The sequence below is a fragment of the Lagenorhynchus albirostris genome, chromosome 15 (genome assembly GCF_949774975.1).
Source record: "Lagenorhynchus albirostris chromosome 15, mLagAlb1.1, whole genome shotgun sequence".
In the NCBI taxonomy this organism is placed as follows: Eukaryota; Metazoa; Chordata; class Mammalia; order Artiodactyla; family Delphinidae; genus Lagenorhynchus; species Lagenorhynchus albirostris.
In genome coordinates this window covers 16,031,989-16,097,106 of record NC_083109.1, presented here as the reverse complement: position 1 = coordinate 16,097,106, position 65,118 = coordinate 16,031,989, and the positions used below count along the sequence as shown (strand labels likewise).

Genomic DNA, 65,118 nt, shown 5'->3' with positions numbered 1-65,118 from the left:
CTGCTTTATGCTAGACAACTTTTCAGATGGGAAACCAAGGCCCAGGAGGGAAATGACCTTGCCCAAGGTCACACAGTGGCTGGAAGCAGAGCTGGAACAGGGCTCACATGGAGCCTTTGTGAAAATAAGTGAATGGTGCCCCCCTCTGAGCGGGCAAATCTCCATGGGCAGTTGGCTTGGTAAGTGGAACAAGGGCTGGATTTCCACCTCCACTTGCCCCCTTAGCCAGAGAACCTTTGTGCAGTGAGCAACCTGTACAACTGTACGAGGTGACCGTGGCCTGAGTCTCGGGATCCCAAACACTTCATCTCAGTGACCTCCAGGCAGATCCCTAGAACCCTTCAGAATAAGGATGTGGGGAGCCCCAGGGTGGTTCCTGGGATGTGGGTTCATTCCTCACCTGAAGACCAGGGCCTGCACCCTTCAGACCCGAGAGGGTCTGGGCAAGGACCCATCTAACTCCCAAAGTCACATCCAGCAGATAAAGTCAGGAACATACCAGGAGGGAGGAACATACACACAGGAGGGCAGCAACAGCCTCAGCCCAGAAGTCACAAGCCACCTGGCAGAAGGCAGCCTATGGGGAGGCCCCGCCCACACAGACCCAAGTCCTCCTGGCTTCCTTCCTGATCATTCTTTCGACCACACTCTCTACACTACCTATTGAGCCTTGCAGTCAGCATCTCCCATAATACCCTGCTTTCCAGCCAGAGTAGCTTCCATGCCCTTTCACCCTCACTCACCATGTTCTCCACTTCTGGATGTTCCCTCTGCCCAGGATGCCACCTCCTCCAGGAAACCCTCCCTGACCACTCCAGCCCAGAGATATGTCTTCTTTCTGCCACCTTCCAGCCCTCACAGTCCATACACACAGCCCAATTGTGCCTTGGGGTGGAGCTTATTCTAGCATCATACTGGCCACTTTTCATTGACTGCTTACTATGTGCCAGCCCTGGAAGGGCAGGGTGGCCTGGAGGTTAGGAGCACAGACTCTGGAGCACAGATTCTGCTCAGGTTGGAATCTCAGCTTCTTATAAGCTGTGTGAGCTGCAGCATATGATTCAACCTCTCTGTGCTCCAGGTTTATAAGATAGTGATAAAAACATTGCCTTACTTCACAGAGTGGTTGTGAGGATTAATGAGTTAATACATGGAAAACCCTCAAAACAGCTTTATAAACATTGGCCGTGGTTATCATTGCATATATCCCACTCCATTTCATCTCACAACAACCCTATGAGTTAGGTATTATTATTCCCAATTTACAGGTGAGAAAACTGAGACTCAGAGAGGTCTTGAGAGTCAGGGCAGGGCTCTGCATCCTTTTCTGTGGCCTGATGCCTCCAGAGAGAGGATGTGGCTGAGATGGGTTATAACTTTGAGCCTCTGATTTGCAGCTCATGGCTGCTTCTCAGAGGGCCCGCAGGACACAGGGCCAGGTGAGATCCCCCTGACTTGGGCCTTCCGGTGGCTCTCAGGCACCACTCTGCTTCCAGCCAGCCCCAGGAGGGAGGGTAAAAAGCAAAGAAGGGCCTTTCAGGGAGGGCCTTTCAGAAGGGCCTTTCAGGGCTGAACATCAGGGATGTTCACTACCATCCAGAATACATCACTGAGTACCAGAGAGAGCTCCTGTCTGCCCCAGCCTAGCTGGAGACTCAGGACACCCGGGTGACCTTCTGTCCCTGGATGAGTCACTTCCCCCCTCTGGCCTCCGTCTCCCCATCTGTACGATGAGTGAGGGGATGAGGCTGGACCAGCAGTTTTCTGATTCTCATTAACAACAGCTGGCTCCACTCTCAAATGAAATATTGAGGGACAGTGTCCCTAAGAGGCAGGCACTGGGTGAAGTGGGGCCTCTGTCTACACTCCCTTGGCTCCTGGGACCTGAGAACCCAGTTTGAAAGGCCTTAGGCCGCATCCTCCTAAGGGCTCCCTTGGCTCTGACACCGCAGGATTCTAGAATCCCCAGCTCAAAGCGGCCGCTTCGCATCCCTGTTTGGAAAGCTCTCCCCGCCCCCCCCCGCCCCCCAGCTGCTTTTATCTCTCTTTGGTAACACAGCAAATTTGCTCAGGACCCAGAGCAGGGGAAACAAGCAGACTGTTGACTCTTGAGCAAAACCTACCCTTTGGAGAGCAGCAGAGGAGGCGCTCGCTGTGCGTGGGGTGGCTGAAGGCCTCTTGCATAACCCGGCGGCCTCCTGCCCACCCAGGCCTTTGCTTTGCAGGGTTAGGGGTGAGGCAAACCGCAAACTCATGCCCAGTTAATTTTTTAAGGCAAAATCAACAGGCTCAGCAATGATTAGCAGGCAGGTAAGTTCGTCTTAATCATGCTGAGGAGAGGGAGGAAGGAGGCTTCCAGGGGCCCAAGGATGGGGCTGAGTTATCAGTTAACCACATAAATGTTTCCTACCAAACCCACTGGCCTTCAGCCCCGAGCTTCCTCCTCTTCCTCTCGGAAGTACTTCCGTGGCACCCCAGCGAGTGGCCATCAGTCACTGAGTGAACAGACACTCCACCCTCTGGGGTCTGTAGGAGGCACTGCCAGGGCCCTCGAGGGCTGGGGTGAAGCAAAGGGGACTCACCAAGCTCCTGGCCTTCTTGTTAAGGCCAAGCTCCCCCTGCTGCCTCTGCATGGCCTGGAGCATGTGTCCTCCCTCCTCAGGGCTCCATGAGGGGCCCTGGGTCTATGTCCCAGGTTCAGCCTACAGCCGGCTGCCACTCTCCTGGGGGCCTCGGTGTCTCCATCTGCCAAATGGGTGGATTGGCTGGGACACCCTGTCCAGTCTTGAAGTTCTATGATTGGATTAAGCCAACAGGGCCTGTACCCAGGACGAGGAGGGCGGGATGAGCCATGTTTTAGGAGTGCTAGGAGGGAGAAGAGATGCCCGGAGGAGGGAGGGGGCCTACCTGGTATGTGCTGTCGGCACCAGCCAGTGTCAGATCCCAGCTCCAGGAAGAGGGCTGTCCTCTCTGGTGGAAGGCAGGGGTCCCTGTGGGGTGGGCTGTGGCTGCAGGGATGACCTGACAGACCCCAGCTGGTCCAGGACCCCTCCCCCTAGACCTCGAGAGCTGCCAAAGGAAGCAGCAAGGCCACACCAGCCCTAGGCCTGCCGGCTGCCTGGACTGGAGTTTGGTCAGTTGTTGGGGACCTATATTGTGAGAAAGTTAGGACTTTGTCCACAAACTGGAATTTGAAATTTCAAAGGGGCAAAACTGAAGGGCCCTACCCAGGAGTGGAGATGGCTCTTGGCTTCTTTCCCCCACGACTTTTGTTCTCTGTCTTGATAAGTCCCGGGTTCCCTGCACCACTCCCTGGGTTGTGGGCGGGGGAGGGGAGACAGGAGATAGTGGGGACTTGAGCGCCCAGGGGACATGAAGACGCCAGGCGGCCCGTGGTGGCTGGTGTCTGGAGGATGCCTCTGCTCTTGCACGTGCCCCGGGACAAGCTCCTTCACTTCTCAGATCCCTGAGCTCCCTGGCAGTAACGTGACAGTGGAACCACTAGCCACCAGCGCTCCAGAATTCCAGGGTTCTTTCCAGAGATCCAGGAGGGAGGCAGCGTGGAGGGGGTAAAGCCCTCAAGCTCTGGAGTCAGACTCGGGTTCCAATTACAGCCCCTCCTGTTACATCATTATGGCCTTAGGCAAGTGACTTCCCCTCTTTGAGCCTCAGTTTTGTCACCTACAAAGTGGGACAGATAAACAGAGAAGAGTGGAAGGTTCTTAGCACTGGGCCTAGCACAGATTCTCTCCAGAAACATTAGCCATTATTGTCATTTAAAAGAAAAATATTGTGGTCCAGAGCGGCGGCTCCCTTAACCACTACCCGCGCCAGAGGCCTCAGCACCCTGCCCACTGCCGCCCCTCCCCGACCCCCGGCTGCCCAGGACAGTGGTCTCAGAACACGCCTCCTTCCCTTCCTAGGCCCCTGTTTCTCCATCTACAGCGCAAAGGAGTGAGACCTCCCGCTGAGCTCTGAGACCTCTCTGTTGTCCCCTGGGAACTGGGGCATGTTGAGCTGGGGTCTGACTGCCCCAGGGGCCGGGCCAGAGATAAAGAAGGACTGCTGAGTTGGTGGCGTAGAGGCCAGGGTTTGTTCAGGCCTGGGCAAGCCGTCCCTGGAGTTCTCCTGTGCGGGGGGTCCCGATTCCAGCTGATTATGTGGCCAAGGTCAAGGAGTCAGCCACTGATGACGGTAAGCGCTGCTGTTGCACTCTGCGCTTACGCTCGGTCATCTAACGCTCGAACCGTCCCCGCGGAAAAGGTGTCAAGCTGTCTGATGCCAAAATGAGGGCTGAGAAAGCTGGAACCTGAGGTCACAGCGTTTGGGAAGTTGGCAGTGCCTGACTTTTGACCCAGGTCTTTCTGATTTCAAGGTCCATGGTTTATCCTTTAAGGGTGGGGTGGGGGTAGGTGTGGGGGCGGATGTGTGTCATCTTCACAACAAACTTCAAGTTAGGCCCATTTTACAGAAGGGGAAACTGAGGCTTTGAAATAATAACTTGCCTGAGACCACAGAGCCAGTAGGTCTTAGAGGTGGCCAGTCATTTATATGAGGGACGTGTATCTAGAAGGTATTGTTTGGGGTCAGCTAACGGTGGGGTGATTTGTGTATGTAACAGATTATGCAAGTCCTAGTTCATGGGTGGGTAGATTTACTTATGGGGTGGGTTGTGATTGGTGGGACATGGGATGTGAAATAGGTTTCTGGAATGTGCCTCACGGGCAGTGGGTCACCCGTGTTGTGCGTTTGGTAAAGCACGTATGCCACTGTTTGTGTACAGAGTAGCTTGTTGTGTGCAGGCTGCCCACCTGATAGTTCTTGCATGTAACAGGCATGTGTGTGGCATGGTTGACCTTAGTTGATCATAGACCTTATTCAATTCAATCTAAGATGCCATCTGTAGAGGTTGAAAATTGTTATTTTTGTTACCGTTACACTTTGACATGCCAGCGATCCCAGCCCACTTTTAGAAATAGGGAACTGCGCCTCTTAGATGCGATGAGATGCCATACGTTTAGGCTTGTGAGAGGACTAACGGTGTGTGGCCTGTCACAGGTGCCAGACAGGTGGCAGGATCCGGAGTCAGCCCTTGAAGGCCCCTCCCAGAGCTGCCCCTCCTTCTCCTCTGTGTTTATGCCTTAGTTGGGTCTCCTGCCCGGCTCAGCCTTGGCCCCAAGGCTGTTGGAGCCAGGCTCAGATGTTCCTGGCAGAGCACGGGAGGAACCCACCAGGAGTTGAAGTCTTCTCCATCAGCCCTTATGGAATTTCTCTTCCTCCCTCCCTCCCTTGCTGTCTTGTCCTGATCAATAAACAACTGGGCCAGTATCTTCACCCCATTTTACAGATGGGAAAGTTGAGGTCCTTAGAGAGATGTGATTTAAGGAAAGTTATCCAAATAGTGACAGAGCTAGTTCCTAAACCCAGGTCTCCTGACACCAAATCCAGCTTCTCTTCTCCTCTAGAACAATTGCCCGCCCCTCCAACTCCCACCCCAGTTATCTCAGCTCCAGGGGGAAGATGGAGGGAGGAGAACACAGCTACACGGGGCAGAAAAAGGGCTTCTAATGGTTGGAAGAATATGAGCAGGGTGCCTCCACACACCACTCAGGCACCTGCTGCTTCTCCCACTGATTCACCCACTCATTCATTCACCCATTCACTCACTTATTCATTCACCCTTTCAGTAATTCACCCACTCACATATTAATTCACCCTGTCTCTAATTCACCCACTGTCTAATTCACTCATTCATTAATTCACCGATTCACTCACTTATTCATTCACTCTTTCAGCAATTCACCCACTCACATATTAATTCACCCTGTCTCTAATTCACCCACTGTCTAATTCACTCATTCATTAATTCACCCACCCACTCACTCATTCATGCACTCTCTCACTAGTTCACCCACTCTCGCTCTTGTTACCAAATCCCTGTGCCCGGCCCTTCCCACCAGCAAAGGAGGACAGGTTCCCATGCCTCCAGAGTCCCAGATCTTTCTACGTCGGCCTGCACTTTCCAGCTCCACCACCCCAGGTAGTCTGGGAGCTCATGAAAGTGTCTGCGCGGTGGGCAATGAGGGCTGGAGGGTGCAGAAGAAAAGAGTAAGCCATGAGTTGAAGGCAGGCGGGCCCGGTCCCAAAGGAAAATGGGGGGCCCCTTGTTCAGAACAGCCGAGCATTAAACCAAACATGGGAGCCCGAGAGTGGAGCTCTGTGCACGGCTCAGGTGGCTCACCCGTGAAGCTCACTCTAGAGCGAGGAGGTGGGTGGAGAGAAACAAAGGAGATACGAAAGGGAGGCCAAGGGGGGCAGGAGGAGAGGGGTTGGACGCTTGCTGGGCACCACTTGGTGTTTTCCTAATGCCATCTCATTTAATACTCAGACCACCCTTTGAAGTTGATCGTGTATTTTCTAGAAGAGGAAACTGAGGTTCAGAGAGGAGAATCATTTACCCAAAGTCACGATTAGTAGGTGGTAGGCGCCTGAATGTTAATCCAGGTCTGTGGGGCTGTAAGCCTTGTCTCCGCCTGTTCCCCAAGGGGAGGGGGAGGCACGGGGGAGGGCGACAGGAGGAGGTGACGGGGACCTGGGAGATGGAGTCTGTCTGGGCCTGAGCAGCTGTGACAGACTGAGCAGCCCCCTATGAGGGCTGGTGGTGGCCAGGGCGGGGTCCTGGGGAGCAGGGCGGGGGACCCAGACAGCAGCGTGGGCCTCTCAGTCCTTCCTGCTCCCAGGAGAGGCAGGAACCTGGAAGGGTGCTCCCAGAACGAGGATCTAGAAGATTGGTATCTGGGGCCTGGGATTTATGTTTCTGATTCGTGAGCCATTGAGGCGGCTTTATCTCTGCGAGAGCATTGAGGGTCGAAGTCAATGACTGGGGAAGTTACTGCATTAGGGCATCTTGGAGGTGGGCTGTCAATGTCCCAGGGTATATGTGAGCGTCTCAGCCTGACTCGGGGTGACAGTGACTTGGAGGGTGGCTGAGTCAGGGTCAGATGGAGGCTGGTGAATTAGTGTGCCCATCTTACAGAATTGCTAACACAATACTGGGGAGCTGGGGCCCCATCCGTTGTAACAGCACCCCGGGGGGTCAGCCAGAAACCAGCAAACAGCCAAATCCCTGTGGCCCCGCCCAGCCGGTCCACCAGTGGGGGAGCCGATTAACCATTAACCCCCAGCCCTCCCTGGCAGAGCCTCCACCCCTTCACAGGGGCTAGGCCAAGACTCCCGGCAGATCCTCCCAGAGGACGGTTTGAAACGCAGGAAGGCAGAGAGGGCACCTGGGAGGAGGCGGTGGGAGGGCGGAGGGCGGGGGCTGGGGCTCGGCCCAGAGCCTTCGGGGTGGGCATCCTGGGCAGGGCAGGTGGCCGAGGTGTGAAGAGGGGAGGATGCGCCTCTCCAAAACCCTTGTCGACATGGACATGGCCGACTACAGTGCTGCGCTGGACCCAGCCTACACCACCCTGGAGTTTGAGAATGTGCAGGTGTTGACGATGGGCAATGGTAGGTGGGGGCAGGTGTGCCCAGGTACAGGAGCGAGTCTTCAGCACTCAATTTGGGACTGGGAGAATGATAGATTAGCACATTGGTCCCATAGGTGAGAGCACAGGTGTTGCCAGGTGAAGCAGATGTGCCCAGGTACAGTGACCAGAGGTATTCTGGGTTGGGGGCGTGCTGCAAGGGCAAATCTTCAGCAAAAGTAGGTCCCAGGTATTCCTGCCAGGTCCCTGTGGTCCCCATTACCAAAGCTGTCCCCGCTCAGCGTGTCACTGGGAGCGGGGACTTCATGGGAGCTTCCTCTTGGTGTCCAGCTCCAGTAACTGGTCCACGTGGTCCCTTCTAGGTCCAGAGAGATGGAAAGGTACGTCCTGTCCCTGGGGACGGTGGATGGAGGTACAGCTGTGTTTCAGGGCATCTTTGGGACTTTCCTGGGGTGAACGCCCCACTCAGAGAAAATGGAGTTCTCAGGGAGCTTTTGCTAAATGAGACGCGGATCAGTAGTGCGTGTGCCATGTGCGTGTGCGCTGGTGTGCGATCGTGACCTCCTCTTGGCGTGCATGCGTGAGTTTCCGTGTACGCGTGTGGGCAGGTGGCAGTGTGTTGCAAACGTGTGTTTCCGGGAATCCACTTGCATGTTTGTGTTCGCCCGTCTGTGTGTGCGTGTTCTGTGTCTTATTTCTAGTTGCATTTGTTCACTGAGTGGGTCTGTGTTTGTTGGTGTCTCTAGGGAATGCCTGCGTTTGCCTTGCTTATGTCCGTGAGCGGTGATGAGTGTGTGTACGTGTGTCTGTGGATGTTTGCACACGTGGTCTGTGGATGTGGATTGGTTTGTGTGCCCCGAGCTTCCTGGGTGTATGTCCCGTTTGGGCATCCTGTTTATACCTGCTTGTGTGTGTGTGCGTATCCCTGCCCTCGGGGGTCCAGAGCACATGTGATTGTGTACACGTGATGTGATTGCGTACACGTGATGTGTAGGGTTGCCATTCAACAAATGCGATTCACATCAGCAACAGGTCCGTTTGTCTTAGAGCAGATCGTGTTGCCTGTGTGTCTCTCCCCAGGTTTATACATACGCTCCCATATCACCTAGAGCACATTTGAAGGTGGGGGGGGGTCTCCTGTACAAAGAGATGGGGGAAGGGAGGAGGCCTGGAAGCCAGGATGCCGGGACCTGACTGGTCGAAGGCCAGCCTCACAGGAGAGAGGGCAGCTGGCCGAGGCTGGCCTTCCACCTGCCTTCCTTCCATGGCTCCGCGGCTTCAGCTGAGGTCTGTAGAACTTGGGTCAGCTCAGCTCAGCCAGAGAGAGGTATCTGCCCTGCCCGTGGTCAGTGGGCACTGCCCGTGGTCAGTCTTACCAGCTGCTCGCCTCCCCCTGCCATTCACTCACTGTGACCTTGGGCATGTCACCTCCCCTCTCCTGGCCTCTGTATATTCTACAAAATGGGCTTAGTCACCTGAGGCCTGCTGGCCGGCCGGCTTTTAGGAGTGTCCGGGTATCACGTGAGGGAACTGAGGGGAAAACACACAGGAAATGGTAAACAAGAAGCTGCTGCACTAGGCAGGGTCTATGTGACCCCAGAGGGATGGTGTGTGCTGCCACACCTGGTCACCGCCCAGCCCTGGGCTGCCCCCATCACCCCTTCAAAACGCATATCTCCAGCTCCCGAGAACTGTGTGTTCCTGAGACAGAGGCCAGGCTCCTTACCGGCTGTTCTGAAGACAGGACAGCCTCCAGCTCTGGAGCCAGAAAGATCAGGGCTCAAATTCTGGCATAAATCCTTCCTACCTGTGTGAACTTGCCAAGCCATTTTCCTCTCTGAGCCTCAGTTTTCTCATCTGTAAAGTGGGAGTAAATCATAGCACCTGCCTCCCAGGGCTAACCAGAAGATCCAATAAGATAAGGCACTTGGGACTTCCGTGGTGGCGCAGTGGTTGAGAGTCCGCCTGCCGATGCAGGGGACGTGGGTTCGTGCCCCGGTCCAGGAAGATCCCACATGCCGCAGAGCGGCTGGGTCCGTGAGCCATGGCCGCTGAGCCTGTGTGTCTGGAGCCTGTGCTCCGCAATGGGAGAGGCCCGCGTAACGCAAAAAAAAAAAAAAAACGATAAGGCACCTGAGTGCTTAGCGCTGGTAACCGGTCCTGGCCCCGCATGAGTCGTCTCAGGAACTCTGAGCATCTCTAAGAAGAGTCTACGTTCTCCCTTGGAGTTTGAAGTGGGTTGAGAGTTGGGGTTATCTTTTGCATACATCCTGGGCTGGAGGCTTGAAGGCTCCAAAGATAGCTCCCTACCTGCCTGCCACTCTTGATTCAGAAGTGGCAGAAGTCCTTGTTTATCAGAGGCCCCAGCAGACACCCCAATAAGGACAGCACTGGCCAGAGGCCAGCACTGGCCCTCACACCTGGACCATAAATCTGGTTCCTCTACTTAACAGCAATGTGATGACTCTGGGCAAGTCCTGTCCTCTCCGAGCCTTGATGTTCTCACCTGGAGAATGGGAGCTGACCCAGCATCAGCTGACCCCGGGAGTGGGGTGATACACTTGGCATCGCCCAGCCTATCCTGCCCAGGATATGGGATCCCCTTCCCCCAGCCTCCGCCTGAGTTGTGGGGTCAGCTCTCCTGGGGGTTGGAGGAGGCAAGGCTGAGGGAGAAAGGGCACCAACGCAGTTTAACAATTATCCCCATCTCCAGGAATAATTCACCAAGTGGAGGGGGCCGCACTCCTGGGCACCCTCGGGAGTCTAGGTGATGTTCAGCTAGGCCACAGCAGCAATGAGATGTCCACTTGTGCTTGGAGGCTGGAAGTCATCTGCTCCCAGAGTTTTCTTCTGCAGAAAAGTTTTCATTTCACAAACACTGATATAGTGCTTGTTATGTGCCAAGCACTTCACATATATTGATTCACTGAATCTTCATAATAGACCTGGGGATTATCATGTTCCCCATTTTACACGTGAGGAAATGAAGGCACAGAGAAGTAAATTAATGCAACCAAGGTCACAGAGCTAAGAGGTGGGCAAGCTACGATTTAAACTTGGCAGAAGGGCTATAGAGGTTGTGCTCTTAACTACAGCACTATATCCCTCTCCAGTTCTTAGCTAGATGTTCCCTAGGAATTCAAGATTGGATTCAGGGTTTCTATGAAAACACGTGTGTGTGTGACTTTGTGAGATGTGCGTATGTAGGCATTTTTCTGGGGAGATGGTCGATAGTGCTTGTCAACTTCTCTAAGAGGTCTATCCTTGGTGGAAGATTTGCTTACAAAAAAGAGGGTTCAGCTGCTGAAACTTAAAAAAAATGGAAAACAACTGGACCAGTCAAACTGCCCCTCTCTACAGTTAGGGAAACTGAGGCCCAGGGGAAATTGAAGCAAGGAAAAGGAGCTTGTCCCAAGGCCACAAGCAAGTTGGTAGCAGTACTAGTACCCAGGACCCCAGCCGCCTGCCTCTTATTCCCCTCTTCACATTTACATAGATGCAGTAGCTTTTGCTATGAGGTGCTCAGATCCTTGCCATGATCCTCCCAGGAGGGCAAACGAGCCACTGTCCTTGATGTATGTCTTCCTGTTCCCTGGGAGAGTTTCAGGGCCCCTGGGTACCAAGCTGAGAGCCACCCAGACCTGTTCACTCAGTGAGGAGTGAGGAACAGGACCTGGTTCTGGGCAGATGCTGGGGGAATATTTGCCCCTCCCACAGTCCCCTCCACCCAGCCAATCAGGGTCTACAAGGGTCCGATGCATCCTAGGAGACAGCCAGGTTTTCGTTCCTTCCCAGAGAAAAGCTGGGGCTAGCGGTCTCCACGATGGGAAGGAACAGACCTTTGCAAACAACTCTGTGAAGTCAGTGCCACAACCGTCCCTAAGTTACAGATGCAAAATGGGGGTTCCAAAATGGCGAGGAACTTGCCCAAGTTCTTGGAGGGAGTATGACAGCACCTGGGCGTAGCTGAGGCTGAAGCCCTGGGGAGGTCCCCACAATGCTCATCTCAGTTTCTGAATCTAAACCACCAGGAGAGCAGGGCCTCCGGGAGGTGACTTTCTGCCCCCGCTGTGTCCTCACTTTTCTTTTGTGGCGCAGACACGTCCCCATCAGAAGGTACCAACCTCAACGCACCCAACAGCCTGGGTGTCAGCGCCCTGTGTGCCATCTGTGGGGACCGGGCCACAGGCAAACACTATGGTGCCTCAAGCTGTGATGGCTGCAAGGGCTTCTTCCGGAGGAGTGTGAGGAAGAACCACATGTACTCCTGCAGGTGAGGAACGTTGATTTCTCCAGCTGGGAAATGGGTGCACTTGGGCTAATGTCCCCCCGGGTCTGTCCTCTCTCTGAATAGGTCCCAGAGGCATCTGCCCTTCAAGCCCTTCAAGCCTCCTCTGATTTCTCAGTCCTTGCAGATCCAGATGGGAACATCTATTCTAGAAACTTCATTTATTGATCATAAAGCCATAGACTGACATTTATTGAGTACTTACCATGTGCCAGGCACCATACTAAGTCTTTGCCTGTATTAACTGTTCCCAGAAGCTCATTGTTATTTTTCCCATTTAGCAAATGGGGACCCATGTGGTTTAAGCCAATTCTGAAGCCTCAGAGGATGAGGACCATCCCCCAACCTGGTGCTTTTTCTGGGGCAAATAGGGGATTGGCCCCGGCCTTTCCACCTCTCTCAAGGCCTTGGAGATCCCTCCTTCAAAGCATCTCACGTTCTGGGTAACAGCAATAATAAAATAATGGTAGCTGTCAGTTACGAGCCCTTACTATGAACAGATTGTGTGCTGAGCCCCATTAAGGTAATTATCTCATTGTCACCTGTCAACACCCTGCTGTGGTCGTTACTATTATTATTCTCATTTTATAGATGAGGAAGCTGTGGCTTGGAGAGGACTAGGAATTTGCCCAAGGTCACCCAGCTTGAATCAATGTCAGAGCCCAGATTGACACTCAGGGTCCCACCCATAACCACTGTGGGTACTGCCTCTATTCCATATCCCCGCCCCCCAAGAATGTGGCTTATGTGGACCAAGTATTGACACTGATCCACAATCAGGAGCCCACTCTGGGCTCTGGGATTTTATAGGATATGCTGGAAATAGCAGTGCCTTGTATTTGCAGCTGAGTGGTCTGAGGCCACGTGTCGCCTCTCTGAGCCTCAGTTTCCCCATGTTTAGCGGGACAGGGTTGGGCTCTCAGAGAGTCCATAGGGCCTTTCCAGCTCCTGGTTGGTTAGCAGAAGAACTCCTGGGATGAAAGGTTTGAACAAAGAGGCTGGAGGTCAACCAGATGGCCAGGATCCTGGTTCAGACCTGGGAGGGGGAAGGCTGTCTCTTCTCTACCCAACCATCCAAAGCCCTCCCCAGATTTAGCCGGCAGTGCGTGGTGGACAAGGACAAGAGGAACCAGTGCCGCTACTGCAGGCTCAAGAAGTGCTTCCGGGCTGGCATGAAGAAGGAAGGTGAGCCTCGACCCTCCCCCTGCCACCCCACTGTCCCACCTGCACCCGCAAGCTCCCGGCAGCCATTTACAACTGCGGCCACAACTTTATGACTTGGTGACAGGCCCCAGGGTGACTGGCTAACGGCTGAGAGGAGGGAGGGCCTGAAAATCTGACCATAGGGAGGGGCTGGGCTTGGTCTTGAGAAAGATTCCAAGAGATAAGCTCCCACTTTCAGCTACTCAGGTTCCCAGCGCCACTACCCCTGCCTGCCTTTACCAACACAAGGCAGCCGAGTTGGGTGCTTTTTCTTAATATACTATTTCAAACATTAGGAAAAGTGTAGAGAACGGCACTACGAACATCCACGGACCCACCACCCAGACTCAGCAAATGGGAATGGGGGCGGGGGTGCGAGAGTTCTGTAGCTGAGCTTCCTCCCCAAGCAGTTTCTTTTTCTTTCCCCCCCGCCCCGCGGTACACGGGCCTCTCACCGCTGTGGCCTCACCCGTTGCGGAGCACAGGCTCCGGACGCGCAGGCTCAGCGGCCGTGGCTCACGGACCCAGCCGCTCCGCGGCATGTGGGATCTTCCCGGACCCGGGCACGAACCCGTGTCCCCTGCATCGGCAGGCGGACTCTCAACCACTGTGCCACCAGGGAAGCCCCCCGCAAGCAGTTTCTTAATCTTCCTTCTTGGGCATCGGGTGACCCAGCGTTCTCCCGTTCTAGGAAGAGGGAACAAGGCCCCTGGGTGGAGGAGGATGGGAACGCTGGGGCACAATGTTTATTCGGGTCTCCCTGGCCTCCTGCCACCAGCAGATACCAATCCCCTGGCTGGGCGTTTCCACAGTTGATAGTTCCTTTCATTCTCATGACAGCCCTGTGTGGCACTATTATCCTTCCTGCTTTTCATGGACGAGGGAACTGAGGCCCAGGATGGTTCAGCAGCTTGCCCGCAGCTGGTCAGACAAGCTCCGAGGTTTGAACCCAGAGCTTTGGACCCGAGTTCATTGCTGTTTAGACGATACCTCAGTGCTGCCTACTGTGCCCTCCAGACCCCAGGGATGTTTAAAAGTTTTTCAGCCTAAACTCAGGAGGCAAACATCTTTTAACCGCTTCTCTGGGTAACTTGAGCTCATTTTCAAATCTCTGTCTCCTTCTCTGCTCAACTCACTTTTCCCAGCCCTGGGACTGGCTCCCAGACCTTCACTTCCAGCCCGCAGCTGTGGCACAGCAGCCAAAACCCTTGGTCTAGTTCTGTACAAACACACACACCCCACCCCACCCTACGCCGCAGCAGGATCCTGGGACTCAGCCTTCCCCGGGCAGACTGAGAAGGACGGGAACTTGGCTTTGCTTGTCTCCCCTCCCCGACTCTACCTCTGAGCCCCTGTTTTCTCTTCTCCCTCCCTGGGAAACAGCTTCTGGGTCTCATCCCTACAGAGCCCTTAGAGTTCACTAGCCCTGCTGGGAAACCTGGGCCTGTGATCCTCACGAAGGAGTGCGTGGTCTCCAAGGCCCCTTCTGGTTCGCAGCAACACAATTCTCTCATCCAGACCTCAGTTATCCTCAAAGTCGGGGAGGGCCTTTTTCAAAAGGCAGATGCCCCCCTGCTCTCCCCTACCCAGTTATCAATGCGATTGAGCCAGTCTCACCTTGAACTTGAGAACGACTTTGTGGAATGAGAAATGTTATGAATGGGGGACTGCCCTGGTGGTCTAGTGGTTAAGACTCCATGCTTCCAGTGCAGGGGCGCAGGTTCGATCCCTGGTCAGGGAACTAAGATCCCACATGCTGTGCAGCGTGGCCAAAAAAAAAAGAAAGAAAGAAAGAAATGTTATGAATGGGAATATGAGGCGTGCATGAACGGCTGGAGGCAAGAAAAAGATTAAGAGCTATAGTCTAAGAGCCAGTGATTCTATCAATCACCCCGACAGCCTAAGATTTTAGGTTTGAGAGAATGAATCTCTCATGTTAAAATTCCAGGCCTTGTGACAGGCAGGTGGGAGAAAGGTTGGCAGCTCACCTGAGCAGATGGCTACCTTCCTAGGCTGTAGGTAGCCTGGTCCTGCATCTGGATGGTCTTTATAGACGTCTCTTGTTAAATATTCAGAGTCACTTTCACGTGTCCCTTCGAGGAAGTTTCTGCCCCATCTGGGCTCTGGTGTTCACATCTATAAAAGGACAGGGCTGGATAATGAACCCTTCCAGCTCTGTGAGTCCACCTTTACGCCCACTGATCTACCCGTACAAGTTCATACTGCCCACCAGGACATGTGTATTTGTTCCCTGATCCTCCCACTGGGCTGCCACAGAGGCAGCAGGCCCGGATCCTGGCTCCTGGAAGGGGAGGGAGAGCCCCCGGCCATTCTGCCTTAGCTTAGGCTTGAAAATAGCCAATGTCTTGGAGAAGGTGGCGTTACTCCAGGAGGATAGGAGAATTGACCGATGGCAAGTGAGTGTGGGCTAGTAAAGGTTGGTGCTTATTTACATGCTTGGGTTAACCAGGAGATCATGACACATGCAGTTGCTTGGTTGCTTTGAGAACAGGCCAGGGTAGCAACGTGTTCCATTGCCACTGTGGTCAAGTTCTGGGGAGTCAGGACATTACTAGCTCTACCTAAGTCTTACAGTCCCAACACCCCTCCTTGGCCTGGTGGGAGGTCAAGAGAGATTCTCGGTGGAAGCCCCAGTGATCAGGAGAGTTGGGACCAGTTTTTATTTCCCTTCCTCGATGGCCTTAGGAAGATCCAGGGATTAAAACTCAAAAGTTGCCCCTGAGGACAGGAAGGTATGGGCCGCAAACATAGCATTTATAGACCAGTCCGTTGTATACGAGGTCATCAGATCTACCCCCTCCCCATTTTACAGATGCAGAAGTTGAGGCCAGAGAGGTGATGTGATTGGGTCGGGGTGGGGGAAGGCAGGACTAGCTCAGCCTCCCCAGAGCTGAGCAGACACCAAGGTCCCTGGAGGAAATCTAGTAGTGATGGCCTTGGGAGGCACCTTCTCGGTCGAGATTCCTGAAACTTCCTCTCGACCTCAAAGTCTTATAAGTTTGGCCAGAGGCTATTCCACGGTGGTCAGAAGTGGGTTCCCTGAAAGAACAAAGACTCTGGGAAGAAATCTGGGGAATCAGTGGGCTCAACAGCCGGTCTCAAATTTCTTCCTCTCAACCTACACCTTCCTGGGCCCCTGCTGGTAGACCCAGGACAAATGTCTGACTCTTGGCATCGGAAATCCAGCCCAGGACGCAGAGCCAGGGGTGCAGGAGGTGCAAGCTGGCGGTAGGCCAGGGGCCGTCTGAGAGGTCCTTCCTGGGAACCCCGGCCCAGCACTCCCCTACGCCCCGACTCAGGGGTTCTCTCGGAAGACAGGCTGGTCCTCCTCTCCGCCTCTGCCCAGGCCGGTTAATATTCAATAGAAGTTACCTTAGGTCCCCGACCCTGCTAATACTGAGCAAACATGTGGAAAACATCATTCCGTGACTGAGCTCGCGCCGGGCACTGATAACACCGGCCTAACCTTGAGGAGCCCAATCCCCAGCTGCTGACAGCAGCCCTTTTCTTAGGCCGCCACTTGGCGCCCTGGTGGGTGCGGGCTGGTAGCCATGGGAGGGGTGTTGCGGGCGGGGCGGGACTCAGGCAGGGGAGCGGTGCTGGGAGCTGGCATCCGTCCAGGATGGTGGGTCTGGGGAGAGGAGATTTCTTACCTTGGGACCTCTATCATATCCCACCAAATTCCCGGGCTCCCTGTACACTATCTGACTTTCATTCTCTGATTTCAACAATGTGTGAAATCAGGAGAGAGTTGAATAGCGGGAATGTCAACGTTCCATCGAGAAACGGGGCATAGGATGTGCCCAAGAATCAGAGCTTGTCTCATCCTGCGCCTTTTTTCAGCCACTCAACAGATATTTATTGAGCACCTACTGTGCGCCAGGCTCTGTTCTACTTGTTGGGGCTACAGCAGCGGACAATAGGGATGATGTTCTGGCTTTCTGGAGCTTTTCTTCTCTTAGAGAGACAGAGAGTGAAGAAAGAAACAGAGAGTAAGTACCAAGAAGAAAAATAAGGCTGGAGAAGGGGCTTCCCTGGTGGCGCAGTGGTTGAGAGTCCGCCTGCCGATGCAGGGGACACAGGTTCGTGCCCCGGTCCGGGAAGTATCCCACATGCCGTGGAGCAGCTGGGCCCATGAGCCGTGGCTGCTGAGCCTGTGCGTCTGGAGCCTGTGTCCGCAACGGGAGAGGCCACGACAGTGAGAGGCCCACGTACCGCAAAAAAATAAAAATAAGGCTGGAGAAAGGGCAGAGCCTGTGGGAGGGATACCACATCAGACAGGATGGTCAGAGCAGGTGTCTCTGAGACGGTGATATTTGCACAAAGACGTGAGTAAATGAAGAAGAAGCAGCTTAGCTGCAGGGGGAAGAGAATTCCAGGCAGTGGGAACAGCCGCGGGAAGGCTTTGAGGGAGAGTGGCCGAGTGAGTCCCAGAACAGCGGGGAGACAGGTTTGACAGGCAGAGAGAATAAAAGCGAGATGGGAGAGACAGGACCATCGCGAGGAATTGTCTCTTTACTCCGGGTATGATGGGGAGGTCCTGGTTTTGAGCAGTGGAGGGATATGACCTGAGTTGGGTTTTAGGGGATCCCTTTGTCTTTCGAGAGGTGCACAGATGGCAGGGGCAAGGCCAGAAGCACAGTGACCGGTGAGGAGGGTCTGAACTGCCCCAAGGCGCAGCCCGGAGCAGGAGCCGCAGATGGAGCTTGCAAAGCTTTCTGATGGAATTTGGAGTGTGAGAAAAAAGGCATATAGTGAGACTCCCAGGCTGGGAGGAAGAAAGAACCTGCCTGGGATGGGAAAGACCCCGAGGAGCAGGTTTGGAGGGAAAAGCGTATAGATGGGGAGACCGAGGCCCAGAGAGAGGATGTGACCCCCACCAGCACATGGAGAGTGAGGGATGAATCCCGACAGGAACCCAGGTCTCCTGCCGCCTCGTCCTCCCTCCTTCCAGCTTCAAAAACATTCCACCGTGAGGCCTCCCGGACTCCGAGGGCCAGGCCAGGGCAGCAGAAGGACCACCTTACATCTTAGGCCAGGATGGGGATGCCCGGGGTGGGGGTGAGACCCTGGTGGATGGAGGCCCTGGGTCTCTGAGTTCCTGGCAGGGGGCCCCCGCAGTCGGTCAGGAGGGAGCCAGAGCTTTCCTGAGCTGCTCCTGAGAGGTTTGTCTAGAGCACATGCACTTCCTGCTGATGGCTGAGGGCAGGTGGGGCCTTTTGCCTCCACATTCAGGAATCCCTGACCATCTCCGTCACCCAGAGCAATTCATTTTGCTTGTTTTATACACTTTCATCTGGAAAGAAAGGGACCCTTTTTCAAAACAGAGCTTGAAAGCCTGTCATCTAGACAGATCCCCTCTTCAAAGTTCAAGACCCACCTTCAGCCCTCTGCCAAGTCATCACGACCTTACATGCCTCCAGTGATGGCTGGGTCACTCCTACAGCCACCCAGCTGTGTGCGGGGCAGTTGTGGCGCTTGGCAAGTTCTCCCACAGCTGGGCCAGGACCCATCTCCCCCCATTCCCACACGCTGATCTGGGCTCTGCCCTCTGGACGCTCCCCAGCGCCCCCCAACTCCCACCTCCAACCCTGTTTCCTTTGTTCCAGGCCAGCCTTGCAGTCCTTCCCTCTGGGTTCAGCCACCTCCCCTTGCTCCTCAGCCACCCCTCATGTCACGGGAGCCCCCCACCCCCACCTCTCTCTGCCTCCTCACAGCCGTCCAGAACGAACGGGACCGGATCAGCACTCGCAGGTCGAGCTACGAGGACAGCAGCCTGCCCTCCATCAACGCGCTCCTGCAGGCCGAGGTCCTGTCCCAGCAGGTACTGGGGATCCACCAGGATCCACCCACCTGGGGATCCCTCACCCCAAAGAGGAATCTCAACTCCACCCCTGACCTCCCCAGCCAGGCCCTGGAGCAGCAGATGGGAGGGCCCTCAGCTGTCACAGAAGGGAAACTGAGACCAGGGTCGCTCAGCCGGTTTAGTAGCAAAGACCCACAGCCGGCACTCAGGGGCCCTGTGGGGCCTGCATTCTGCAAGCCAAGCAGTTTTCTCTCTCGCTGAGGGCCTGAGATCAGCTTAGCCCCGAGAGAAAAGAGGAGTGGACAAGTGGACAGAGTAGCACATGGGGCTCAGCCAACCCCTTGCTGTGTGACCTTGGGCAAGTCACAGCACTTCTCTGGGCAGTGGTTTCTCCACTTATCCGATGAGGATGAGGATTTTTGCTCTGCTTCTCCTCTAGGGCTGAGGGGTTCCTTGGGGTTCAAAGGAGCTGGTGGAGGAGGGCACACAAGGCAGGCAGCAGATAAAGGCCCAGAGAGAGCTTCTTCCCCCATATCTGCCTCCTCAGCATCCTCCCTTTCCGGTTTTCCCTGAGCTTCCTTCAGAGCGGAGAAGGCACCCACAGTCCAGCTGCCCTTTTCCAGACAGGAGAACTCTCCGGGGCGGGGGCTCTGTGCAGGGGACAGAGGATATAAGGAGGGCCTGGCCGTCCCCAGCATTTTCCTTCATCTCCCCCAGATCACCTCCCCTGTCTCTGGAATCAATGGTGACATTCGGGCAAAGAAGATCGCCAGCATCGCGGATGTGTGTGAGTCCATGAAAGAGCAGCTGCTGGTGCTCGTCGAGTGGGCCAAGTACATCCCAGCTTTCTGCGAGCTCCCCCTGGACGACCAGGTGAGTGCCCGCACGGTCTGCGGGCAGTGCGGGCCCTGGGCAAGTGGGTCCTGCTGGCCCACCTGGGATATAGCCTTGGACTGGTTTGATTTTATTTAACAAACATACACAGTGCTCATGTGTGCCTGGAGCTGTTTAAATCACTTTATAAATATTAGCTCATTTAATCCTTCCAACAACCCTAGGGGATCAGTGCTATTACGACCATCTTATAGGTGAGGAAACTGGGGCACAGAGAGGTTAAGTAACTTACTCAAGATCACACAGCTAGTATCCAACACAGCTGGTATTAGAACAGGCAGACAAGCTTCAAAGTCCAGGCTAGTAGCCACTGCACCACTGCCCCAGGCAGCTCTCCTGGGGAGGATGTTGGTAGGGGGTCAGGGGCAGGGATCAGGAGGTTTGGGCTTGAGCCCTTGCTCTAAGATAGGTTCTCTGTGTGATCCTGGACAAATTGCTTTCTCTCTCTGAGTCTCCATTTTCTTACCTGTAAAGTAGGAATTGTAATATCCACTTCAGAAAGCTGTTGGGAGGATTGAGGGACATTGCCATCTTTAAAAGTTTTTATTGGAGCATGGTTGATTTAGTTCGGTGTACAGCAAAGTGAATAAGTTATACATATACATATATGCACTTTTTCTTTTTAGATTCTTTTCCCATATAGACCATTACAGAGTACTGAGTAGAGTTCCCTGTGCTATACAGTAGGTCCTTATTAGTTATCTAGTTTATATATAGTAGTGTGTACATGTCCGTCCCAATCTCCCACTTACCATTTGAGAAGTGTAAATCATGTAACGGGGCACCTACACAGTCCCAGGCCACAGCGGACCTCCCTAACTGTCAGTTTCTTCCTTGTATCCCACCAAGATGGCTTAACTCAGCATTTTATTTCCCAAAGCACCTCCTTTGGAATACCAAAAAATGTCCCAGGGGAAAAAGGGGGCTGAAGGGGCGGGGGCTGAGGACAGTTGAGTTTCTGAGATACTGTAAATGGTAGTGCCTGCCCAGGGCACCCCTGAGGCCTCTGCAGACACTTTCCCTGTTTGGGAAAGAGGAGTTGGGCTGGGTCACCTTCTCAGCTCCAAGGGAAGCTGAGGGACACCAATGGGTAGTGTTCCAGGTACTGGCTCCTGGTGCATTTGCTTCTCTGTTTTGCACATTTGCACAAAAGATTGGCAACACGTGTCGGTCTATTAAAGTTTCTGAGAAGTCCTCAGGCAAGGCAGCTATGGAACTTTGGGAAGCCTAGGGCTTCTCGAAGTCTTCTGATGCCCAGGCTCTCCTGGAGTACGTTAGTATCACCTGGTGGGACACGCTGTGAAAACCCTGGTGTGGCTGGCCCTCACCCTCATGGGGGAGCTAGATCAGACGCCCTCTCGCCTGGATTCCTCTCTGCTTTGGAAGGGATGACAAGGCAGGGATCTCGGCCGAGCGGCCCCTGCCTTTCCCCCTGCTCCTCATGTTCTGGCCCTGGTCCCCTCTGCTGGAGAGTCTGCATTAATGTTTAATCCCTCCTGTTCCTTCCCAGGGGCTCAACAGGGCAACAAGATCCCCCCCAAGCTAAGCAATTGTTAACCTCGATTTCCCACCCAAACCTTCCTGGCTGGGGCTCAGAGCATTCTCAGAGAGCAGTGATGGGTGGCCAGTAACACAGAATAATCATTAACATCACCACCCCCCTACCTGCCCACCCCCAGAACAGCCACCATGTTAGGGGGCTAGACCCAGGGCCAGGAGGGTTCCCTGCTCCCCATTCATGGTGTATAAGGAGCTCATCTTGCCCAAGATGAGTGAGGCACACCTGGGAGAATTGGGGGCACTGTCTGTCGACGTTGCCCCAGGAACCACCTTCCAAGTTTGTTTGCTTCTTGGTTTGTCTTGGACATCAACCCATTGAAACCTAGAAGGCTGGGTAGCATTGGATAAGGGGACTAAGGCTTAGAGAGAAAGAGCCATGTTCCCAAGGTCACAGAACAAGGCAGCCCCAGGGTGTGAATCCAGGTCTTCTGCCTCTTGATCGCAGAGGCACTGGGGTAAGTGACGAAAGTCCTGCATGGCGCCTGGCGTATAGGAAGTGCTCAGTAATCAGCATCCTTTGGCTTCCTTTTGCCCTGGTCGTGGAGAGGGAGCTCTCACCTCCAAGGCTGTTTGCCGTTTCTCCTCTTTTCCTGTCACCCTCACCAGGCTTAACCATGGGGGAACAGATGAGGTAAGGGCATGGCGGTAGGAGGGGCTCGATCTGGAGAGGATGTTAAGTAGTTGGCTCATCCTTTCACCTATTCCTTCCTGCTTCATTCAAACAAATGTTTATCGAATGCTTACTATGTGCCAGGTATCCTCCGTGCCTTAGAACAACTTCACCTCCTTGGAGAGGCCTTTTATGATCTCCTCATCGAATGTAGTTGCTCTTGCCTCATTGCTCTTTATCACATGACCCTCACGTTCCTTTCTCCTTCCCTCCCTCCCTCCATCAATCTATTTTTTCCTTCTCTCTCTCCCTCCCTTCCTTCCTTCCTTCCTTCCTTCCTTCCTTCCTTCCTTCCTTCCTCCCTCCCTCCCTCCCTCCCTCCCTCCCTCCCTTCCTTCCTTCCTTCTTTCTCCTCCTCCCTCCCTCCTTTGCTTTCCTTTCACCATTGTGTCCCCAAACAAGTGTCTGGCACTTAGTAGATACTCAACATTTGACGACTACAAGAATGAGCAATCCAATGAATTAATGAATAAAAGCATCTTTGTTTCCTAGCTTAGCCTGCTAAAAAACTTCCAAACTCCCCAACCCAACCTTGCAGATAAGATCCTTGAGGCTACCAGCCTGCTACTGTTTGACCAGCCCCATCCTTTGGTCCTCATGCAAGCACTGAAGCAGGTGGTTCTGAAAGGGCAAGCGATGTCCTCCTGTGCACTGGCAGGGCTCCCACCTCAGACTTCAGTCTTCTTCCAAGGCCTCCCTGTCCTCTCTGTAGGGAAGGGGTCGGTCAAGCAGATCTCCTGCCAAGGACCAGTGCTCACACCTTTGCCTCGGGAAGCAACATCCATGTCCAGATTCTTATAACACTTTCTCAGAATCTAGAATCTTCCGGCGTCAAGTGGGTGGATGCGCTGGAGATCTCCCGGAGTAATGATTTCCCAAACACAACGGTGCATCAGAATCAACCAAGGAGCTTGTTAATTTCAGATTCTTGGGCCCACCCCAGACATACAGAATCAGCGTTTCTGGCAGTAGGGCCTGAGAATCTGCATTTTACAAAACAGTCTTCATAATCTTTCATAGCTTATCCATGGGTAGGAATTCAGGAAAAAGCTCTAAAAGTTTTAGAACTTTTTGGGTTTGTAGACCCTCTTGAGAGTCTGATGAAAGCCTTTAAGTCTCTGCTAAAAAAAAAACCACATACCCAGTTGTTAGTTTTACCAGCCATGCAGATGAGGCCCAGAGGGGAGCAGCAGCTACCCTGGACACAGCAATTCAAGGACAGGCTCAGCATTTGGTCTCCCGGCTCTGAGCACATGTTCTTTACCCTTCCAGGCAGTTTTATCCGTTATGGGAGGAAGGCAGCAGTTTTCTCTTCTTTTTCTTTCTTTTCTTTTTTTCTTTTTTTGGTTTTTTTTGGCCGCACTGCACAGCATGTGGGATCTTAGTTCCCTGACCAGGGGTTGAACCCATACCCCCTGCAGTGGAAATGCAGAGTCTTAACCACTGGACCACCAGGGAAGTTCCAAGGCAGCAGTTTTCTGATACCCATTTTATAATTCAGGCAGGTAAAGGCAAGGAGAGCATTAAGCTGACTTGCCCAGGGTCATTGACTTGGCCGGGAGCAGCCTTCCCGGGGGTGTGGACACCTTCCCGGGGGTGTGGACACCGGACGCCATCCCTTCTCTCTTCCAGGTGGCCCTGCTCAGAGCCCATGCTGGTGAGCACCTGCTGCTCGGAGCCACCAAGCGCTCCATGGTGTTCAAGGACGTTCTGCTTCTAGGTGAGGATACTGCCTGCCCAGCCAGGGCTCTGCAGAGGGTGTGCCCAGCATGGAGCACACCCGGGCACAGGAGATTTCCATGGTAGTGTGCAGGAGTGAGGGAGAAAGATCAGGAATGGTCCTGTCCTCAGTATTCTCAACTGGATACCCCACTCAGATGCAAAGAAATGTGGACTCGAAGAACTCAATTCCCCAGCATGGAAGTTAGAGCACAGTCAGGGTTAGCCCTGGAGTAACCTGTGCATTCTGGTGTACTTAGGGAGTAGGAGCAAAAGACATCCAGGAATGGCACAAACCCCCAGCCTATGTCACCTATGCCTTCATAGCATGTTTGTTTATTATTTTAAATACTTATATAGGGCGCACCGTGAGCCCTAGTCTGAGTACTTTACAAATACTAACTCCTTTAATATGACGACCATATGAGGTAAGCTCTGTAATTTATTCCCATTTTATAGATGGAAAAACTGAGGCACAGAAAATGACTTACCCAAATATATCTGGCTAGTCAGTGGTAGAAGCAGGACTCAACCCAGGCAGTCTAGTTCCAGAAACTGAGCCCTTATCCTTGGTGCTTTTATGCCTCCCAAGTGGCCCTTTAATGTCATCAGTGTTGTGGGTCTGTTGTCATGTTGAAGAATGGAGCTTGGGTGATGTGAAAGGGGTCCTAGGAAGTCAGGCTCCAGGCCCAGTCCAGTGACTGCAAGCAACTCATTCCTTTAATCTGGGCCTCAGCTTCCTCATCTGTAAAATAGGCGTGACAATTCCCACAGGCCCCTCCTCCCATGGGCACCAGCTGCATTATAACTGCCAGTGGTAGGGCTTGTCCAAAGCTAGGGGAGAGGGGTACACCCAGGTGGCTTCCCCATCCCCTCTCCTTCCCAACCCATCCAGGCAATGACTACATCGTCCCTCGGCACTGCCCAGAGCTGGCAGAGATGAGCCGTGTGTCCATCCGCATCCTGGATGAGCTGGTGCTGCCCTTTCAGGAGCTGCAGATCGATGACAATGAGTATGCCTGCCTCAAAGCCATCATCTTCTTTGACCCAGGTACAGCCCAGACCTCCCACCCTCCCCTGATGCTCCGGACCCTCTGCCAAACTTCTCCTACTGGGTTATGTACCCTGAGTTTACCACCTCATCTCTTTAGTACATCAAGCAGGAGAGGCCATTTCTATTAGCTCCATTTAACAGATGAGGAAAATCAAGGCTCAAAGGGCTGAAATGACTTGATAGGGTGCACTGACTCCAGAGGCTTGGTTTTTTTCTTTCCCACTTTACCCTTCTTTCCCTTCCTCCCTGCTTTCTGCTCCTTACCTCCTACCATCCTTCTTTTCTTTCCCTCAAAAAAATTTTTTATCGAAATAATATTTACACGCACTTAAAATGGAAGTAGTCTTCCCCACCACACTTTTCCTGTCCAAAGCCTACTCCCCATGGGGGAACCGTTTCCAATTCTTTTTACTGTTTCTTCTGGCAGTTACCTCTCCAGCTCTAAATAAAATGCTAACCCTTCTATTCCTTGGTTTATCCATTTTAGAACATATTTTCCCTCTTGTGATAGCTGAGGATTGCACTTTTCTCTATCACCACTCCCATCTTTTCTCCCCCCTCCTCCTAATCTATTTTTCTTGCTATTTCAGCATCTCTACTGTTCGCCTTTATAATGTCCTGCGCTTATGCTATTATTTCTTGTCCCATTACCTGTAGGCAGTATCTCCTAACCTTTCATTAGCAGGATAAAGATTATGCACCCCACTCTCCCCATTCCATCTACTGACTTTCCACCTGTACTTTTTTTTTTTTTTTTTTGCCGTACGTGGGCCTCTCACTGTTGTGGCCTCTCCCGCTGCGGAGCACAGGCTCCGGATGCGCAGGCTCAGCAGCCATGGCTCACGGGCCCAGCCGCTCCGCGGCATGTGGGACCTTCCCGGACCGGGGCACGAACCCGTGTCCCCTGCATCGGCAGGCAGACTCTCAACCACTGCGCCACCAGGGAAGCCCACACCTGCACTTTTATACAACGTTGTTGTAGTTGTGTCTTTGTGCAAAGTGTGATTTCGTTTCACAATGTCACGATGGTTGCCTGGGCTGCAAAAGCCTGCTGGCTTCCTTCCCTCCTTCTATGTGAGAGAGGACCTACTGTGTGCCAGACGCTGTTCTTAGCGCCAGGCCCTCCTTGCATGGAGATCGCCTCTAGTAAAAATAGTGACAAAGAGGAAATGAGCACTGTTTATGGAGTGCTCGCTAAGGCTCCGTTCTAAGCGCTTCCTGTGGATGTTCTCGCTTTCTTACTTGTGAGGTAGGAATTGTCATGATCACTATTTTGCAGATAAGAAAATTGAGGCACAGGGAGATCGATTAACTTGCCCAAGGTCACACAACCAGGAAATGGCAGAGCTTGGATTTGAACTTCAGACTATCCAGCTCTTAAGCCCATGTTCCTACCTACCACACACTATTCCCCGTTTCTTGAGGGGGTAAGATTTCTAGTTCTAGTTTCTTCGAGAGCCTGGCCCAGGCTGCATCCCCTGTGGTGCTTGGCACGGAGCTAGATGGATAGTAACTGCTCAGTAAAATGTGCAGGATTACTGATGCTGAGTCAGGGTCAGCAACCTGGCTTGGACGGGCAGGTGAACTAGGACAGGGCCGGGCACGTAGGTGGTGCTCAATAAATATTTATTGACTGAATGAAAGAATGCACAAACGTGGCCCAGAAGAGAAAGCCCTGGACTGGAAATGTGGGTGAAGTTCTCTTTCTGCTGCTTACTTTATCCATAAAAGAGGAAATAAAAGAGGAAATAAATGTATTACCTCCATGACGGTTGAGATTAACTATTGGATGACCACTTGAATCACCTTCTTAGTTAAGGATCTAGAATGTATCCATTGATTTTTTTTTCATTCATTCATTCATCCTTCCATCCATGTACCCATCCTCTCATCTAATTATCTATTCAACAAATATTGACAACACATGGTGCTAAGTAGTGGGTTTAACAAGACAAAAGAGGGCTTCCCTGGTGGCGCAGTGGTTGAGAGTCCGCCTGCCGATGCAGGGGACGCGGGTTCTTGCCCCGGTCCGGGAAGAACCCACATGCCACGGAGCGGCTGGGCCCATGAGCCATGGCCGCTGAGCCTGCGCGTCTGGAGCCTGTGCTAGTGGAAGAGACAATAACATCCTGTGTGCTCAGTAGTGATGGAAGAGCCACAGAAATTTGGGGACACCATGGACACTGAGAGTGCAGACTTTGGAGGCTGGAATGGAGACAGCTTCCTGAAGGAAGTGTAAACTAAGCTGAAACCCCAAGACGACACAGGCAAGGGAGCAGAGAAGAGGGGAGGCTATTGTAAGGCAGCAGAAGCAGTGTGTGCTGAGGTCTGGATGGCGGGACGTTACCTGGGAGTCAGGAGCCCTAATTCACATCATGGATCTGCCAACAAATGGCTGTGTGGCTTGGGCCAAGTCCTTTCCTTGTTCCGTGCCTCGATTTCCCCATCTTTAAGATGAGACGGTTGCAAGGTACCCTCTTGGGTGTGTTCCTGAAGTCCTGCCCCCCATCTTCCACTTCTTTCTCCCAGTGCGGCCTCTTAGGAAATGTGACAGAAACCTTTTTCTGCCTGAGTCCGGGAAGCTACAGCTTGCATTAGCGCACTCTGATTCTTGAGGACCGTGAATCCTTGCCCCAGCGCTGCTGGGGACTCCCTATGTGAACCTGGGCCACGAGGTCCCCCTATCAGGGCCTCAGGAGTAAGGGGACATCTGGGTCCCACCACCCCAGATGCTCCAGGTGGCCCCCACTGCCTCCCTTGCACAAGCTCTCCCGTTGCAGATGCCAAGGGGCTGAGCGACCCGGGCAAGATCAAGAGGCTGCGTTCCCAGGTGCAGGTGAGCCTGGAGGACTACATCAACGACCGCCAGTACGACTCACGCGGCCGCTTCGGCGAGCTGCTGCTGCTGCTGCCCACCCTACAGAGCATCACCTGGCAGATGATCGAGCAGATCCAGTTCATCAAGCTCTTTGGCATGGCCAAGATCGACAACCTGCTGCAGGAGATGCTGCTGGGAGGTCCGTGTCCGGCCCAGGAAGGGATGAGAGGTGGGCGGGGCTGGGGTGGGCGGCCTCTCCAAGACAAGCCTCAGGCAGACCTGAGTTCACCTCTCAGCTCCATCACTTCCTCACTCTGTAGCTTTCGGCAAATCCTTTTACCTACCTGAGCCTCAGTTTCCTCATCAGGAAAATGGGGATAATGGTCTGTTAATTCGGGTGCTGAGAAGCTAGCATGTTCCAGTCACTGTTCTAAGTGCTGGAGTTTCAACAGAGAACAAGATTCTGTCCTCCTGGAGGTTGTGTATGAGTGTGTGTGTATGAGTGTGCATGCGCCTGCCACTGTGTATAAAGGCTCGTGGAAACAGATGATTATCAAGTATATAATAAAGAGGGCAACTACAGATTTTGAAATAACCAGGTAATATGATAGAGTATAGCTGAAAAGGGGCCTCTTTAGATAGGTTGGCCAAGGGAGACTTCACTGAAGTGGTGACTTTTATGCCACGGACCTGATGGAAGGAAAGAGAACATTTAAAAGCCAAGAGAGAAACATTCCAAGAGATGTAGTGCAAAAGGCCCTGAAGCAGGGGAGGCTTCTGTCTTCAAGAAAGATAAGGTTGTGAGACGGGAGGAGTTACGTGAGATAAAGGTAGAGATTGAGCAGAAACCAACTCATAAACATTGTCTTAGAGGCTATGGTCAGAAATTTGCATTGTATTCTCATCACTACTCGTATAAAAAGACTGAAAAATCAGACTAATGTTTTAAACAAACTATCCTGATTGTTGGGTAGAAAGTGAATTTCAGGGGAGCAAAGTGGAGACAGGAGACCCCTGAGACATGTCACTGTCTCTAATCAGGGGAAGGACAAGGAGGCTAGGACTAAGGCATGACTGGAAATTGATCAACATAGATGAACTTGAACGTCTATTTGGAGGAAGAACCCACAGGATCTGCTGATTGATCAGATGGGGGCGGTGAGGGGAAGGCGAAGCGTCAGGGATGAAACCTACATGTTCGCTTTGAGGAACCGGAATGGTGGTGGAGTAATTTACTGAGATGGGGAAGACTGAGAAAAAACAGCTGGAGGCTGGGGATGGTGGTGGTGGTGAGGAATCCATGTTAGACTTTAGTTAAGCTTGAGATGACTGTTAGATATCCGGGTTGAGTTATCCAGGAGGCAGATGCATGTTTGACTCTGTTGCTCAAACAAGCCCAAAGGTGAGGATGAGAGGCAGCTTCGTGGTGTCCCAGAAACTAGGTGCCGAAGAAGGAGACAGAGGAAGACTAGCCAAGGGGATAGGAGAAATGCCAGGGAGAGTCCCAGAATCCAAGAGGAGAGTGTGTTTTAGTGGGGACAGACATTTAATTGTGTTAAATTCCACAGGAGGGAGAAGGAGGCTCTTGGCGATTGTGTTGAGAGCAGTGTCAGAAGACCGTGGGAAAGGAAACCAGATTTGAGGCAGGGGAGCGGGTATTACAGAGTGAGTGAGTTGGAACGTGGAGAAGTGGAGATAGCAAGAGCATACCGCCCTTTGAAAATGTTTTGCTAAGAAGGGGACCTGGGAGAGAGCTGAGGATGATTGCAAGGGGGTGATCATAACGATGTACCACGGAATCTTGGCTGAACTAAGAGGAATGTGGATGGGTGACAACAGTGAAAAGTGGGGGTCAGTGAAATGACAGCGTCAATAGGGCTGAAGAAGTTTTGCAGTGATGGTACTAGAGGAAGTGAGCTGGAAAGGTAAGAGGCAGGGTCTAAGTGAAGATGATTGAACTTAAGATTTTGGAGGCGACACAGTTACTGGTGATGGTCAAGGACAAGGTTTCTCAACCTCAGCGGATACTTGGGACTGGACAATTCTTTGCTGAGGGGGCTCTTCTGTACCTTGTTTAACCACATGCTTGTCCTCTACCCAAGATATGCCAGTATCACTCCGTCAGTGACAAATATTCACATATTTTCAAAGGTCCCTTGCGGGACCAAAATCACCCCCAGCTGAGAACTACTGTCATATGGTAACTCATTTCATTCTCACTTTGACCCTGTGAATATGGGGTCATAATGAATCAGGTGTCACTGAGATCAGGGTCAGGAAGGAGCTTGTGTTCTGTTGCCAGATAAACATGAGTAAGATAATTAATCTCTTCGGGTCCTATAATCTCATCTGTAGAATGGGTTCATAATGATACCCACTGTACAGGATTGCTGTGGGGATTAAATTATGTCAAACATGAAAAGTGCTATAAAGCAGTACCTGGCACATAACAGGTGCTCAATAATTGACAGCTATCACTGCAACAGGTACACTTTAGAGTCCCCTTGCAAGCCCTAAAATTCCATCATTGTCATATTAGTGAACATAGCCTATTACCAGACCTTATATATATGGTACTGTCATTCTCTGACACATTTTTTGAAGCAGTTACTGTGTTCCAGACACTTTGCTAGGACCTCAAAGAGAGAAGAAAAATACACCTGTAATTGTAATGCTCACAGACAGAAGTGATTGTTCCCGAAAGATGGGTTACAGATAAATGACGGTGGGAATTCCAAGGAAGGAGAGGTTTACTTACTACTGGACTGGGGAGAATCAGGAGAGGCTTCCCAAAGGAGGAAATTTGTGAGCTGGAATTTGGACTTAGGGATATTGGGGGAGCGGGGGAAGGGGAGGTAGAAGGCGTCTTTAGTGGAAGTGACACAGGAGCAAAAGCACAGAGCTAGGACAGTACAGGGGACACATCGATGCTATAAGTAGGTCATTTGGGCTTCAGATATAGGGGATGAGGCTTAATGGTGAGTTGGGACCAAATGGTTGAAGGACTTGCACACCAAGGAGCTTTGAGAGCCATTGATTGAATCCATTATATTAACATGTAATCAATACAGTGCTTGCTGCAATATTTAAATGATCTCACAGCTTCTTTAGATGCTCCTTGTTTCTTTCAAATCACTTTATTCTCTTGGTTTTTGTGTCCTCTCCTTACCTTCATGAAGCCTGTGGATAGGAATGGAAGCCCCAGTTTACTAACCTGGAAATAGGAACCCAGTAGGCACTGTCAGTATTGGATGGGCAGGTTGATCGGCCACACTTGAGGAAGATGGTGCCTCAAGGCCCATGGACTTTATCCCAGACTCTCTCATCCTCACTGAGTACCCCTTCTACCTGCAGGGTCCTCCAGTGATGCACCTCATGCCCATCACCCCCTGCACCCTCACCTGATGCAGGAACACATGGGCACCAACGTCATTGTTGCCAACACGATGCCTGCTCACCTCAGCAACGGACAGATGTGTGAGTGGCCCCGACCCAGGGGGCAGGCAGGTGGGCAATTGGACTTTACCCAGGAAGGGGTGAGGTTGGGGCCTAAGAGGGAATCTGGAGAAGGTCGGGTCTAGAAGATGGGAAATGGGATAAAACAGTTCTCTGTGCTCCAGGGTAGGGAATGAGGGGTGAGACATCCATTGTGAAGGCTGTTTATTCAGTGAGGTGATGGACAGTCTCCACTGAATGAAGCGGCCCTTGGGATAAGGCAATCCACTGGGTGAGGCTGCCCATTGGGTGAGAATTCCATTAGGTGATGTTGTCCACTAGGTAAAATTGTTCATTGAAGTAAGACTGCCCAATTGGGTAAGGCTGTCCATTAGACAGTTGGGTGAGACCATTCATTGGATGAGAACCTCCACTGGGCTAGATTGTCCTCTGAGGTGATATCTCCCAAGAGTGAGTTTGTCATCGGGCAAAGTTCTTCAAAGAGTAAGATTATCGTTGGGATGAGGTGGCCCACTAAGATGAGGTTGCATTTCACTGAGATTGTTCTTTGGGGAAGCCGGCCATTGAATAAAGTTGGCCAAGTGGGTCATAGTCAAAATTATTTTCTGAACTGGTAATGGCGCTGGGGCCGTTAGTTTCTGTTACTCAGCTGCCTCAACATCAAAGAAATGGTATTTTTTGAACCAGTTAGCCGGACCCTTGGGTCGCATCTACTGCTGTTCCTTTTCTCCAAGAAAGGATATTCCTGTCACATGTCCCATTGTCCATAGGGAGAGTCAACTTGGGCTCTGGTTTGAGAGCAGCAGCTGAAGTCTCCATGTCAAATGATGGAAGAGATGGGGGCTATGGGGACTTGGGCAAAAGGTTCTGACCACAGAACCCGACCCAGCCACAGCCTTCCAGACCTCATGGAACTTAGACTTGGTGATCTGGGACTCAGAAGGTTTGGGCCGTAGGAGACCTTAGAGAGAATCTAGTCTAATTCCCTCATTTTGTGGTAGAGGAAACTAAGTCTCAGAGAGGGGGACGAACTTTCCCAGGACTCTTCGTTTACTCCCCAAAGGGCTGGCATTCTGAGCAGCCCCTGTCTGTCTCTCTATCCCTCCAGCCACCCCTGAGACTCCACAGCCCTCGCCGCCAGGTGGCTCGGGGTCTGAGCCCTACAAGCTCCTGCCGGGAGCCATCGCCACAATCGTCAAGCCCCCCTCTGCAATCCCACAGCCGACCATCACCAAGCAGGAAGTCATCTAGCAAGTCACTAGGGGGAGGGGGCTCTGCCAGCCCCCCGGCCCCCTCAGAGAGCCCCGATGGTCACTTGGTCACAGCGAAGAAAGCTGTGACAACAGGGCCAGTCCCAGAGCAGTAATGGAAAGGGCGAGCGCCCTAGAACTTGGGCTACGGGCCACGTCCCACTGCCACCCTTCACTACCCGCTCTGGTGACGGGGCTGTGACTTGGGGAGACCCCCGTTGAAACATCCTCCGCTGCCTCGGACAACTTTTCTCCTGCCGACGCCACTGCCTTCCCTTCATCCTTCACCCCAACTTCTTCACCCCTAGAGGATTGCTGCCTGGAGACGACACAAGACCTTGCTTAAACATGGCTCCCTCCCCACTCAGATTGGTACTTCGTCCCTAGTACTGCCACATTGTCAGACACAGAGCCCTTCTAGGCTGGGTCAGACGGTGGCACCTTACCCATCCCTCTTCTGCTGTCCTAACCGCCACTGTCACCTTCCTCAGCCATCCTAATATCTCCAAAGCCACCTCTCCAGAGGCTGAGGAAGACTTGCAAACAGCTCCCCCAGTCATCCCGGGAGCATTTGAAAAGCACTGACTGGAGCTAGGCGCAGTGTAGGAGGTTGTCGAGAAGGGAGACTCCATTTCTCCTCTAACCCCTGGCTCTTTCCTTCTTCAGGGATTTGAGTGGAGCCCTTGAGTCAGAGCGATGATCCCTATAGGCGGCCAAAAATGAGAGAACAGTCCAGGGTGGACACTGCAGCCAGGAGCTGGGGGGAGGGCTGGAGTGGTCAGAGAAGGTAGCAGGGGGTAGACTGTGCACCAGGCCTTTAAGGAAGGGCTGGATTCCAGCTGGTGGAGCAGATGAGACAGGACGTTCCAAAGAAGAGCAAACAGCCTGGGCAAGGCGGGGAGGTAAGAAGGAGGGTGTGGAGGGAGATGATGAAAGACGGGGCGGTCTGGAGCAGAGGGGGCACGCTAGACAGCCTGGGGACCGTGAATGCCAGACCAAGACTTGACGACTTGGGTCCCCAGGCTGTGAGTAGCCGGGGAGTGATTTGCAGTGAGCTGAGCTTTCAGGCGCTGAAGACCGCAGTCCTACAGAGGTGGGAAGTTTGGGAGGGAGCGGAGACATCACATGGGGCCTGATGATGTCATCCAGGTGAGAGAGATGAAGCTGGGGATGGAGAAGACAGATAGATGGGTGAACCTCAGGTCAGAGTGGGAGCAAGGAGGAATTATTCCACAGGGTCTGTCTCAAGTGCTTCCTCCCGGCACTGTCTTAAGGCACTTGACCTGCACCATCTCCTGTCATCCTCTCTCCTACCCAGAGATCGTTAGTGAAGATGAAATTGAGATCTAAGAGGTTAAGCCATGTTTCTGAAACTCAGACAGCTAGTATGTGACCAAGACTTGATCCCAGGTCTGCCCGGATCAGGAGCTCTTAACCTCGGTGGCTGAAAATCTTCTGTGAAAAGGCCCTTCTGTCCTCACTGGGATTGAGTGGAGGGACTTCCTGCCCCCTTCAGCAGCCTCAGAAACCGAAGCGTCATTCTTCCCAGGAGCCCTGCCCGCCCCCAGGACTAAGATTGGCCTGAGGCTGCCCTAAAGTCCACTTCGGGTCCAGAATCCTGTGTGCTGATAAACAAGGAGAATTCATGGCTCCTGGATCCCTTTTGTCTTCACTCCCCAAGTCTGGGGAAGGGGCATTCAGCGGTGCATTGGGAGATAGACCAATGTGAGCTGGCATTCTAGAGGTGGGATGGTTTGGGTGGGAGCAAGGGAGGGGTAAGAAGGATTGGATTGGAGACCTGCTCTGTGGAGCATCACTCAGGGTACCTTCTGGAACCATTAAACCCCGGGATGGAAGAGCCAGCACCTCATCCATGCAGAATTATGGAGGCTTTGGGAAAATTCTGAAAAGTGCCGCTGGCCAGTAAGCATTAAAGAGATGTGTCCTGGGATTGGAGCTGTGCTTAGGGAGAAGAGTGAACAGTCAGACTGATGACCTACCCTCCACCCAGGGCTGACCCTTCTGAGTGGACGCAGGCAGCACCCCAGTGCCCCCAGATTTCACCATTAGTCATTGTTCCTTTTTGTGAAAGAGGCATGATGGGTATTGGGGCAGGTGTCCAAGGGCAATTGCTGCGTCTCCAGTGCTATCAGGGTTGGCTTTCCCGCTCCACCAAGCCGAGTCCCCAGTCCCAGGAGAGGTTGTCTCCTGCTTGGGGTACTCCATGCTTCCTCAGCCACCCCTTATTCCTGGGGCGCTTCCCCAGAAACCCCAGCCAGGGCGCTCAGACTAGTCTGGGGCAAGGTAGGGAAACTGGAATCATTTTTGGTAATTGTCATTCCCCCTCTTTGCCCCTCCACCCCCACCCCCCACCCCAATGTTGCCCAGGCCTCTATCCGTCATGGGAGCAAAGCTGAGATAAGAATTTCCCATGGGTGGGGTTGGGTAGCATTGGCTTTTAACAGTAACAATCTTCTGGGCCAGGGGGCTAGTTCTCGGTCCCAAATCAACCTCCCTGGAGGAGAAATCCATTCTACTTTAATAATGTTATTGCAACGCAGGAAACACAAAACAAAGAGAATTTAGTTTTCTGACTCTGAACTGAGGACACGACACCACATTGGAAGATCTCTTTTTTTTTTCTTCACTATCTGAGTCGTGGTCCTAAAACATAAGATCTAATGGACTAAAAGAGGGTTGGGAGGGCAGGCACAGACCCTGTAATTCCTCCACTGAGCCAATCCCTTCTCTAGGCAGCTCTCAGCAGCTTCAAGAACCCACATGGCTCTCCTGAGGGTGGACAAAGGGGAGCAGACCGTCGGAAATGGACGCTCCTCGATTTCTTGTGATGACCAAGCCAATTACTTTTGCCAAGTCGCTCTGTGATTTGCCTTGATTGTGACGCATTTTGAAATTTACATCGAGCATTTCTGGAAGTGGGCTGTGTCCCGCCAGACTGGTCAGCATCTTCCAGTGGGTGTGGATGCCATTGGGTCCTGTGCTGTCCCCTGAGCCCCTGTCACTGCCACCCAATGGGGCAAAGAAGCAAAAAAGATTTCTTACTCTTGTGTGTTTTAACAAAAGTTTATAAAAAAAAATAAATGGCGCATATGTTTTCTAAGTCCTTGGATGGGTGTCTTTTCTTCCTTTCAGGTGTTAGAAATAAGAATGAGAATAGTCGGGTAGTTTTTTTTTTAATTAATTTATTTATTTACTGGCTGCGTTGGGTCTTTGTTGCTGCACGCGGGCTTTCTCTAGCTACGGCGAGCAGGGGCTACTCTTTGTTGAGGTGCGCGGGCTTCTCATTGCGGTGGCTTCTCTTGTTGCAGAGCACGGGCTCTAGGCGTGCAGGCTTCAGTACTTGTGGCATGCGGGCTCAGTAGTTGTGGCTCACGGGCCTAGTTGCTCTGTGGCATGTGGGATCTCCCCGGACCAGGGCTCGAACCCGTGTCCCCTGCATTGGCAGGCAGATTCTTAACCACTGCGCCACCAGGGAAGCCCCCGATCCCTCCCTCCAGGGGTGTTGCCAGGATGGACTTGAAGGAGATCATAGCAGCTGCGAGAGCTGCCGTGTATATGAGGTGCACAGAGAGTGCCCACCCCAGGGGACTTTGTGAGTGTGGACTCTTCACCACCCCCTGACTAGTGAGAAGCTAACCATTGAGATTTCCAGCCTCAGAGGCACCCATTCGCTGCCTGCCTGATCCCGGGGGCCACTCCCACCATCCCCTGTGCCTTCCCTCCACTCCCGAGCACCAGGAAATAATCTCTATAATATTGCAACAGAAGCCTCGTCCATGCCGCTGCCAGCATGGTCATGGGGTGGGGGCCAGAGGAGGCTATTGCAGTCCTAGAGTGTGCTTAATAAATCCATATCAAAACCATAAACCTTGGGCTGCCATAAATTCCTCTGGCCTTGGCTCTCCACCTCACCAGCCCTTTGCCCCAGTTAATCTCAGATCTCCGCGTGGGCGGCCAGAGCTGCAAGTCTGCTTTCCAATTTAGCTGCGGAACAACATCAGCTCAGATGACACACAGCACATCCCATTATCCCTATTTTAGAGACCATGAAACTGAGGTTCAGAGAGGTGAGGAAACTTGTCCAAGGCACAAAGCCAGTGAGCGGCTGAGCCAGGACGCAAATCCCATGCTGCTTCTACCAACCCATGCAGCCCCCCTGAGAACTGGGAATTCGCCTCCCCCCCTACAAAGGTTGCTTCCCCAGCCATGACATTAGAGGCTTTTATCCCTTTATCCCAAATGGAGCCCCCATTGCTCAATAAACGGGAAGGAGAAGTGGGAGGGGCTCTGGGTGACAGGCTGTGTGAGATCCGAAGGAATTTTCATGCAGTGTGAGTGAGCTATCATCACAAATTGGTGAGGTCACCCTACTTCCTCTTTTGCGGAACCCAGATCACTTCTTTTTTTTGCGGTACGCGGGCCTCTCACTGTCGTGGCCTCTCCCGTTGCGGAGCACAGGCTCAGCGGCCATGGCTCATGGGGCCCAGCTACTCCGCGGCATGTGGGATCTTCCCGGGCTGGGGCACGAACCCGTGTCCCCTACATTGGCAGTCGGACTCTCAACCACTGCGCCACCAGGGAAGCCCCCCCAGATCACTTTTGATCTACATTTCTCGCATCATGGGTCATCTGTAAATTCCAAGGCATGATCTAAGAGACATGAGTCGCAGGATCCCATGCAGCTCTTTGGTGATGGAGGACATACAGCCACATCCTGTCTCCAAGGCCCACATTTACTGACCTCTTCCTCTCTGCCAGACATTGCTGGACATAATTTAATCCCCACAACAACGCCCTGAGTCAGATGTTCGTGTTGTATTTTACAAACGAGGAAGGGACTCGTCCAAGGTTCAGAGCTGACCCAAGAGCTGAGGTTCAAACGCCCATTGTCGGACCCCAGGGGCCACCGCAATGGGACCAGGGAGGATGCTGATGACTCGGTCACTGTGTGGTGAGCACAGAAGTAGTGCGAACAGTGGGAAGTTCAATTTGACAAATATTGATGGGCGGAGCCCTGAGCCAGAGCATCCTGGGGGTTATGGAGAAGTGGTACCACAAGGTGCCTCCCTCTTAGAGTTCACAATTTTCACTCGTAGAGGGGAAAATTACAGGCAGTTGAATATTAAGAGCCAAAGGAGTAAGAGTGACAGCTGGGAGATGGTAGTTTGATGGGAGATGACTGCAGTCTGGGAAAGTCTCACTTGCTGGAGGATTCAGAGGCAATGGGACATAGAATAGACAGAAGTGAGTTCAAGGTTGAGAGAGATGGAGCAGCAGTCACGGCAGGCAGCAGGAAGCACAGCCCATGGATGGGAGGGAGGATAGAGACGAGCGTTCCCAGCCAGCGGTCACTGTACATGCCACCTGCTCCTCTCTACACCCGAGTACCACTGTGCTTTCCCTTACTTACTATTTTTCTTTAAATCAATTCATAAGCATTCTCCTTCCACTGATCACTGACGTAAGTGGAAAACCGGTATCACTTGCCACGTAAATAGAAGGTGATTGCAAAATTAGAGTGAAAAGAAAACAGTATTTTTAAGGTGGAGCCAGATAGGATTGCCCAGGGAAAGCTCTACACTTTCTTCTTCAAACGGGAAATTGACAAGTACTTAGATGTGAAAGGCATATGTTTCCAATGGAGACTTTCTCTGTAAAGTTTTCAGAAGGAAGGAAGACTTGTAAAGAGACAGGCTTTGGCGACAATGTCACTGAATACCATCTCTGTGTACCCTAAAATCACTCAACATGCCACTGAGGTCCTCAACCCACACCTGGAAGCACACCATGGCGGCTGGTCTGGGCCAGGGAGCAGGGCCTCAAACACTGGGCAACCGGAATTTCTTTGGGGGAAATAGGAAATCACTGGAGATCGGAGATCAGGGGAAGGCTGTGGCAGATCTGTGTTTTTAAAGGCTCATTCTGGCAGCTTTGTGGAGGATGGATTGGACAGGGTGCAACTGTAAACAGGGAGACCAGTGAAGATGCTCACGTGCTGGGCCAGGTGAGAGATGGTGAGGCCTGTGCCCGATGGAGGCAGTACAGATGTAGAGGAAGGACCAGTTCAAGAGACATATGTTCATTCATTCACTCACTCAACAAATGTCTATTGGGCGTCCATTATGTGCTGTGCCCTTGTCTAGGCACCAGGGTACACAGGTGAGCAAACAGAGTCCCTGACTTCCTGAGGTTTACCTCCTAGAGGAAGCACTCAGACAATGTTTGAGGGAATAAATTTAAAAAGGTAATGTGAAATAGTCAAGTGCTGTCAGACTGTAAACGGTCAAGTTCTTTGAAAGTAAAACAAGGGGACTTCCCTGGTGGTGCAGTGGTTAAGAGTCCGCCTGCCAATGCAGGGGACACGGGTTCGAGCCCTGGTCCGGGAAGATCCCACACGCCGCGGAACAACTAAGCCCATGTGCCACAACTACTGAGCCTGTGCTCTAAAGTCTGCGAGCCACAACTACTGAAGCCCGTGCGCCTAGAGCCCGTGCTCCGGAACAAGAGAAGCCCCCGCTTGCCACAACTAGAGAAATCCCACGTGCAGCAAAGAAGACCCAACACAGCCAAAAATAAATAATTTTTTTTAAAAAAAGAAAGAAAGCCAGTTAAGTAAGGTATGGTGACTGTGAATATGAAATAAAAACAACAAATAGGTGAATTTGAAAGTGTTGAGGATGGAATAACATCAGATCGTGGGGTCAGGGAGGGCCTCCCTGAGGATGTGAGTCTGGGCTGAGCTCTGGAGGTTGAGAAGGGGCCAGGCTCGCAGAGCTCTGGGGGAAAGGCAGGAACCACAAGTGTAAAAGCCCTGTGGTGGGAGCCAGCTGAGCCTCTTGGAGGCTGAACACTGTGGTGGGTGTGGCTGGAGCAATGTGGGAGGAGATGGAGTCTGGCAGGTGGGCAGGGCCAGGACCGGGGGGGCGGGGCCTTCTAGGCGATGAGAAAGGTCGTAGATTTCATTTTTGGTGCAATGGGAAACTCTTGGAGGTTTTTCAACAGGGAACTGATGTGATCTGATTCATGTTCTAAAAAGGTCACTCTGCTGTGAAGAGAAGGGACTCCATGGAACAGAGTGAAAGCAGAAAAGCCCAGAGGTGGTATGTGCAGTAGTTCAGGGGAGAGACAATGGCAGCTTGGACTAGAGTGGTGTGGTAGGCAGAATTTTAAGGTGACCCCAAGACTCCTGCCCCCTGGTCTAGACACATCTTCTCTATATTATTCAATCAGACACAAATCTAGATGCTGCTGCGAAGGGATTCTGCAGATGTAATGAAGGTCCCAAACCAGTGATTTTGTGATATAGAGATTATCATTGACGGGCCTTCCCTCATCAGTTGAGTCCTTGGGGTGGGGGGCTGGGCTCTTTCTGGCATATAAAATTAGAAGCAGGAGAGGAATTCGACGTGAGGGAGGCTGTCTGTGGCTGGCTTTGAAGATGGAGGTGGCCACATGGCAAGGAATGTGGGTGGTCTCTAGAAGTTGAGAGTGACCCTCCCCAGTGGACAGCCAGCTGGGAAATGGTGACCTCAATCCTGCAACAATGAGGAACTGAATTCGGGCAACAACCTGAATGAGCCTGGAGGTGGCTCTTTCCCCAGAGCCGTCTGGTAGGAATACAGCCCTTGACTTCAGCTGTAAGACCCTGGGCAGAGAACCCCATTACGCCATGCCTGGACATCGGACCAGACACTGTGAGATAACAAATGGCATCTTTTTAAGCCACTGAGTTTGGGGTAATTTGTTACACAGCATTGAAAACTAACACAGGTGGTGGTGGGGAATGGTGATCAGGTTGGGATGTTTTGGAAGCCACACTGCCAAGACCTTGCTAATGGATTGGATGTGTGAAGGAACGAGGAGAAGTAACCATGGGGCTGGTGGCACTGATTATTGAAATGAGGAAGGCTAGAGCAGCTCTAGATTTGGGTTAGGAAAGCAGAGTTCTGTTGGGGATGCCAATTTGAGATGCCAATTAAACATCCAAGGAATTACTGGATATACAAGCCTAGAGCTCAGGGAAAAGTTGAGCTGCAGAGGAAAAGTCCAAGCCACGAGTACAGATCTGATTTAAAAGCCAAATGAAAATACTGCTCAGCAAGAGAAAGCAGTGGACTATTGATCAAGCAAGATGGGTCTCAAATGCATCATTCTGAGTGCAAGAAGTCAGACCCCCGGGACTTCCCTGGTGGTCCAGCGGCTAAGACTCCTCGCTCCCAATGCAGGGGGCCCAGGTTCAATCCCTGGTCAGGGAACTAGATCCCCCATGCCACAACTAAGAGTTCACATGCCGCAACTAAAAGATCCGGCATGTGGCAACGAAGATCCCTCTTGCCACAAGTAAGACCTGGCACAGCCAAATAAATAAATATTTAAAAAAAGAAAAGAAAAGAAAAGAAGTCAGAGCCCCAAAGCTACATGTGATATGACTTCCTCTATAGGATATTCTGGAAAAGGCAACACTCTAGGGACACATGCTGTGGTTGCCAGGGGCTAAGGATGGGGTAGAGGGTTTGAATACAAAGGGGCATAGAGGGGTCTTGGGGTGATGGCAATGTTCTGTGTCTTGACTGTGGTAGGGGTTATATCACCATATACATTTGCTAAAACTTGCAGAGCCGTAACATTAAAAAGGGTGAGCTTTAGAATATGGAAATTATACCTTAACTTTTTTCTAAATGAAAGAAAAAAAGCCAAATAGTTGCTTGAGCTCATTCCAAAAAGGGAGTGTAAGCAGCGGAGAGCTGTAGGGGAAGACTTCCCTCGGGGTTCCTCCACGATCCTGGTCAGATAGAGGAAAAGGGACTAAGAACAGGAGAGATGGATGTTAAAGGTGAGGGAAAGGGATTCAGGCGACGTTGGTTGTGGGCCTACTATGTGCTAAGGGCACTGCCACACTCCTTGTCTCATGTATCTGGCTCAGTGAGCCGGGTGGCACGTTAAATGAACTGTCCTTGTTTCACAGACGAGAGGAAGTGACTTGCCCTTGGTCCACACAGACCATCACGGTGGTGTGCCCTGCACTCTATTTGTTTGTTGAATGAATGAATGAAAAAATGAATGAACGAATGAATGAATGTCACTGTGCTCCAGGTGCTGAGGTGTCGCCAGCAGGTTCAAACTGAGGATATGAGAACATGGTCTTCTTTGAGAAGTCGGGGCCATAAAACCTGTTCTGTTTCCTGACTTGCGCAATGCCGGCCCCTCCCCCTTCGGCTCTGAAATTGCTCCCCGGCCTTGAGAAGGGCTCCCCGGGCTTATCTCAGGGGGAGAGTGAAACTGTAAAAACCTTTATGGCTTTGAGATCATGTCTGGCAGTGGCAGCGATTGTCGCCATAAACCTGAGCAGCCCTGAGAGGGAGGGCGATGCCTGGGGCCAGGAGAGTCAGGGGACAGTTGAACACCGCCCAGGGGCGGCCCCTGCAGAGCCCATCGCACACTTCCCACACTTCACCCCTGCATAAACCCTAAGAGGCAGCAGTGGCTGTGATATTTAAAAAAAAATCTTCAACTCACCTTTTCTTCCCATTACATTTCTGACGTTAGGATGTGTCTTTAAATCAATCGCAGCCGACAGTCACTGTTGGTTAAATCGGGTGGTGGTCAGACCTCGTTGGTTCTGGTCATTATTTCCGGGGGCCTAACTGGTCAACTGCACCCCCTGTGTATTTCCTCACAAATGATTGATTTAAGGACCATCTGAGGGAGGGACGCGAGTCCTGGTTTCTTCCTGGAAAACTTCCGTTGACAACTGATAAGAGCAAGAAAGCGCCAGGGTCAAACCTGCAGAATCAGAGTAAGCAGCTTGGAAGAAAGTCCTGGAGACTGTAGTGGAACATTCTTTCAGGAAACGGTGGGTGACCAAATACTTTAACAATAATGGAGGACAAGACTGCGTGAAAAAATATGGACGAGGAAGGTTCTGCGTGGAAAGCTATCTAGATGATCCGGATGCTGACTGGGCAGAAGTTTGAGGAGTTCCTTAACTAATTTATTTCACTTATATTTTCCTTTATATCTATGTGCAAGGGGATTGTATGATTTTAAAGACAAGGTCTAAATACGTCTCAGAGCTCTTTAATAAAAATAAAATAAAAATTCTAAGTGACAAGAAAGCATTATGTCATAACTTAATTGTCAGTGTGTTTTCTTTCTTAATGGAACACAAAATGTTAGTGCCTCTTACAATTGAAATATCTTAGGTTGGATTCTACCCATTTCATAGATGAGAAAACTAAGGACACAAGAGGGCACAGGGCTAATAAACAGTAGGGCTGGGGTTCTCTCTGATAACAGATCCTGTTGTCTTTCTAACACCCAAAGCTGACTAGTACACAGACACTGATTTCCCATCTCCCTCAGAGATCTTGCCCCCAGGCAAAGTCTGCCATCCCAAGGGTCTCTGGGAGGCAGCAAGCTTCCCCGTTGTTCAAAATTTAAGCAGGAGAGGGCTTGCAGGAAGCCTTTTGCCCAATGGACCTACGGCCCCTATTACCCCTCACCAAGTCAGCAACCCCAGCCTGGCCAAGCCCACCCCAGTCTGGACCATCACACGTCCTTTGGGCTCTTCCTAAGACTGTGGTGCATGTGCCCAACACAGCCCCACCCTTAATCATCTGTCTTGCCCTGAGCAGACCAGACTCTCACCTTATTTTACAGATGAGGAAACTGAGGCCCAGAGAGGTTGCCTGGTTCTCTCACGGTCACAGGTGAGTCAGTGTCAGGGAAGACTCTGGAATCCAGGGCCCAAAATCCAATGCCCTTTCCAACTTCACAGATTTCCTAGATCCAGAAGAGACAGGCTGGGATGAGAGTTCAGGGACTCCAAGTGGGTCAAAAGAAAGGACTTTCTGGCCAGAGGGATTGCTGAGTCCTGAACATGTAGTCAGGCAGTAATGCCAAAGTCTTTACCTGCGTCTTCTAAGACCAAGAAGTTCTGGGACAGCTGCACTTACAGGGGAAGCAGAGGCGCTGTCTTATTCAGAGGATGGGGCCAAACTACACTTGTCATCTTTCCCATCCATGTTGGATCCTACCTCTCTCTCTTAAAACCCTCTAATGGCTTCCCATCATTTCTAGAACAAAATTCAATCCCCTCACCAGGGCCCCAAGAGCCTATATAAAGTGACTCCTGACCACTTCTCCGAGGTCCTCTCCTACCACTCTGCCCGTTGTTCACCCCATTCCAGCCCCCTTGGCCTCCCCTCTGTTCCTCAACCCACCAAAGCTGTTCTCATTTCACAGCCTCACAGCCTTCACCCTGATGTTCCCTTTTTCTGGAACATTATTTTCCTGGCTCTTCCCATGACCACTTCCTTTTAACCATTCAGGTCTCTGCTCAAGTGTTGCCTCTTAGAGTGGCCTTCCCTGACCAACTTAGCTAAATAGATGAGGCTTTGCAGGCTATATAGTTTCTGCTGCAACTACTTAAATCTGTTATAGCACAAAGGCAGCCATAAACAATATATAAGTGAATGGCATGGCTGAGTTCCAATAAAACTTTATTTATAAAAACAGGCAGAAGGAAAAAAAAAAAAAGCAGGCAGGAGGCCAGATTTGGCCAATGACCATAGTTTGCTGACCCTTGCTCTAAATTATTGTCTTGTTTGATTTTCATCATTGTGCTTATAACTATCTGAAACTATTTTTTTTAATATCGATTTATTGTCTTCCCCTACCCTTCCCCCCTAGACTGTCAACTCTAGCCTGCTGTCAGTCTTGTCCCACACTGTTGTAGTAGCCAGGCTCCAAGAAGGCCCCCAGTGAGCCCCACTTCCTGGTATTCACACCATCATGTCATCCTCTCCCAAACTGGATAAGACTGTCCTGTGTGATCACTAGGATATTGTGGAAATTTAAAAGTGTGACTTTCAAGGCTAGGTTATAAAAGACATTGTGGTTTTCATTTTGCTGTGTTGGATCATTTGCTCTGAGGAAGCCAGCAGCCATGTTGTGAGGACACTCAAGGTGCCTTGTGGTGGGGTCCACATGGAGAGGAGCTGAGGCCTCCTGTCAACCGCTAGCCATGTGAATGAGCCATCTTGGAAGTGGACCTTTCAGCCACAGGCAAGTCCTGGCTGACACTTTAACTGCAACCTCATGGGAGACCCTAAGCCGCTCCTGAAGTCCTATCACACAAAAACTGTGACATAAGAAATGTTTGCTGTTTCAAATTAGGATAATTTGTTATGAAGCCATAGATAAAATACAGTTGCCCAGCACAATGTCTGGCACATAGTACGTGCTCAATAAATATTGGTTAATAAATACGTTAGGTGCTCAATAAATATTATAGAAGGACACATTATAGAAATAAATATTTGAAAGGTATAAATGTAATACTACATAAATATACATAAAAATATAAACTGAATAATATGGAAGGGCACAATTGAGACTTTCTTAATCCACTAACAGTCCTTGGACAAGGTACCTATGCAAGAATTCTTCCAATCTTGAGAGCCTAAGCTTCCAGAATTCTCAGTTTCTGTGTTTCTAATACTCTCTAAGTTGATGATTAAATGACTCTGAGATTTTAGGTTTCTGTTTCACCAAGTCCATGATTCTATGATTTTGTGATTCTGTGATTCTGACGTATTGTGATTCATTTATCAATACATATTTTTGTTCAGAAACTCTTCTCTGCCAGGCACAATGTCAGGAGCTAGGGGCTCAGTAGAGAAAAGACGAGCCCTGTTTCTGCCCTCCCGTGGCTCATGAGCTGAGGGGGACACAGGCAAGCACATGGGCATATATGCCCCACAGTGAGTGTCATGCAGGTAGGCACAGGCACTGTGGGTGGGAGGTCGGGGTGGGGAAGGAGGCACCAACCCAGCCTCCTGGGGACGGGTATGAGCAGAAATGGCTTCCCAGAGGAGCCAGGAAGAGAGAGAGAGAGAATTCCAACCAGAGGAAGGGGGCACTGGTGTACACTGTGTTCCAAATGAGGGAAACAACAAGTGCAAAGGTCCAGGGGTTAGGGAGAGAGAGACTACGCAGCATATCCAGTAAATTAAACTGAGGTTTGTCTGAGTTGGTGTAGAGTTAGGGGCCGGGGGCGTGCCGGAGAGAGGTAAAGTGGCAAGAGTCTATGGCCAGATGACAGAGGACCTAGTAAACCATGTGAAGGAGTTTGAATTTTATCCCGAGGGCAAAGGGGAGCCAATGAAGCATTTTAAGAGGAAGAGTGACACAGTCTGCTTAGAGAAAAATGCCTCTGGCTGCTGTTGCAGGTTTGGAAAGAGGAGAGACCAAGGAAGAGGCCGAACAAGACCCCAGCTGAGAGAAGAAGAGGCCTGGATGCATGGGAGATGGGCCCAAGAGAGGCATTTCATCTGTGCAGTGGTGAACAGGTGGGGCATGTGGATTATACTGGTAACCTGTGAATCCAGGACTCCTGGACTTCATGATTCTGAGATTCTCTGATTCTGTGCTCAAAACTCCATAATTCTTCAACACAAAATGCCTGTTGATATCAGTATATGTTTACAGTCCCCAGCCTCACACTGCCCTGCATCTCTCCTTTCTGAGCCTCAGTTTTCCTTGTTTGCAAAGTGGGGATCATCAACACCTTCCTTGCAGAGTAGCCAGGAGGTGAGAGCTGCCGTGTGGTCAGCACCTAAAGCAAGGTGGGTGGTCCATCCATGGTAGGCATCTTTGCCCTAAGTGCTGGACATTCAGACATTGTCAGGAAAGAACCGAGTCTTAAGATGACGAGAGAGATCAGAATGGAGGAGCAGAGGTAAGGAATAGCCCTGTTCTCATCTGCTCCTGGCGACCTGGGTTGCTCTGGTTTCTGGGCTTCTAGATGGGCATCTGGTGCCAGATTTGCTTGTCTGCTTCCAGGTACCAGCAGGTTTACCAGCTGGCCATCGGGCTCCCTTTATCTGTAGCTTGATGGCCCTCTCAGCTCTTCCTTCTGGTCTTAAGCTCCCCCAAGGGCTGCAGACACCAGCTGGGGGGAGCCAGGCAGGGCCTGGTATTTCTTGGGCAGGTCTGAGCCACGCCAAGTATCACCCAGTTGGTTGGAGCCGACCAGCTTCCAAGCCAATCCACTCTCAAGGTTACAGTATAGGCACTCTCTTCTTAGACAATGATTCTGTTGGCTCAGACCAGAGCACGTCTTTGGAGACAGAAACCTCACTCACCTCCCCCAAATGACAATACGTGGGCCCAAGAGGGACCCAAGGCTTACGTGTCCTCCTTTTTTACAATTTGCTTCTTGCCAGTGGTTCAGCTTTAATTCCATTTAATCCACAAAACATCAGTTGAACAACACAACTGTGGGCAAACCCCACAGAATGGGCAGGCCACTTAGAGACTCACTCCTTTCTTGGAGGAGGAAACGGGAAGCTGACAGAGATGTGCCTAAAACTACCCGGTGTTTAGTGAAGGGTTGGGCTTAGAGTTCAAGGCCAGAGCTCTCCACCTGTTTCTCTGCACACAGTAGGGGCTCCACAACTTCAGTGAAATTAAGTCACATTAGGAGTTTAAGTGACACACGTCGTATACGTTACCTGCTAGCATTTGCACTGGCTATTTCTAGAAGTGAGAGGAGACTGGAGAGAAAGGTGGCCTCTGGGAGGTGAGTTGGGCAGCTGGGGTCAGGGGTGGGAGGAAGACCTACTTTTAATTTTATGCCCTTTTGTACCTTTTGAATGTTTTAGAACAGAGTCAATCAATCAAACAAACAATCATGATTAAATAAACAATTAAGTGAGCCAGGTTCTTTTGTAACTCCATTCCTATGTACACGCTGTTCCCTCTGGATGAAACACCCTTTCCCAGTTTGCTCTACCTGGAAAACTCCTACGCAAGTTACAAGACTGAATTCAAATGTCCAGTGTCTGAGGCCTGTTGCTGCCTCCCCGTGATGGTTACTCTCCATTCGTCCACCACCTCCACACACCATCATCCGCCCTGCTCTGTGTCCCGGGAGGCACCCAGGCCTCCTGACTTCTCATTGGATTCCACCAGAGAGGCATCAACCGGAGATTCAAAGGCAGGATGAGGGAGAAGTGGGGGTGTTTATGCCATCCGCCTCCTGCCTGTTTCGCTTTATTCCTGGCAGGGGCTGCATTTCTCCATGCCCTCACTTCCACGGTTCCAGCTATTTCCAGGAGCAGTAACACCGTTCCCTCTCTCGCCCCTTTAGGTCTGGGGGTGATAACGGCTCCCCACATTTCTAGTCCCTGGGTACCTCACTATTCCTTGAAGATTCCCTTAGCCTGCCCACAGCTCTGTAAATACTCCATCCATTAAATTTGCTTCAGTGAAGCCGATGGTTCTCAACCTGGAGATCTTGCTTCTCAGGGGACATTTGGCAACGTCTGAAGACCTTTTTCGTTGTCATGACTGGTACGGGAGAGCTACTGGCACCTAGTGGGTGGAGGCCAGGAAGGCTGCTTAACATCCTACAATGCACGAGGCACCTCCCCTCTCCAACAGAGAATTATTCAGCCCCAAATGTTAATGGTGCTGAAATGGAGAAACCCTGATTTTTTTTTTTTTTCTTTTTTTGGCCGCGCCGCACAGCTTGCGGGATCTTAGGACCAGGGATGGAACCCGTGCCCCCAGCAGTGGAAGCACGGAGTCCTAACGCTGGACCGCCAGGGAAGTGCTAGAGAAACCCTTATTTAAACATTTGAGATGCCAGCTGCTCCCTGCCTCGACACTGGCTGTTCATGGCTGGGGGTTCTGGACACCTGCTGCCTTCTCTGTACTGTGGTATGATCTACTCCTTTACGTGCTTGTTGTTGGTTTCCTCTTAATGGCAAAATGATGGAAAGACCCAGTCTTTGCACTCACATCATCCACAGTACAGTAGGGAGAGACCCTGGTGAGTTGGGTGCCCCACCAGACATGAGTCTCTGAGGGCAGGGTCTCTGTGTCATTCACCACATAGCCCCAGGAGGAGGAGGTCAGCAGACGTTTGCTGACTGAGCCCAGAAATCCTTCAACAATGTTTTAAAACAGGCTGCAGACAATACGGGACTAGACTCAGTGGCTAAACAGGACCCAGAGAACCTGGGTGATTTTCCCTGTGACATAAATTCCAAGGAAACCACCGTTAGGCAAATATATACAGAATGAATGAGTAATGAATGAGTGATAGTCTTGGATAGGAGTGGCTGGGCAGGATAGAAGGCAAGAAGGAAAGAAGGCAAGAAGAAGGTGTCTCATGTTTCAAATGGGTATCATAGTAGAACCCATCTCCTAAGATTATTATTTTTTTAATAAATTTGTTTATTTATTTTTGGCTGTGTTGGGCCTTCGTACGGTGCGCGGGCTCCTCACTGCAGTGGCTTCTCTTGTTGCACGGCCTCTAGGCACGCAGGCTTCAGTAGTTGCAGCATGTGGGCTCAGTAGTTGTGGCTTGTGGGCTCTAGAGCACAGGCTCAGGAGTTGTGACGCACGGGCTTACTTGCTCCGTGGCATGTGGGATCTTCCTGGACCAGGGCTCGAACCTGTGTCCCCTGCATTGGGAGGGGGATTCTTAACCACCGTGCCACCAGGGAAGTCCCACCCACCTCTAAGATTACTGTGAGAATAAAATTAGTGGAAAGCACAGTGTGTTACCTAGTACCTGGTTAGCACAAAAGAAAGAGTATCCATCTACTACCTGGAGGAAGTGATGGAGGAGAAGCATAAGAGTGGGGGCTGGGGAACAGCTCTGCCAGGAACAGGGGCTGCTTTGCACCCGTGGGCCTCAGTTTCCCCATCTACAAAATGGGCAAAATGTAGGCAAGATTAGTGCTTTGCAGAAACTATATCATAAAGGATACTTTTAGGGGTTCCACAACGTGTGATTCAAATACTGCTTTCAAAATCAAATCTATAATTTAATAAAAGTAAGAAGCCCAGTGTGTTAAGTTACTGACAGTGAGGGATCACTCTCAGGCAAACCGAGGGTGACCAGCTCATCCCATTTTGCCCAGGACTTTTCCAGTTTTAGCAGTGAAAGTCCCATGTCCTAAAAACCCCCTCAGTTTTGGGCAAACTGAGATGATTGGTCACCCTAGCAGGTCAGATGATCAGCCTGCCCACAAAATTTAAAAAACAATAAATAGCTAACATTATGTTGAATATATAGTAATAATGATAATAACTTTTTTTGTGGGGGGGCCATGCCGTGTGGCATGCAGGATCTTAGCTCCCGGACCAGGGATTGAATCCACGCCTCCTGCAATGGAAACACAGAGTCTTAACCACTGGACTGCCAGGGAAGTCCCAATAATAAATTTTTTGAGCATTCAAATATGTATTCGAAAATTAAACCAGTGGATACAACTTATATTCTAACTTGAGTTTCCAGATCTATCTGTTGTGGTGTAGACCACAGAATAAAGCACTTTGGGGCCATCTCTGCTGAATTAAAGCTGGAGTGGAAGATGCAAATGTTTATAGGGCCAAACAACTAGGTCCTACTGTATAGCACAGGGAACTATATTCAGTATCTTGTGATAAACCATAATGGAAAAGAATAGATATACATATATATGTGTATATATAGATATAAAAAAATCATTTTGCTGTATAGTAGAAATTAACACAACATTGTAAATCAACTATACTTCAACAAAATAAATTTTAAAAATAAATAAAGGCCATGTGTAACTAGTAAAAAGAAAAATGTTAACAGGGCCAAGTGGGCAATATTTGTGAGTGAGGTGGGCCTGCGCAACAGGGAGTGGTGGCAACAATGGCAAAATCGGAATGGAACGCATTGCAGAGAAGGGGCGGCCAGCACTCAGCTCCAGGCCCTTGAGACCAGGGGTCCAGCATTGGCAGATCTTCCAAGAGAAGCCAGACGTTGCTCTTTAACAGCAACCAATTCAGTGAAAACAAAACAAAACAAATACTACGTGTGTGAAACAAAACCTATCTGTGAGTCAAACCCAGTCGCTGCCTGCTAACCCCCCAGTGAGCTGCTTTTAAAAAATCGCTGTTTAAAATTGTGATATATTCATACAATGGAGTGCTATACAGCAATGAGAATGAATGAACTCTAGCTATAAAAAATATGGATGAATCTCACAAAAGTTAAGCCAGACACAAACAAATACAGCCTATATTCCGTGTCTATAAAGTTCAACCACAGACCAAAATAATCTAGGGTGTTAGGAGGCAAGATCATGGTTACTCTTGAGAGAGGTGTGACTGGAAGAGGCACAAGGAGGGCTTCTGGGGACTGGCCGGGGTCCCTGTCTTCATCTGGGTGCCAGAGACGTGGTGGTGTGCTCTTGTGATTACTGAGCTGTCCACTTAGGCTTGGTGCGTTTTTTAAAATGTATGCTGTATATTTTTAATTATATAAAAATATTGAAACATACATACACAGAGTTTTACTGTTTGGAAATATTTCTCTGGATGAAGCAGGACTGTGTTTGGACACAAACGCTATCAAATGTTGGAATAATTGGCTCCAGAGGCTGGTTTCCCTGCAAGAAGCATCTGATGGCTCTTTGTTGGATAAATGAAAAGAACACATTTGTCAGGAATGCCCTGATTTAAAATTGTGTCATTTAATAAAACAGCCTCGTTTTTCTCATTGATCATTTTGTATGCTGATATCTGTGTTGAGAATTCTGTCTGTTTTGTTCATTTCTTTTACCCAAGTTCTTGGGTGCTTGAAATTATAAAATAACTTTCTATACCTTTTATATCAGGCTTTCATGGGAAAAGGGTTTCACGGCTAAGAAAATACGAGAACCTTAAGGGTGAGTTTCTAAAATTCTGCCTATCAGAAGTCTCCAAAGGGCAGGATGGCTATGGGGGTGATTCACGGGCAGGGATGGTGGGAGGAGAGTGCCCATGCAAGGAGTGGGGGTAGGGGGTGGGGAGGGAAGGCTGCAGCCATTTCTCAAAGGGTGTGTTTCCATTTACAAAGGGCCTTTTTATCCGTTAGTCATCTCTTCAGCAAACACGTCCCAAGAGCCCACTCCGTGCCAGGTTACAAGGGTGCAAATTAATCCCATAATCACAAAGACCGGACTGCTAACGGTGGCAAAGTATCATCAGTGCCTATGGCTGGGACTCTCGCTGGTCTCTGCCCACTTCCCAAACAACCCGAATCGACGCCCCCCCTCACCGACGCCGCTCCTCCAACCTGGTACTGATCTTTACTATCCCAACTCCATAGTCGCCACCTCACTAAACTCCCTGCCCCTCTCAGGTCTCTAAATCAATTCTCCCCAGAGTGTTTTTATAAAATACAAGTCAGAAGATGGCCACTCCTACCCTACCCCAACTCAAAAGTTATACCCGGGCCACGGAGAGTGACATCCGAATTCCACATGGATTGCCTCTGCTCTCCTCTCTCCAGTAACGCTGGTCCAGCTCAGGGCCTTTGCTCTTGCCCTTCCCTCTGCCTGGACTCCCCTTCTCTCATCTCTTCAATTGGCTGCTGATTCTTGCATTTCAGATGTCACCACAAATGTCACCCACTCTCAAGAAGCTGCCAACACAGGGGCCTCTCTGGGGAAGGACTGCAAACCTGGGGATGGGAAGATGGCAGGGAGAAGCGCTTTTGGCTGGGCGACATTGTGTACTGCTTGAATTTTGTACCGTGTGCATATTCAAATAGATTATTAATTTAAACAGAAGTGTCTCCTTGGAGAGGCCTCTCTGGAAAGTGACCTTTCCCAGTTACTTCCTCTTATGGTGCTCTAATCCTCCTTTATGAAGTGTTTAATATAGTTTGTAATTGCCTTGGTTTTTGTTTTGTTTTGGTTTGATTCTCTTTTTAGTTTATTGTCTATCTTCCCTTCATGAAGACAGGGACTTTGCCTGTCTTCTCTACCACTTAGCACAGTCCTGGCACATAGTAGGTGCTCAATAAATATTTATTGAATAAGTAAAGAAAAGAAGGGAGGGAGAGAAGGAAAGATGTCTGGGATGATAATGGAGAGTTACTCAAGCAAAGCTGGGGCTGGGAGTGTTGGGCTCAGTTCCAAGCAGAGGGGACGGTTGGCTGTTTGAGGACCTGAAGAAGGTCATGCTGATAGGACTGGAGATGCGAGAGCCAAGGTGTGAGGCAAGCAAGATAATGTCCGTTTTACAGATGAGGAATCTGAGGCTCAGAGAGGACAAGGGACTTGCCCAAGTCAACCAGGAAGCCAGGGTCTCAATTTAAAATCTAGGGCCCAACTCAAGATCAAATAGAATCTCACAGTGTTTGAGCACTTAAATGTACTAACTTATGAGTTGGGTATTTTTATTATTTCCTCATTTGACTGATGAAGAAACTGAGGCACAGGGAAGTCGAGTGACTTGCCCTGGTCACACAGCCAAGAAGTAGCCGAGCCTGAAGCCTTTCCCTGGCTCCCGATGGGTCCCAGTTTCCACCTCCCAATTCTCCCAAACTTCTGGCCTCACACAAAGCCCCAGCTCAGCCCCTGAGCGGGTGAGTTCAAACCCTGACCCACTCTAGAGCTTTGGGCAAAGCCAGGAAATTCCCTGACACCTTCCGGGGGCTGTGTTTCCCCCAAATCCAAACTGAAAAAAAGCAAAACTAGCCCTGCTTGCAAGTCTGCTGTGAGAAAAAGTGATAAAAAATAATTATAGGACTCGTAAGTGATAAAAATAATTGTAGGGCTCCTGGCAAACAGCCTGAGCTGTAGAGATACTGTCTAATGATAGCAGGAATTTATGGCTCTGTGGGCCCAGCCTTTTTGAGGCTGGGGTGATAGGAGTTGGGGTCATGAGTGGGGTCACGGGCAGAAAACTCCCAACAACCCCTTCCTGGGGTGAGGCTTGAGCCCTTCCCCTACCAGCCTGGGCAGTGATTTCTGGGGTTCTTGGACGGCCACACCCCCCCAGCCCATGGGCCCCCATTAGTCATCCATCTGGCTGTGGCTTGTCACTTGCGTTTTAAAAAACCTATAAACTATTAGCACTTTATAGTGACGTGGTTCATTCACTAATTCTCGGGGCCCTGGGGGAAGGCAGGGAGCGGATTTTGGAAGTGGAACGAGATCCAGGGGGTACAGTAACCGGCTCCTCCTGTAGCAGGGGACGCTTACTGAGGCCTACTCTGTGCTACAAACCTTGTCGGAGGAACGTGGTGACTAGACACCGTGACTTGCCCAGGGTCACAGAGTGCCCTGGAGTGGGGGGACAACAGGGCTGGGCTGTGAGTCCCCAACTCCAAGGACTGCAGTCTCCCCATCACAAAAAAGACTGGGAGTGGCTTGTCCCTACAAGCATTCACAGCTAATTCCTAAAGACATCAAAAACCCACTTTAGAACGCTAGTGTATTGTTTGGTTTCATGAAAAACAAAATCTCCATAGCATAAAAGCTCAAATAATGCAGAGAAGCACAAAGAAGAAAGTTCAAAACACTGAAGTTTTACTACCCAGAGAAAAAACCACCAGTAGCAGAGTTAGCAGAGCTAAGGGTTCAAGAGCACAGCCTCCGAGGCCAAAGTGTCGTGGTCTGGGTGGCAGCTCCAAGCTACCCAGGCAGCCTTGAGAGTGTTAACTCTCCCCGGCCTCAGTTTCTCCACCTGCACAACTGTCTAAAGCAGCACCTGCCACACAGGGCTGTTAGGAGCGCTAGAGGAAGAAACTACTTCCAGAGCACCTAGGACAGAACCCACACAGAATAAGTGCTGCTACCCAAGTGATTGTTCAGTGACTCCTCCGTACATAGGAGTTACATCGGCTCGTGGTTTTCAAACCGGGTTTTTCAATATACTCCATAAGATATTCTAGGCATCTTTCCATGTGTTTCAGCTCATTATGTAAGGAAGGCTTTTGTTTTTGTTTTTCTTACAGTAATCAGAATTTTATTTATTTATTGGCTGCACCACGTGGCATGTGGATCTTAGTTCCCCGACCAGGGGTCAAACCCGTGCCCTCTGCGGTGGAAGCGCAGAGTCCTAACCACTGGACTGCCAGGGAATTCCCTGTAAGGAAGGTTTTTGATTTAAGGGTTGAGCAGCTTACACATTCAAAAGCCCCCTCCTGCCGCTAGATCTCCACTAGTGTCTGTTTGTTCTCTGCCTGTATCTACCCCAAGAGCTTTCTGTAGATCCCCAAGGCAATCCTGTGTAGAGGTGTGGAAACTAGGGCTCACGGGCAGCAACTTACCTGGAGTCACAAAGCTGGGACTTGAACCTCTAACATCTGCACTCCAGAGCAGAGCTCAAGATAGAAAAACAAGCATTGAGAACCGAGGAGGGTTTTGGAGTCAGGTGGACATGATGTTGAATTCCTGTTCTGCCAGTACTAGCTGTGTCACCTCAAGCCAGTCCCTTAACCTCCCCAAGCATCAGTTTTCTCATCTGTAAAATGGGACTGCTGAGCCCATCACACACTGTTGCCATAGAGATTGCTACTCTCTGGCTAATAGCTGTTGTTTCTGGAACAGTAATGCCTGTGGGGCTCCATGCTAAGTGCCTTTCAGACATTATTTCAAGTAACTAATGAGAAGCCCAGGTAAAGCGCATAGCAGAGAAACAGCAACTTGAGCACCCAGAGAATGTATATTTTATAATGGCAGGGGCTTTGGCTGGTTTGCTCATCGTGCCACTTCAAGGCCTTAAACAGTGCCCAGTGCATAGCAGGTGCTCAAAAAAAAAAAAAAAGTTGAGTGAATGACTTTAATTGAGCCAATATTGATGACAAAAGGGCTCCACGACTTACCAGATATGTGACTTTCAGCAAGTCTCTTAATGCCTCTGAACTTCAATTTTGTCCTAGGTCTAATGGGTACCATGACACTGGCAACATTCATCAGGTACTAACTCTGTACCGAGCCCTATTCTAAGAGACATATATGTAATATCTCCTTTAAACCTTACAACAACCTCCAAGGTACTATTATCAGCCCACATTAAAGTCAAACCAGCTGAAGCACAGAGAGATGAAGTCACTTGGCTAAGGTCTCACAAGTAGGAAGAGGTGGAGCTAGGATTCAAGTCCCTTAGGCACCTGATGCCAGAGTGCACTGCTTAGCACTATCTAGGCTGCCTTTCTAAGAGTAAGCTTCCCTTCCCCTCAACAGTACAAAGAATAAATATATTGTGATATAGTCATGGAATGGAATACTACACAGCAATGAAAAAGAGTAAGTTACCAATAACCAAAACAACGTGGGTGAATCTCACAACTATGTTAAAAGGAACCAGGCACAAAAGACTACTAGGAAAAAAAAAAGACTACTAGAGTAGCCTGATAAAATATAGGATGTTCAGTTAAATTTGAATTTCAGATAAAGAATTTTTTTTAGCATAAATATGTCCCACGGGAAATTCAAATTTAACTGATGTCCTGGATTTTTATGCGTTAGACCTCGCAACGCAAAACATTGCACATGTATGATATGATTTACACGAAGTTCAAAAACAAGCAAAATGAATAAATGGTGATAGAAGTCAGGATAGCGGTTGCCTTGGGTGAGAGTGGGGGTGAATGGAAGGGGTGTTAGAAAATTTTTATATCTTGATGTGTGTGTGGGTTACCTGTGTGTGTACGCTTTCAACAATTTATCAACCTGTACACTTAGTGTTTGTACAGTTTATAAAAGTTGTGAATTGTGACTCCATAAAAATATTTTTTAAATTCTAAAGAGCAATACACCCTATCTTTAAAATCTTTGGTAATAGTATCTAACTGATGGGGTGCTTGGAAGGGTAAAATGAGATAAAGTTTGTGAGTCTCTTAGCACATTTGAAGAGCTCATAGTAAGAACTCAGTAAACAGAAGCTACTATTAAATGTAACAGCTGCATTATTATCACCCCCTTCTGTAATTTTCTCTATTGTAGATTGGTTGGAGCGCCCTCGAGTGTCTATACGTTGTCATAGCACCTCAGTTCCTGCAAAGAACAACCTTTATCCAAGCTTGGAGTCTCAATTCCAAAGGGCAATGCTTTGCTTTGCTTTTGTTCCAGGACCACATAAGGAAGTACCAGAATCCACAGAAGACCAATGTGTCCCAAGTTCAACTCCAGCTCTGCCCACAATAGCCCCCTGAACTGCATCAGAAGGAGGGCAGAAGGGAATGCACAGGCTTGTCTCTCTGACTCATTGTCAAAGCGCGATGACAAACATCATCTTGTTTTACAGGAACTCACATGATAACATTTGAAAGTAGCATTGGACAAGCTACAGAAATGCTTTCACATTAATAATCACAGCTAGCTAGGAGCAAGACGGAGGGGATATGTGTATACATATAGCTGATTCACTTTGTTATACAGCAGAAACTAACACAACTTTTTTTTGTCTTGTTTTGCTTTGGGTCTTTGTTGCTTCGCACGGGTTTTCTCTAGTTACGAGCGGGGGCTACTCTTTGTTGCGGTGCGCGGGCTCCTCATCATGGTGGCTTCTCTTGTTGTGGAGCACGGGCTCTAGGCACGTGGGGTTCAGTAGTTGTGGCTCGTGGGCTCTAGAGCACAGGCTCAGGAGTTGTGGCACATAGGCTTTGTCGCTCTGCGGCATGTGGGATCTTCCCAGACCAGGGCTTGAACCAGTGTCCCCTGCATTGGCAGGAGGATTCTTAACCACTGCGCCACCAGGAAAGCCCAGAAATTAACATTGTAAAGCGATTATACTCCAATAAAGATGTTAAAGAATAATAATAATAATCACAGCTAGCTTTCAGTGGGCCCTTCACGTGTACAGGCACTGTGCTAAGAGATATATGTCCATTTTTCCCCTTTAATCTTTAAAATGACCTGTGAGGCATATATGGTTGTATAGCCTGCTTTTTTCCTCTCAAGAGTATGCTTTGGGCATCTTTCCATGTCGATAAATATAGCTGGGGCAGTAAGTACTTGATTCAAAGCCTGAGAAACTTCAACAGTCAGCAGCCACTGCCCCGGTGAAGATCAATAATAGTTAACATTTATTGAGTGCTTTATTACACACCAGGCTCTACGCTAATTGTTTAACATGAACTATCTCTCGCTTGATCCTTGAGGCAATCTTGAAGTAGCTTCTATTATTATTCAGATGAGGAAGCTGAAGGTCAAAGAGGTAAGGAATTATCCAAGGTCAGACAATGGGTGTAAATGGCTGAGCTGGGATTCAAATCCCTGTCCATCTGATTCTGGCGCAGGGCTCTCAACCAGGAGGCTAATATGGGGGAGGACACAAGGGAAGGTTCCCAAGTGGAGAAAGGAGCCACTGACAAATCCTGAAGGCAGGTAAGAGGGCAGTGTGGGCTGAGGCCACAGGGGATGTGGTTTCCAAAAGGCCACAGTTCTCCTTAGAGGGGACAGGAAGCCTTCCTGGAGGTGGTACCATTTGGACTGGTTCTATGTCTCCAGCCCAGAAAGGAGGACTTTTACTGGCTTATCAGCTCAAGTGATTTCACATCAGACACACATGGGTTCAAATCCTAATTGTGTCACTCTCTAGATTTTTTTTTTAACAGCATTATTGAAGTATAATTGATATACAATAAATGACACCTACTTAAATTGTATAATTTGATGAATTTTGATATCTGCACATACCCATGAACTCATCCACCACAATCAAGATGATGAACATTTCCATCACCCCAAAATTTTCTCCTAAGGCCCCTTTATAAGCCGTCCCCTCCTCATTGCATCCCCATTCACAGGCAACCATGGTCACCATAGATTACTTTCTTTCACTATAGATTACTTTAAATTTTCTGGAATTTTATAGAAATGACATCACACAGTTCGTACTTTTTTGTCTGGCTTTTTTCATTCTATTTTGAGATTCATCCATATTGCTCACATAGCAATAGTTTGTTCTTTTTTATTGCTAAATTATATATACATATATATTCTGTGATATATATATATGTATATATATATAGTAATACATATATCACAGTTTGTTTATCTCATTCTCCTGTGGATGGACATTTTTTCCCCAGTATTCTGGGCTATTATAAAAGAAGCTGCTAAGAACATTCAGGTACACGTCTTTGAGTACACAAATATTTTCATTACTCTTGGGTAAATACCTAGGAGTATGATTGCTGGGTCATATAAGTATATGTTTAACTTTTTAAGAAACTGCTACAAACTATTTTCCAAAGTAGTGCAAGACAGTACAACAAAGTAGTTGTGCTATCTTGCACTTCCACCAGCAGTGTATGAGAGTTCTAGTTGCTACAGTTAGTCTTTTCAATTTTAGCCATTCTAGATGCACTAGTTTTCTTTTTTTAATCTGTGGACCCCATAAACAGTTTCTTAAGACTTCCTGAGCCTCTGTTTTCTCATGTGTAAAATGGAGATAATCATGTCAGCTTTGAAAGGTAGTGAAGATACAGTGAACTAGGACATATGGAGACTAGGACACAGTAAGTGCTTCATTAAAGGCGGCTATTTTATTACAACTGAACCCCAGCCATCCCACGGTCTGGCGACTTATCCCAGGACCCAGCATCCTCAACTAGATGGTAAAGACTGCCTCCTTTGCATGGGGTCAGTGCTGCTAGCCTGGAGGAATAATAATAGAGACATTGACGGTGCCAGGCACTGTGCTTGGTGTTTGTGTATGTTCGATCCTTATAAAGCTGTGTGAGGTGGTGGTTGTTTTTTTCCATTTTACAGATGAGGAAAACTAAGGTGTAGTAACCAGACATTGGCCAAGGGCACACAGCAGTTAAGTGATTGTGCTGGGTTTTGAACCTAGGTCAGTCCGATCTGGGGTCCACAAGTCTTGCTAATGGAGGACCTGGCTCAGAACTAGTAAGATGGCCCTATCACAAAAGCATGCCCTGGACTTCCCTGGTGGTCCAGTGGTTAAGACTCCGTGCTTCCACTTCTGGGGGAACGGGTTGATCCCTGGTTGGGGAACTGGTTGATCCCTGGTTGGGGAACTAAGATCCTGCATGCCGCAGCGAGGCAAGAAAAAGCATGTCCTGAGGCTCCGGCTGTCTTCAGGCAGGTTCCCTGGAAGTGGAGCCTGAGGCAGGGTTGGGTACTTTGGTTTATTAAGGAGGGAACCTATAAGGGAGGGAGGGAAGCGGATAGGGAGGGAACAGAGCAGGGATGTGGTCTCAGGTGAAGTCTTGCGAGGGGGCTGGTCTTTCGTTCCTGTCCCTCGGTACCAGCTGGCCATTGGCTGTGAGTTACTCAGCGGGTGAGGTGACTCCTGACACAGTTCTCAGGAGAAGAACAAACAGTAGGCCATTAGAAGCCAACAACTGAAGCATCTGAGGGGGATGGGCGTGCGGGCCCCATAAAGGACCCAAGAGGTTCCCAGAAGCACTCACACGTCTTGCCTGCCTAATGAACCAAGCTCTAGGGCATTCTGTAACATTCACTTCTCAGGCTTATTGTGGATAATTCTCCATCTTGCTGCGACCAGTATGTTGAACAAACCTTACCTGCGACATGCTCAAAACACACTTTTATTTTTGCCTTCCAATGTCCCTTTTAAAATGTATTCAGTGGAGAGACTTTTCCCCACCACTAGGTGAAAACCCATCCCCATTACTTTTCTGCTCACTCTCTAGAAACTGACAGTGCTATGGTCACTTTAGGTCACAAACACAATATCAATTTAGCAATCAGAATGTCCAGTCAAGCTACTAATCAAAACTCCCAGCCTGATTTGGGTTTAGACCTTCTCCCCTGGCCCCGCCTGGTACTGCTTCAGCCTGGCAGCCCCACTGCTGCCCTGGAGATGGTAGCGGGGGTAGCGCCTCTCCTTTTCCTCCCCTCTCCCACACATGGGGCCAAGGGGGCTGGGTAGAGACAGGGAAAGGAGAGGAGGGTCTCACTTGACCTGCCGCCATCCTGGCTGGCTCTGAGCTCTCTGTGCCCAGCAGACATTTAAAGCTGCCCCTGGGCTTCCCTGGTGGCACGGTGGTTGAGAGTCCGCCTGCCGATGCAGGGGACACGGGTTCGTGCCCCGGTCCAGGAGGATCCCACATGCTGCGGAGCGGCTGGGCCCGTGAGCCATGGCCGCTGAGCCTGTGCGTCCGGAGCCTGTGCTCCGCAACGGGAGAGGCCACAACAGTGAGAGGCCACAACAGTGAGAGGCCCGCGTACTGCAAAAGTAAATAAATAAGTAAAAAGTAAAAAAATAAAGCTGCCCCTTTCTGTCATGGGACGCTGTTGCGGGCTCATGGTAATGGCCATTGTGCCAGCCCTTCTTGACCTTGATGGATGCAAGGGGGTCTCTTCCTGGGAGTCCCTAGCAACTCCTTCCTCAGCCCGGAGGCATCTAACATCGAATTCTAGCTTCTTGCTGAAGGTCCTATGGGACAGGGCCCAAGATGGCCCCTTATATGTGCTCTCTGCCCATGCTGGTTCATGGGAAATACTCAAGCGGACTGTGCCCTGAAGCACCTGGGCGTGTGGCCTGACCTCAGCACACCCACACTCTCTGGCTTCTTCACCAGTGCAGCTGGGCAGCCCATTTCTCCCGGCCTCTAGATGTCTCTGCTTACATCGGACCACAAGGCCCCCACAGGGGTCACATGTTAGCCTCTCCACATAGTCACCTCCTGCAGAAGAGTGCCCATTACCCCATTCTACCCTTCCCAGAAGATGGCCCCCAAACGAGTCCGTGCTCCTCTTCCCATCATAGGAAAACGTGGGTGAAAGTGGAAGTAATCATACATACAGGGTTTTTGTTTTTGTTTTTGTTTTGCGGTACGCGGGCCTCTCACTGTTGTGGCCTCTCCCATTGCGGAGCACAGGCTCCGGACGCGCAGGCTCAGCGGCCATGGCTCACGGGCCCAGCCACTCTGTGGCATGTGGGATCTTCCCGGACTGGGGCACGAACCCGCATCCCCTGCATCGTCAGGCGGACTCTCAACCACTGCGCCACCAGGGAAGCCCCCCATACAGGGGTTTTGAGTGACCGCGGCCAAATTTTATCAGTTGTGAACTTTGGACTGTGCTCTTGAAAAGTGATCACTAGCTGTCACGGCAGAACCTTCTAGAAACATTGGACAAGTCACATCCACCTCCCTGAGCCTCAGCTTTCTCACATCTTCGTGGAGGTGACAATACCTACCTAACTGGCCTGTTGTGAAGGCTGAGTGATGTCGTGAATCTCCAAAGCGCTGCCGGATCTGACTCTGGGTCCATAGTCACGGACCAGCAACTCCATCTTCGAGGGACTGTTTCTATGTGATTTTGCCTCCCTGGGTCTCAGTTTTCTCACCTGTCAAGTGTTACTTGTGAGCGCCCCTATCCAATAGAATCTTTGCGAGGTTAGTTGGGTGACTACTTATGAAGCGCTTGGCACAGTGCCTGGTATTTGGTAAGAACTCGGTCCTTCTGGGTGTAAATAATATAGTGAGGCTGAGCCAGGCAGGCTCTTCGGGTGGTACTGGGGGCAGGGGGTGTGATGTCTCCATCCCTCCTGGTCCCCTCACCATTCCAGGCCCTGTTAGGGAAGTGCTTCAGCCCAGTTGCCTATGCCTCCAAGCAGTCACGCTGACTCAGGTTAGAAAATCAATGTGTGACCAGAAAAACACAGCTGGGCTCTCACCTCTTCTGGGAAATCCACACAGCCAGCCCACGGCACGTCTTTATTTCAAGTCAGAGAGGTGACCAGCTCTATTCTGGGTCCTGATTCCGAGGCTCTTATGAGCAAAAAGCTTGGCTCACGGAGAAACAGAAGTCCCTGGCTCACGGGGCCCACAGATCATGAGCTTCACACGACTCCCTGATGGGGTCAGGCATATCTGGCACCCGCCAAGCCCCTGACTTCTCCCAGCCCCGGTCTGGATAATTCTCAAGCCAAGTCAGGCACTGGACGGCTGGTTGGGCAACCCATGACCTCAGACTGGGTCAGATCCATCTGGTGAGCATCCGGTTAAGAGCAGGGAACATTTTGTCCTTCAGAGTGACAGGGCCAAAGAGTATGAACCCTCCCCAACCATGATTCAAACGCATGACATGGCCATTTACTTTGGGCAAGTTCCTTCACGCCTCTGAGTTCTCATCTGTCAAATGCAGGCTAATGAGCATCTGCACCTTCTGGGACTGTTGTGAGATTCAGGTAACGAGTGTCAAGGGACGGCACAGACGTTGGCGGGTGCTCTATAAGGGAGGTGGAGGGTTAGTGTCACAAACGGGGGCACTGGGCACCTATAGAAAATAGTAAGAGCCACTGGGGCGCCAGACTGCCTGGGTTCAAAACCAGGCTACTCTCACCTTCTGTGTGGCCACGGAAAACCTTTCTGAGTCTCAGTTTTCATCTCTGTAAAATGGGAATAATAGTAATAGGGTTATGAGGAGTCAGTTAGATTAGATATACTGGGAACAGTGCCTGGCACATAATAATCACTTAATAAGCATTAACTACTTTTGATTAGTCACACAAGTTAGTCATGGCACTGAAATCACACCGATAAGGGTGTTTGACAGGATTAACAGGGACCGGAACTCATATTTAGTGAGTAGCTACTATGTAGCTGGTGCTCCCAGAAGCCATATATTCATAGATGTGTGTATGTACACACATCCACAAACACACAGTGAGGTAGGTGCTTATGTTTTCATTTTTCAAAACCTTTATATTGTAAAACAAACTACAGATGCAGAAAATCATACAAATTAAAATTGTGGCTTAGTGAGTTATCTCCAGGGAAACACCCTTGTACTTACCACCCCGTCACAACATAGAACTTTGCAGCCACCCCAGAGGCGCTTCCATGTACCCAATCCCAGTCATAGCCCCTCCCTCCCCACAAAAGTAACCACTTACCTGACTTTTATAGTAATTTTATCCTTGCATTTAAAAAAAATTTTATTAATTTAATTTATTTATTTTTGACTGCGTTGGGTCTTCGTCGCTTTCGCTAGTTGCTGCGAGCGGGGGCTACTCTTTGTTGTGGTGTGTGGCCTTCTCATTGCGGTGGCTTCTCTTGTTGCGGAGCACGGGCTCTAGGCGTGCGGGCTTCAGCAGTTGTGGCTCGCGGGCTGTAGGGCACAGGCTCAGTAGTTGTGGCGCATGGGCTTAGTTGCTCTGCGATATGTGGGATCTTCAAGGACCAGGGCTCGAACCCGGTCCGCTACAGTGGCAGGCAGATTCCTAACCACTGCGCCACCAGGGAAGTCCCTACCCTTGCATTTCTAAGTGGTTTAATCATCCAAGTGTGCATCCCTAGACATTAAAGTTTAGTTTTGCCCATTTTTTAAAAATTTGATATGTTTTTAGGCCTCTTTTAATCCAAAGTTTCCATCTATATCTCTTTCTTTCCCTTGCAGTTTATCTGTTGAAGAACTGAGGCTGATTGACCTGGACAGTTTCTCAAAGTCTGGATTTTGTCAATTGCATCCTCATACTACAGCTCAGGATGGCCCTTTGACCTCTTCATTTCCTGCAAATTAGCAGCTGGATCAGACCTAGGTTCCATCCTGTTGGCATGATTTCAGGCAGCTCTGTGTTCTTTTATCCAGAAGCACATAGACGGCTGGAGTTTTGCTCTTTTCTTGATGTTAGCTGCTGTTGTGTACAATGGCTAAGATATATTAATACATTGCAGGTTGCAAAATGACAATATTGCATCATTTTTTTCCTGTATTAGTGGTAATAAATTCATAAGAAGATGCTTTTCTTAATCTATGACTTGTTTACCCAGTGGTAGAGTTCACACAGGAAAAGCAATGCCATCCTCAGAAGGTAAGCAATTAGTGTTTTTGCCAAATATTATTATGAACTCAGGGACTGAAACATACTTGATGAGTTTCAGTCGATTGCAGTTATTGTCTTTGTTGCAGCTGAAATTGTCCCATCTTCAGGTTGGTTTCTGAGTCCTTTGGATGTGACCCTAGGGCCTTTGATAGCTTCCTTGTTGTCTGATATGACAAGATATTCCAGGCTTATCTTGTATATTTCCTGCTGCTGACCTAGAATCAGCAGTTTCTCCAGGATGTCCTTTTATTTTTTTAAATAGAAAATGGCATTTCAAAACTAGAATCTGAGTGGTAGGTACTACTAGAATAGTCATTGCTTCTACGCCTTTCTAGTGGATAGAACTAGGTATTTTATATCTATAAATGTTTATATATAAATATATACATATATAAAATATACCAACATATGTATATGTATACAAATATACATATATATGTATACACATATAAAATATGTATATATGTATACATACATACGTATATTTTATGTATGTATATATATTTATATGTATGTGTGTATATACATACATACTATGCATTTCTTTTTTTAAAAAAGGCACCTCTTGAACTCATACTGATTTTTCCAATGCAAATACAGCATTACAGGGCTTTTAATTAACCTCTTCTATATTACATCTGTATGTCCTTTCCCTCCACACTTAGAATATTTGATTTTCAAGGACACAGGAGATGATAAAATTGAAAGATTCTATAATTACTGATTTGCTTTAGCCCACTTTACACATACAACAGTCTCAGAATAACTATAGTAAAACTACCACTGTCAATTAGAATATTGAAAATGGATACAAAAAATTTTGATACACCGTTCCCATTCTCTACCACTCTGAGGGACTGTACTACAGCTACACTGTTAGAGCATATAGGCATTACATGCTTTATTGTCTCTCTTTTTACCATCATTTAGCTTTAGTTCTACCAATAGATATATATTGAATGCTTAACCATTCCTGAAGCTCACTCCCTAGTAGACTCTTCAGAAAGGGCTCATGGAGAAAGTACTCCCTGAGTGCTTTCAGGTTGATAATAGTTCTTTACAGAAAGTCAGTTTTGCTGGATATAAAATCTTTGACTCATACTTTCTTTCTTTGAGTATCTTGAATATATTACACCATTTGCTTCCGGCAGAAAGCACTGCTGATGAAGGGTCTGATTATAACCTCATAATAAAATCTTTTTGTCTAGATGCCCAAGATGCCTAAAGAATTTTTCTTGGTTACATGGCAGTGACTGCAGCAAAGAGAGAGCCACAGAG

At 50.0% G+C, this 65,118-nt stretch overlaps 1 protein-coding gene across 2 annotated transcripts; it reads left to right on the top strand.

The window, feature by feature from the left end:
* The first annotated feature begins 7,394 nt into the window (after nucleotides 1-7,394).
* Nucleotides 7,395-32,299, top strand: HNF4A (hepatocyte nuclear factor 4 alpha). Of its 2 annotated transcripts, none has more exons than XM_060122894.1 (10): nucleotides 7,395-7,509; nucleotides 11,586-11,760; nucleotides 12,866-12,960; nucleotides 18,717-18,823; nucleotides 19,523-19,678; nucleotides 23,562-23,649; nucleotides 24,544-24,699; nucleotides 27,483-27,719; nucleotides 30,875-30,997; nucleotides 32,085-32,299. In XM_060122894.1, the coding sequence occupies exons 1-10, from the start codon at nucleotides 7,395-7,397 to the stop codon at nucleotides 32,225-32,227; spliced, it is 1,395 nt and encodes a 464-aa protein (XP_059978877.1). In that variant the 3' UTR covers nucleotides 32,228-32,299. The 2 variants fall into 2 exon arrangements, with proteins under 2 accessions (XP_059978877.1, XP_059978876.1); XM_060122893.1 differs by having other exon boundaries at nucleotides 30,875-31,027.
* Nucleotides 32,300-65,118: the final 32,819 nt, after the last annotated feature.

Excerpts from the sequence above, each read along its gene's own strand:
- HNF4A (XM_060122893.1), top strand. The coding sequence starts at position 7,395 with ATGCGCCTCTCCAAAACCCTTGTCGACATGGACATGGCCGACTACAGT. Across the intron at positions 12,961-18,716 it reads GGCTGGCATGAAGAAGGAAG|CCGTCCAGAACGAACGGGAC; the intron begins GTGAGCCTCGAC and ends GCCTCCTCACAG. Across the intron at positions 23,650-24,543 it reads CAAGGACGTTCTGCTTCTAG|GCAATGACTACATCGTCCCT; the intron begins GTGAGGATACTG and ends CAACCCATCCAG.